Source organism: Oncorhynchus tshawytscha, linkage group LG15 (genome assembly GCF_018296145.1).
Source record: "Oncorhynchus tshawytscha isolate Ot180627B linkage group LG15, Otsh_v2.0, whole genome shotgun sequence".
Taxonomy (NCBI): domain Eukaryota; kingdom Metazoa; phylum Chordata; class Actinopteri; order Salmoniformes; family Salmonidae; genus Oncorhynchus; species Oncorhynchus tshawytscha.
The window spans coordinates 2,437,756-2,509,844 of NC_056443.1; the positions used below are offsets into that span (position 1 = coordinate 2,437,756).

At 41.3% G+C, this 72,089-nt stretch overlaps 3 protein-coding genes across 5 annotated transcripts; 1 reads left to right on the forward strand and 2 right to left on the reverse strand.

Moving 5' to 3' along the window:
• Nucleotides 1-12,421: 12,421 nt before the first annotated feature.
• Nucleotides 12,422-47,655, forward strand: LOC112264549 (ras association domain-containing protein 8-like). Of its 2 annotated transcripts, none has more exons than XM_024441222.2 (5): nt 12,422-12,665; nt 32,447-32,636; nt 34,471-35,402; nt 43,414-43,543; nt 43,822-47,655. In XM_024441222.2, the coding sequence occupies exons 2-5, from the start codon at nt 32,525-32,527 to the stop codon at nt 43,935-43,937; spliced, it is 1,290 nt and encodes a 429-aa protein (XP_024296990.2). In that variant the 5' UTR covers nt 12,422-12,665; nt 32,447-32,524; the 3' UTR covers nt 43,938-47,655. The 2 variants fall into 2 exon arrangements, with proteins under 2 accessions (XP_024296990.2, XP_024296989.2); XM_024441221.2 differs by having other exon boundaries at nt 32,463-32,636.
• Nucleotides 47,656-48,465: 810 nt separating this feature from the next.
• LOC112265841 (zinc finger protein 250-like) lies at nt 48,466-53,216 on the reverse strand. The gene is made up of 8 exons (XM_024443393.2): nt 52,881-53,216; nt 52,545-52,741; nt 51,632-51,736; nt 51,428-51,523; nt 50,999-51,109; nt 50,709-50,829; nt 50,299-50,598; nt 48,466-49,666 (listed from the first exon to the last, which is right to left on the reverse strand). Exons 1-8 carry the CDS (start codon nt 52,912-52,914, stop codon nt 48,597-48,599), a joined length of 2,034 nt encoding a protein of 677 aa, XP_024299161.2. The 5' UTR covers nt 52,915-53,216; the 3' UTR covers nt 48,466-48,596.
• Nucleotides 53,217-59,055: 5,839 nt separating this feature from the next.
• On the reverse strand, nt 59,056-66,175 carry LOC112264550 (zinc finger protein 239-like). 2 transcript variants are annotated; one of them, XM_042297912.1, is made up of 8 exons: nt 65,908-66,175; nt 65,442-65,638; nt 65,206-65,310; nt 65,002-65,097; nt 64,340-64,450; nt 64,042-64,162; nt 63,195-63,452; nt 59,056-60,855 (listed from the first exon to the last, which is right to left on the reverse strand). In XM_042297912.1, exons 1-8 carry the CDS (start codon nt 65,939-65,941, stop codon nt 59,870-59,872), a joined length of 1,908 nt encoding a protein of 635 aa, XP_042153846.1. In that variant the 5' UTR covers nt 65,942-66,175; the 3' UTR covers nt 59,056-59,869. The 2 variants fall into 2 exon arrangements, with proteins under 2 accessions (XP_042153846.1, XP_042153847.1); XM_042297913.1 differs by lacking the exons at nt 59,056-60,855; nt 63,195-63,452 and adding an exon at nt 63,475-63,674.
• Nucleotides 66,176-72,089: the final 5,914 nt, after the last annotated feature.

The window sequence follows — 72,089 nt, forward strand, 5'->3', positions numbered from 1 at the left end:
GCAAACCGTGGTCTGGCTTTTTTATTGCGGTTTTGGAGCAGTGGCTTCTTCCTTGCTGAGCGGCCTTTCAGGTTATGTCGATATAGGACTCGTTTTACTGTGGATATAAATACTGTTGTATCTGTTTCCTCCAGCAAGGTCCTTTGCTGTTGTTCTGGGATTGATTTGCACTTTTTGCACCAAAGTATGTTCATCTCTAGGAGACAGAATGCGTCTCCTTCCTGAGCGGTATGATGGCTGGTCCCATGGTGTTGATACTTGCGTACTAAATTTGTGGAGTGGTTGAAAAACGAGTTTTAATGACTCCAACCTAAGTGTATGTACACTTCCGACTTCAACTGTAATAGGCGGTATCAGAGGAAAGCCCATTAAATTGTCAGAGACTCCAGTCACCCAAGTCATAGACTGTTTTCTCAGCTACCGCATGGCAAGCGGTACAGGAGCGCCAAGTCTAGGACCAAAAGGCTCTTTATTTGGTAAATATTTTCCTAACTCTTCTTGAACTGCACTGTTGATTAGGGGCTTGTAAGTAAGCATTTCACGGTAAAGGTCTACACTTGTTATATTCGGCGCATGTGACAAAGTTTGATTTGGTTCCACCACACTCGGGTTTCCTTTCTGAACGGGCTTCGCTTTATTTATTTGTTAAAATGTCACTTCAAAAGACCAAGCTGGAGCATCAACAGAAACAATCATACAGCTAATACAGTATTCCTTTAAAAAGATTATGAAACTTACTTTTAGTTTGGAAATCTGGACAGAGAAATGTAACATGCCAAACTGACACAATGATATTTTTCTAGTCTGGCATTCCTAAATATCAGGCATTCCTAAATATTTCCTGCAGAGGGCAATGTTGCAACAATAATAAACACTGCCACTTAACATCAGCATCTGTGCCTTGAACCGTTTTACAAAGCAAAACAACACAACTAATTTTGGTCAACTTTAGGGAGGGCTATATACTTTATCACCACCTATCATTCTTCCAATCAAATAAGGTGTTATCTTGTTTTCTTATTCCTCAGAAAGTGATACATTATTTAGGCTACAGACATATTTTCCTTGAGGTTAATGTCTAACCCCTGTAATCATTCCACATAGCTCTAAATGGATTGATCTGTATTGACTGATGTAATCTAATACAATTAGTCGACAACGTTACCTCACCAACTGCATGAGCACACTCAGGACCTTTTAAGTTTATTCAGTCACATCCCCATTGGGGCGGCAGGTAGCCTAGTGGTTAAAGTGTTGGACTAGTAACCGAAAGGTTGCAAGATCGAATCCCCGAGCTGACAAGGTAGTAAACCCACTGTTCCTAAGTCGTCATTGAGTGCAAAATTATTCAGCCCCCTTAAGTTAATACTTTGTAGCGCCACCTTTTGCTGCGATTACAGCTGTAAGTCGCTTGGGGTATGTCTCTATCAGTTTTGCACATCGAGAGACTGAAATTTTTTCCCATTCCTCCTTGCAAAACAGCTCGAGCTCAGTGAGGTTGGATGGAGAGCATTTGTGAACAGCAGTTTTCAGTTCTTTCCACAGATTCTCGATTGGATTCAGGTCTGGACTTTGACTTGGCCATTCTAACACCTGGATATGTTTATTTTTGAACCATTCCATTGTAGATTTTGCTTTATGTTTTGGATCATTGTCTTGTTGGAAGACAAATCTCCGTCCCAGTCTCAGGTCTTTTGCAGACTCCATCAGGTTTTCTTCCAGAATGGTCCTGTATTTGGCTCCATCCATCTTCCCATCAATTTTAACCATCTTCCCTGTCCCTGCTGAAGAAAAGCAGGCCCAAACCATGATGCTGCCACCACCATGTTTGACAGTGGGGATGGTGTGTTCAGGGTGATGAGCTGTGTTGCTTTTACGCCAAACATAACGTTTTGCATTGTTGCCAAAAAGTTCAATTTTGGTTTCATCTGACCAGAGCACCTTCTTCCACATGTTTGGTGTGTCTCCCAGGTGGCTTGTGGCAAACTTTAAACGACACCTTTTATGGATATCTTTAAGAAATGGCTTTCTTCTTGCCACTCTTCCATAAAGGCCAGATTTGTGCAATATACGACTGATTGTTGTCCTATGGACAGAGTCTCCCACCTCAGCTGTAGATCTCTGCAGTTCATCCAGAGTGATCATGGGCCTCTTGGCTGCATCTCTGATCAGTCTTCTCCTTGTATGAGCTGAAAGTTTAGAGGGACGGCCAGGTCTTGGTAGATTTGCAGTGGTCTGATACTCCTTCCATTTCAATATTATCGCTTGCACAGTGCTCCTTGGGATGTTTAAAGCTTGGGAAATATTTTTGTATCCAAATCCGGCTTTAAACTTCTTCACAACAGTATCTCGGACCCGCCTGGTGTGTTCCTTGTTCTTCATGATGCTCTCTGCGCTTTTAACGGAACTCTGAGACTATCACAGTGCAGGTGCATTTATACGGAGACTTGATTACACACAGGTGGATTGTATTTATCATCATTAGTCATTTAGGTCAACATTGGATCATTCAGAGATCCTCACTGAACTTCTGGAGAGAGTTTGCTGCACTGAAAGTAAAGGGGCTGAATAATTTTGCACGCCCAATTTTTCAGTTTTTGATTTGTTAAAAAAGTTTGTAATATCCAATAAATGTCGTTCCACTTCATGATTGTGTCCCACTTGTTGTTGATTCTTCACAAAAAAATACAGTTTTATATCTTTGTTTGAAGCCTGAAATGTGGCAAAAGGTCGCAAAGTTCAAGGGGGCCGAATACTTTCGCAAGGCACTGTACATACCTATAACACCAAACCTTTGATATCATGCTCAAGTTATACTTTAAAGTCAACTCTCATTTGTATGTTAAGCCTTTTGTTTTGTTACTGATACCACAATGAATGTGTTCATTTGAGGCTCCAATTTGGATGTTCTAATAACTTTTGGAACGTGAAGAGCAGTCTTTGTTTACAGTGTTTGGCTAGTTAATGTTGTGCAGTAGCCTACTGTGTCTATATCCATTACATGACTGAAAGCATTCCATGAACGTGTGCTTGACTTGACTATGGGAGAAGTGATGTAAACACAACCATTATGTTGAGGCATTACTTCACATCTCTAAGGGTGACCACCAGTCATATCTGACACTCCCTCAAGATGTCTACATTAAATAAGCGCCAGATGTTTTCAATCTAGTTTGCTTGGGTGGAGCACCATCTTTGTAGCAGTGGTGTAAAATACTTAAGTAAACATTTTTTAAAGTAAGTCGTTTTTGTGGGTATCTGTACTTTACTTTTTATGTTTTGTACAACTTTTACTTTTACTGCACTACATTCCAAAATAAAATAATGTAGTTTTTTACTCCATACATTTCCCCTGACACCCAAAAGTACTTGATACATTTTGAATGATTAGCAGGACAGAAAAATTGTCCAATTCACACACTTCTCAAGAGAACATCCCTGGTCATCCTTACTGCCTCTGATCTGGCGGACTCACTAAACACACATGCTTTGTTTGTAAATTATATCTGAGTGTTGGAGTGTGCCCCTAGCTATCTGTAAATACATTTTTAAAAAACAAGAAAATCGGGCTGTCAAGTTTGCTTAATATAAGGAATTAGAAATTATTTCTACTTTTACTTTTGATACTTAAGTATATTATCGCAATTACACTTTTGATACTTTAAGTATATTTAAAACCAAATACTTTTAGACTTACTCAAGTAGTATTTTACTGGGTCATTTCCTATTAAGGTATGCTTACTTTTACTGAAGTATGACAGTTTGACAGTACTTTTCGCACCCCTGCTTTGTCATTGTTATTCAACTCTCAGACATAATAGAAATGGTATTTTTGGGATCTTTTGAAAGGCAACCAGCGATTAAAGCCAAGGCACGCAGAGTCAATTTGCAGTGTCTTGTCTCTTTTCCTAATCCCCCACACTGCATCTCATTGTTAGTGGTGTTCTGCAATAGAGGGATTATCATCCACTGAAGTACGTTCACGCAGAGAAGGACTCTGGAAGATAATGAAGCCATTGAGACCTGTACTATGCAGCACTCATCCCCAGCATTCTGGAGAGTGGTTCCATATATCAGCTTCATGAGGTGGAGCCCATATTACACGCCAAAATATCCCTCTGATCTCTTGAGAATGTATGGAATGTAGTAACACCCTCTATGATGTAACAAACACTGTGAGGCCGTGCCATGGCAACCGCTCTTTTTGAGAGGGGGTTTGAAAGTGTTTTTAAACACCATATCATCTTGTTGAGGTCACCGTTTCTTCCCGAAAGGCTTGACCACAGATTGAAACTTTTTGGGAGAAAATTGCAGCGGGGGTTTGAGAGAGAGAGAGAGAGAGAGAGAGAGGAGTTCTTATCGATTATACTATGAATCAGTGTGTCCTCCCCACATCCCTCCTTTTCAGTCCAGCTCTTTCCCGAGCACAGTGATTTACACACACACACACACACACACCACACACACACACACACACATATCACAAAAACACACACACACACACACACAGAACGATCTTGAAACTATCGTACAAAGCAAGCTATCCTATACAGAATTGTTGATAAAATAATGTTTGACTTACACACGCTATCTTGTTTGTGTGAATAGAGTAGGTCAGTGACTCTTCCGTCTCTCATCTGTCTCTCCTCCAAAATGGGAGTCACAAAGGCAGGACATTTCAGTCACAAATCAAGTTAAAGGACAAGCTTAAAGTAATTTCATGTACCATACAAAATTCTCAGGGAGTCTCACAAGCCACAACTTTAATATCTTATTTTGTATTTGTTTATCACTTGTGGTGTACCATGTATATAAATAGCAAAAATATTTTAACATATGCTTGGATTTCTGGCACTATGGTTTTTCTTTAGAGTTACTCTATGTCTGTATCTGGCTTTAGTGAACTGTTATATACCACATCTGTCCTTGTGTCAACCAACAGTAGATACTAAATCCACTAAATAAATCTAATGAAATACTAAATCCACCCACAGTATTAATGTGCAACAATACTGTAATAGCAAACAGATGGTATTGCATATTGCCATTGGGATCTTCGATAATGGCAAAGGGGATAAAACATCATCCAATGTCGTAATCCAAATCCGAGCCTAGTTTCCAAATGAAAGAGCTGATCATGGACTTTGTACAATAATGACATCATAGCCAATGCACTTACCCCTGCAGATCGACTCCGTAATGGTACCTTGTGTATATATAGACAAGTTATCTACTCATTGTGTATTTATTATTACGTGTTATTGCATTTCTATTACCTAGCTGTTTTCTTTCTCTCTGCATTGTTGGGAAGAAACTTCTAGTAAGCATTTCACTGTTAGTCTACAACTGTTTTTTACGAAGTATGTGACAAATACAATTTTATTTGATTGGAAGACTGGCGTCATTTAAAATGTAATTGATAAGAGGTATTTCAGTCTCGAGTAGTCTGTTATTTTGTAACATTGACTAAATCCTGAAAGCTGCAGACAAACATCTGTCAAAGATCCCAGAGCCTTCATCTGGTTCGGCATGAAGGTCAGAAGTGGAGCATTTTAATTCCAGTAGGTTCAGAGGGTGAGGTCAAAACAAATCCCTCCTAACCTATTGGAACTAAACACAAGTCATTGCGAATACTTGAACAACCTTAATAAACATCTTGCTTGATACAATATGTAACGACTGAGAAAAACAGGTTGGTACAATCTAAGGCCAAGTGGCAAACAATAATGCAAGCACTAGGGATAGGGGTGTGGGCAGATGAGATGTAGTCAATGTTTGTGTGTGTCTATAAGTTGTTGTTCGTTTAAAAAAGTAAAACGTTTAAAAAAAAAATATTACAGTTTTTAAAATTGTTTATATATGTATTGACTTGTGTCCTGTGTAATATATTGATTTCCTCCGATTTCCTGATTTGCTCTTAATCACCACAGCATACTCCCACACCCTCTCTTTCTCTGCTTACGCATGTATAGGGAGTGGGCTGGATGAGCGGAAATGAGGGTAGCGAGAGAAGTGATTAGGGATTCTGCCTGATCAGCACCACACGCAGTGCTCATGATTAATGCTCATACTGCTCTAGAATGAGAATTGCTTTCTACGTCCCTCAATCTAGTTACCAGTCTCAGAGTTTACAGTGGAAATACACTCCTTCAAATCTAACACTGTCATGTTGTGTTGATCATCTTTTTGTCATGCTTTAGGATCAGTGATATAGCCAGGATTAAATATATTTCCCAGTAATAAAACAACCACTCTAAAGGGTCAGTTAAGGGCACATTGCTATAGCTACAACTGTGGTTGCTGGACTAATGGATTCCTAAGGTGCAAGTCAAAAGGTCCCTCTTTGCGGATGCAATTCTGCGGGTTCCTAGTGTTCCTTACGAACACTCTTAAGAAACTGCCATGATGCTTCAGAGGTAATCACTTCAGTGTCATTGCTTGTCATTTCATGTACTGTCAGGTATATAGTCATTCTTATGACAGTGTCACAACAATGTTTAGTGGCTACTTACAGTAGTAGGGTTAGCCTCGCGCAGCCATCATGACCTCACAAACTTACACAAAGTGAAAGGAAAGTTCAGCGCAGCGGTCAGGCAGGTGGATCAGGCTAACTTAGTCTCTTAACAGAACACTAAACACAATACTACAGTACACAGCATAAAGTCCTGTTCTGGTATCACCCTGGCCCTACCTTAAGAGTCAATGTACTGTATACTGTAATGAGTAGAAGAGCCCTCCTGCTCTGACCAAGACTCTAATAACCACTCTGGAGTGGAGGACAAGATAGATGGATATTTTCCTCCTCCCCTGATACACCACATTTCACTGGTCATGTTACAGATTGCTCCTAATGAAACTGAAATGAATACTGAAAATATACCAAAATTATACACCCATGTAAACATTGAAGTCTACATAAAGAACATAATTTCTGGTATAATATAATTTCAGAATTTTCAGAGTTTAAATATTCAAAACTGTTTAAAGTTTTTGTGCTTACATGTCCATCTCCCTTTATATGAACAGTGTGACGGAACAATAACCTAACCTTTCTCTCTCTTAGGGAGGCTCGACAAAACGAGTCATGTTTCTGTAAGGCAATTGAAAAGGTCAAACTAACCAGCATGTGTGACATATTTCCAGGCACTTTGTAATGTAACGTCAATGTGCGCCTTGCTTTCTGGACCTGTCTCTCTGTGTTTCCATGCTGCAGGAGTTTCTTTGTCTAGGACTTGTTTGTCGTTGCCATGGGGCAGCTTGACGTCCATAAGACCAGGCAACAATAGAGGGTTAAAAATCCTTCTTTAACCTTCTTTAACCTGTCTCCTCCCCTTCATCTACAATGATTGAAGTGGATTTAACAAGCAACATCAATAAGGGATCATAGATTTCCTGGATTCACCTGGTCAGTCTATGTCATGGAAAGAGCAAGTGTTCCTAATGTTTTATACACTCATTGTATGCATGTGACTGTAGGTGTGTGAGTATCAATTAAAATAATGATTAGAACAAAACAGGAGACATTTTGACCCCAACAAACTGTCCAGCAATTAAGAGATCTAAAGGCTATCATAATGTGAAGTAAGTAGCTTTATGCGAGCCAGACCAGCTCATGTGGCAGGAGCCTATCTCCTGTTTCTATATCATGAGGCAGCTTTATGTAGAAGCACACCCCCTGGACAGGACACTAGTCTATCGCAGGGCCTTACCATGACTCTATCTCATTAATGCCAAGCAGAGACACATCAGGTCCCATTTTTACAGTCTTTGGTATGACTCAGCCAGGCATCAAACTCACAACCTTCCAATCTGAGGGCGGATGCTCTAACCACAAGGCCACTGAGTCATAATTGCGAGACTACTCCAAATTCCAAAAGTACTGACCTCAATGTCCCTAGTTTACAGTGTGATTGCTTCAGTCCCACTAAGGAAACACAGTCTGCCCTCACCATAACTCTCCTCAGGTCCAGCTCTTTTTAGTGAGTCTGCTGATTGGAGTATGAAGGCCAGTGATTCACAGCTCTCAACTGAAAGACTGTGTCTAAACAATCTATAGAAGCAAAGAAAATATAATTCATACAGAGTGTCATATGTTTGTCCCCAATGCTGTTGTGTCTTGCACCGTATTGAAGTGTCAAAGTGAATTTAAAAAATAACACACCAAGCCCCTAAGGTCTAAAATTGTATAATTATTTATAGTTATGTGGTATGTGTGAGTTTGCCATTTTGTTATTATTGTACTTACATTGCCTTTCTACGTTTCCTCACTGCAGGAATCAGTCTCTCACACCCCCAACCAGATATGTTATATTTTCTCATGTCAAACTCATCCAGCATGCCCTTTGACATCGCCACAGCATTGGGCAGTGTGTATCTGAAAGCTCTTTTCTTGTTTGTGATTTTTTTGTTGTCTTAGGCTACCTGGCTAAAATGTTTGCTCACTAGCCTAAGTTCCTTTCATGGGCAACGTTAGCTAGTTAACTTTAGCCTTCTACATCTAGCTACATATTGGTCTTCCATACTCTAAGTCCAGGGGCACAATATATGAATTAATTGTTGGATCAGAATCACAGTTACAATCATTGGCCAGTAAAACCACAAGTCCAAATCCCTATCTCCATCCATTGCTAATTTAGAAAGGGCCAAATTTAGCTAGCTAGCTAGCCACTGGAGGACAACAACACAGTGAAATGCTACATTTCAAGTTGTTTCTGTCAATTATGTATTTCTCTCAATGTGATGTGATAGGAGTGAAGCCAAATCCAAACTGGCTTCCCTTGACACTTTTTTTTGGTGCTCCAGGACCATTAACAGTTTAGCTCAACAATGATTGGCTAATATTTTATTCATTCATTTTTCATCAAGGGAGGCCAAGTGCTCGCTGGTGGAAAATGCTACGGGTGGAAACAATGTCATACTCTTTCTGACCAGACAGCATCAGATAGAATGCCTACACATACAGAGACAAAGGGGTGCTATGTCGCTCGCTCTGATACTTTCTCCCGTGATATACATTCAGCCTCTTGCGAATTGTTGGAAAATTATAAAACACAGAGAGCTGAAAGAGCTAAAAGATAGAAAGATACATATTTTTTTCTTGGTAAATGTTTTGGGGGAGCCTGGCTTCCCTTGGAATCCAATAATACACACCACTGCAACCGTTTGTGGTTGGATTCCAGTGAGATGCCAAGAAGGAAGCGGAGGAACAGGTCCAGATATCCATTCTCACTTTTCAAGGTTATATCTACTATCATCTTCAGCAACTCGTGAACAAACGGAGCTCGATGGACACATTTTCCAGGAAAAACTCAAGCACCTTAGTGTTCTTGCTCCCACAGCAGGGGGGCACATACAGAGATGCAATGCGCTCCTGAAAGCTTAGATGAACATAGCAATACACCTTCCTCTGATGAAACAAAAAAGTATTCTTTAAATACTACTCTGTGCAAAACCCAGAATACACTGAAGCATCACTGACATCATGCCACATTCTTCCAGGTCTTTTCTTATAGAACAAGATATTGCCCTTGACCAGCTGTTCAAATGCCAGCTGGGCCAGTTTAACAGTTATTTATTTGTCTGGTTCTATGATTATGTCTAGATAATTTACTTCTTGCTTTTCAGGTTTGTCTGAATGAGCAGGAGGTGATTGTACATCTCAGTCAGAGTTGTAATCTCTCCACTCTCATGTCCAAAATTTGCTCTAGAACCATGGCATAAATAAGACTGGCATGTGACACATGATGTGGAGGTTCTTTTCCTGAAGTATTCTTCTTTGTGTTTGTCAGTGAACTCTCGTACTTCCGTCACCTTGTCGATGTACTGACGGGGGATCTGACTGGCTGCTGCTGGCCGGGAGGTTATCCAGATGAGAGTTTTGGGAAGCGGATTCCCCTTGAGGAGGTTTGTTAGCAACACATCCACTGAAGATTTCTCAGTTAAATCACTCAACTTCTTGTTCTGATGAAAATGTAAAGGAAGTCTGCATTTATCCAGACCATCAAAGATGAACATTATGTTATAGTCATGGAATTTCTGTGTGTTGTTTAGCTCTTGAAGACTACTGGTCATCTTTAATCACATTCAGCTCTCTGAAAGCGAGCACAAAGATGAAATCAACTTCCTGATTGGCTTGACCTTTTACGCAGTCAAGGATGAACTTCTGAATATATACTGTTTTTTCTGATCCCAGCAAGGACCTTCGTCATTAAAGCTCTGGTGGGTTTCTTATTCTCTTGTCTTTGAACAGGTTTGAGTTTGAAGATGTCTTTGCAGTTGAGTGAAGTGTCTGATGATGTTTTTCTTCTGTATGTATCCTCAACTTGCAGAATCTCATGTTCTTTATTAACCCCTTCACTCTCTCCCGGTGTGATGTATTGCTCTGTGTACATCTCATTTAACCCACTGACATACCTTCAAATGCAAATTCAGTCTTCTCCTTCAGCTGGGCTTTATGTTGATCTTTAACTTTCTCTATGACGTCTGTAAGGAGGGAGAATACCCCACAAGATACAAACTTATCAGAATCTTCCTTTCGTCACTCGTATGGATGAAACTACTCCGCCACTATAAGGTATAATGTAGTGCTATGTGGTTAAATGGACTTTATATATCAGTAGTGTTATCCTCTGCAACAAATTCAAAACCATTTAGCCACATTTACTTACACTGTATGTATGGTAGCATCTCCTATCAGTGCTCTCTTTATAATGCATTATAAGCTCATGCATATGCAAAATTGAATATAATGCACAATACAATACAAGCTAATAGCGCATCCATGCATTATAATTCTTCATGCATATGCACTTATAATGAAATATGTATTTTGTCTTTGTTTTGTTTGTCTTTAAATTTATCTCCATATTGCAGTGGTACTGGATGAAGCACAAGATGGGTTCTGGGTCTCTCTGCACACTGGGGGTAAGTAAAATGGACCAACTCACGCAACACACTGCAGAGAGAGACAGAGAGAGAGAGAGAGAGAGAGCGAGAGACAGAGAGAGCGAGAGAGTTAATGTTAAGGGAATCTCCTACAATGAGTTGTTGATTACTGGAGCAATTATAGTGCTTCCATCCTGAGCAGTGATGGTAGACTGGAGATTGGAGGCTGGTCTGTTTACAGAAAGAGAGAGACAAATGTTGTTCCTAAAAAAAAGGCATATATGGTTGTGCCTTCTAGGTACCTCCAAATTGTCTTATGTACATCATTTGTTTCATCTTAGGCTTTGAACACCCCCCCCCCCTACACACACACACCTCCTGTTCGCTTTTTATTTAACAAAAATGGTTGCAGAGAATCACAAAGGCCTATTAGCTAAAGGCGGATGTCCTCAAAAGCAAAACATTGGTAGGGTTGTAGATCATTTTACATCATCAACCAAAGTTCACCACACATGTTTAATTTTGTGTTAGATAACAATTTTAGGGTGATGCAGATGAGACAGTTAATGAGTTTACTGATAAACACAGCACATTCCTGCACATTGCTGACTGTTAAGTGCTCAAAACCTGAGGAAAAGTGGATCTGCGGATCCAATTGGAATGTGTGGCTTTAAACCTGTCCACAATGCCTTGCAGTTTCCCATCTACATTACAATGTTATTTACAAGCTTGTGCAATGAGAGATCTGTAATCCTGGCAACAATAACTAACAACTGGCAATAATATAACTTCTTATTCTGATAACTGCCATCAAAATAAAAGTCCCCAGTGAAACTGCTTAGTAAATTATAGGAAATCCATGTTTTTATAAATGCTCACTTTGATACAGTCTGTGCACATCCCAAAGGAGTGGGGTAGTGTAACAATCCTAGCTTGCGCCCTGGACTCAAACTCAGGTCCCTCTAGTTCTAAGGGTAGGCTACCAGAGGAGGCTGATGAGGGGAGGACAGCTTATAATAATGAATGGAATGGAGTGAACAGACACATATAACACAGAAACCAGGTGTTTGATGTGTTTGAGACGATTCCATTTATTCTGTTCCAGCTATTACAAAGAGCCATCCTCCCCATTTTAAGTGCCACCAGCCACCACTGTAGGCTACCTACCCTTAGAACTAGACTGGGACCCGAGTTAGAGTCCAGGCCGCAGTTTTATCTCAATTTAATTGCTACATTATCATATTAAAATGTCATTTGTATTTTGTTGTATTGCAATAACATATTGAACTGTGCAACAAATGAATTGTGCGTCCATGAAAGTAGGGATCTACCCAGAAGCCCTATCTAAAGCAGATAGCTGTATCAGCAAGTATAGTCTACCTTTATTTCCTCCATTTAAGCTTAACTATGATGAGGTGACTGGTGAGAAGATAACGTTTTTTAAATATTATATGAGGAACCTTTATTGTGAAGGCTGAAGGAATTTACCCAGAAGTGATACTCTGCGGTCGCCTTACAGTTGCCAACATTACACAAAAATGAGCTGGAATCAGATGTCCTACAACAGATTGCACAGTAAACACGCATGGATATGCAGAGTGCGAACTTTAATTGGGTAGCCTATTTGCACAATATATAAACCTTTGGATTATGCGATAAAATATCCCGCAGAGAACAATTATCTATCACCCGATTGAATGCCTGAGCGAATTCAGAGTGGGACCAGAGAAAGAGGGGAGTTTCTCATACACTTTTAGCTGGAGGACTGCGGCTGGAAAGAGGTAAATGGATTTTTGCAATAGGCGCAGTCAATGCAAAGGCCACTTCGCAGTACAGCGTTAAGAGCGAAAAAAGAGCCCACCGTATCTCAAGTAGGATGGTGCCTATAGCTGCAAATGTAAAATTGCCTGTGGTATAGCCAATGCATTTTAATTCTCTCTAAGTTAATTAATCTGTGTTATTTCTACCAAGAGAAATATACACCCACAAACAGTTTGGGTGGCCTCAAATATTAAGTTAGGGTTCTAAAAAAAAGTCTGATCACATTAAAAATATTGCCAGATGGGATTAGGGGAATTTTCCCTAATTGAATAGCCTATGGATGTAGTAGGCGATGTGACCTAAACAAATCTCTGGACTATCTGGACTGGTTTCAGAATACCTTGCCACTTTGAATGTCAATGGAATTTGTACGTGCGGTCACTACTGTACCTCGCTTCAACATGTCAACAGGACCTGAAAATTATTTCAAATATATATTTATATATGTATATTAAACATTGGTGAGCAATTACATTTTTTATAAATGTATCCAGCAACTAGCAATCTTGTGTAATGCTCCAGCCCATGTGAAAGTTCTGTGTGACACAAGGGGTTGGATTCAATCAAACCTGTCATCATGTTCATGTACTAGGCTTTGTTTAAGATACAGTACTGTGCCATAACGTTCATGCTTTCTCCCAAATCTGGAACCATCTATGTTGGAAATAATCTACAGAGCCTTCACAAAGTATTCACACACCTTGACTTGTCCACATTTTGTTGTTACAGCCTGAATTTAAAATGGCTTAAATTGAGATAGTGTGTCACTGGCCTATGCGCAATACCCCATAATGTCAGGGGAATTATGGTTTTTTAGACATTTTTACAAAGGAATAAAAAATGAAAAGCTGAAATGTCAGCAGGAAAAATGTTCTTAACAAGTCACATAATAAGTTGCATGGACTCACTCTGTGTGCGATTTAATAGTGGTTGTCATGATTTTTGAATGACTACCTCACCTCTGTACCCCACACATACAATTATCTGTAAGGACCCTCAGTCGAGCAGTGAATTTCAAACACAGATTCAACCAAAGACCAGGGAGGTTTTCCCAATGCCTCACAAAGAGCACCTAATGGTAGAGGGGTAATAATTAAAAAGCAGACATTGAATATCCCTTTGATCATGGTGAAGTTATTCATTAAACTTTGGATGGTGTATCAATGCACCCAGTCACTACAAAGATGCAGGGGTCCTTCCTAACTCAGTTTCTGGGGAGGAAGGAAACCATGAGGCCAAAAGTGACTTTAAAACAGTAACCGAGTTTAAGGGCTGTAATAGAAATCTTAGGATGTTTCAACAACATTGTAGTTACTCCACAATATTAACCTAAATGACAGAGTGGAAAAAAGGAAGCCTGTACAGTCGTGGCCAAAAGTTTTGAAAATTACACAAATATTATTTTTCACAAAGTCTGCTGCCTCAGTTTGTATGATGGCAATTTGCACATACTCCAGAATGTTATGAAGAGTGATCAGATGAAATTGCAATTAATTGCAAAGTCCCTCGTTGCCATGCAAATGTACTGAATCCCCAAAAAACATTTCCACTGCGTGTCAGCCCTGCCACAAAAGGACCAGCTGACATCATGTCAGTGATTCTCTCGTTAACACAGGTGTGAGTGTTGACGAGGACAAGGCTGGAGATCCCTCTGTCATGCTGATTGAGTTTGAATAATAGACTGGAAGCTTCAAAAGGAGGGTGGTGCTTGGAATCATTGTTCTTCCTCTGTCAAACATGGTTACCTGCAAGGAAACACGTGCCGTCATCATTGCTTTGCACAAAAAGGGCTTCACAGGCAAGGATATTGCTGCCAGTAAGATTGCACCTAAATCAACCATTTATCGGATCATCAAAAACTTCAAGGAGAACAGTTCAATTATTGTGAAGAAGGCTTCAGGGCACCCAAGAAAGTCCAGCAAGCGCCAGGACCGTCTCCTAAAGTTGATTCAGTTGCGGGATCGGGGCACCACCAGTACAGAGCTTGCTCAGGAATGGCAGCAGGCAGGTGTGAGTGCATCTGCACGCACAGTGAGGCGAAGACTTTTGGAAGATGGCCTGGTGTCAAGAAGGGCAGCAAAGAAGCCACTTCTCTCCAGGAAAAACATCAGGGAAAGAGTGATATTCTGCAAAAGGTACAGGGATTGGACTGCTGAGGACTGGGGTAAAGTCATTTTCTCTGATGAATCCCCTTTCAGATTGTTTGGGGCATCCAGAAAAAAGCTTGTTCGGTGAAGACAGGACCATCAGTAAAGCATCCTGAGACCATTCATGTGTGGGGTTGCTTCTCAGCCAAGGGTGTGGGCTCACTGACAATTTTGCCTAAGAACACAGCCATGAACAAAGAATGGTACCAACACATCCTCCGAGAGCAACTTCTCCCAACCATCCAGGAACAGTTTGGTGACGAACAATGCCTTTTCCAGCATGATGGAGCACCTTGCCATAAGGCAAAAGTGATAATTAACTGTCTCGGGGAACAAAACATTGATATTTTGGGTCCATGGCCAGGGAACTCCCCAGACCTTAATCCCATTGAGAACTTGTGGTCAATCCTCAAGAGGCGGGTGGACAAAACCCCCCGACAAATTCTGACAAACTCCAAGCATTGATTATGCAAGAATGGGCTGCCATCAGGTTGCCATGTGGCCCAGATGTTAATTGACAACATGCCAGGGTGGATTGCAGAGGTCTTGAAAAAGAAGGGTCAACACTGCAAATATTGACTCTTTGCATCAACTTCATGTAATTGTCAATAAAAGCCTTTGACACTTATGAAATGCTTATCATTATACTTCAGTATTCCATAGTAGCTAACATCTGACAAAAATATCTAAAGACACTGAGGCAGCAGACTTTGAAAATGAATATTTGTGCCATTCTCAAAACTTTTGTCCACGACTGTACAGAATACAAATATTCCAAAACATGCATACTGTTTGCAATAAGGCACTAAAGTAAAACTTTGAAAAATGTGTCAAAGAAATTAACTTTATGTCCTGAATAGAAAGTGTTATGTTTGGGGCAACACAACACATCAGGGAGTACCACTCTTCATATTGTCAAGCATGGTGTTGGCTGCATCATGTTATGGGTATGCTTGTCATCGGCAAGGAATAGGGAGTATTTTAGGATACAAAAATAAATAACGGAATAGAGCTAAGCTCAGGCAAAATCCTAGAGGGAAAACCTGGTTCCATCTGCTTTCCAACAGACACTGGGAGATACATTCACCTATCAGCAAGACAACAACCTAAAAAACAAGGCCAAATATACACTGGTTGTTTCTAAGATGACATTGAATGTTCCTGAGTGGCCTAGTTACAGATTTGACATAAATGAGCTTAAAAATCTATGGCAAGACTTGAAAATTGCTGTTTAGCAATGATCAACAACCAACTTGACAGAACTTGAAGAATATTGTACAATCAAGGTGTGCAAAGATCTTAGAGAAAGACTCAACTGTAATCGCTGCCAAAGGTGATTTAAAAAAAAGTATTGAATCTGGTGTGAATACTTATGTAAATGTTTTGTATTTCATTTTCAACACATTTGTAAAAATGTCTAAAAACATGTTTTCACTTTGTCATAATGGGGAATTGTGTGTAGATGGGTGAGAAAAACAACAACAATTCAATACATTCTTAGCTCTGTAACACAACAAAATGTGGAATAAGTCAAGGGGTATGGATATTTTCTGAAGCCCCTGTAGATGCCTTTCTTTCATTGACCCCTAATATTCTGAATCTATTTTATAGATATTTTATTGAGTCTGTCGAAAAAAATTAAAACTAAAAGGTACACCGTATTTAAATGGATGGGTTAACATAAAACCTATTGAATGACAAATCCACGAGAAAATCTGTGGGCTAGCAAGTGGGAGGATTTTCAGCGGTTCAATTACATTTATTTAGAGCGTGTAAGGGAACCACGCCAGCAAAGCCTGTTATGCACCTTCATAAAGTAAGTCTGAAAACCAACTACTAAGAAGTGCATATGAAAGGCGTGCGTAAGAAAGGCATCATTTCCTAAGTTGCAATCGGGCCCTTAGAGACTTACCCAGAAAGACTCATAGCTGTAATTGCTGTCAAAGGTGATTCTAACGTGTATTGACCCAGGGGTGTGAATACTTCTGTAAACGAGATATTCCTGTATTTCATTGTCAATGAATTTGCAAACATTTCTAAAAACATGTTTTCACTTTGTCATCATGGGGTATTGTATGTCCATTTTGAATTCAGGCTGTATCACATAAAATTGTGGAATAGTTCAAAGGGTATGGATACTTCTGAAGGCATTTTACCTGCAATATTTCACCATTTACCGATTTTATGTGACAGTGGTGATTTATCATATTTTTTTCAGGCCAAAGCATAAATTCTGCTTGTTTGAATTGAACCTTCTGTCTCATTTCTTTGTTTGATGTGGCAGTTCTGTTTTCTGCTGACTGTTTGTCTAACAAGTTGGAGTCTGAGTCCCTATTGAGCTTCTTGCCAAGAACATTTAGAGTAGCACTTTATTTCATGGTACATAAGTTACCAGGTATTTACTGAAAAGTTGCAGGGTACAATGGTAATCACACAATGCAAATCACACAATGCAATAACCAATTCATTGTTTGTTTCTTTGGGATTCATTTGAATATACACACCGGTAATTTCCTATTAAAGCAAAGGAAATAAAAGGCTTCTCGTAAAGTAAAGAACCACTGAAAGTGGAACTGCAAGTTGTAAAAGGGACAACAGTTTCAGAAAAAGCAAACACTTATTTTCAAATTGTGGCTGTGTGCTCTTATGATTTAAAACAGTCCAATATATTTTGGTTTGGTTATTTTGCCCTTCACGAGTGAACAACCAGCTACTGGATGATTTACATGGTATGACAATGTGCAATCAAACACAGACAACCCACTGAAGTCAAGCAGACTACTGTAAGTGCCAACACGTGTTTGTAGTGTCACTGACAATCGTCCATGCACTTTTCTGCATCTATCTCCTCACATCAGTACACGGTCCATGTATGGGGCTGTGTTAGACGTGAATTTACATTGTGTAACGGTTCGAAGCTCTTTCAGGATTGATACTAATCTGTGCGGTAAAGGACTGTGAGACTGTATTCATGCTTGTAGCACAGCCGGCAAACAACATAAACACAGGTTTTATGGAATCCCTGTTAATGGTGACATACCTGATGAGTGGCATCACAGGAAATGAGGCATTGTTGGAGTTATACGGGTGGATAAAATGCTGGGAAGAGGTGAACAGAGGCATACAGTACAACTGGAATTAAACAACACCAGAAAATGTCCTTTGCTAAACCTAAAAGAGCAGACCAGTTTTGGGGATGAAGTACTTTTTATAGTGTGTGTTTTAAATCAAAGAAATTTAAATAGTCAGAGGGTCCAACATCTTTGAGGGGTTACCAGGGTTGTACAGTGTGTGTGGCAGAAACAGTTGTTTTCAGGCAGCTTCAGACATCAAGAGAGACCCCCAGGATTCGACTATTACTCCCCCGCACTGTAGACCTCCTCTTCCCCCTGTGGGGAGACTGAGCATGTTTCTCCAGAGTCGTGGATCTTATTTCAATGCTAGAGTATATACACAGGGCTGTAATTACAGGTGGCCTACCAGGACCCACATTTGGAATTACAGGTCATCCTTAAAATAAACCAAAGAAATGAGGACTACTTTTTAACAACATACATGGAAAATGTGACAAAAACACATTTACTTGAAGTACAGTGCAGATGCAAAGTTTGGTAACAGAATGACTGTTTGTGCTGTCTGTGCCGTCATTCTGTTACCAAACATGGCATCTGCACTGTTCTTCAAGTAAATGTGTTTTTGTCACATTTTCAGTGGAAATTGTTAAAAGTAGTCCTTGTGCATAGAAGTGTATGTTTTGTTTAACTTTGCAGTCACTTCTTTTTGTTTGGCATACATTTTAAAGTGAAAATTGCACATGTGCTAAAACTCCCATCTGTCGAGCATACCTGGGGGAGTGTTGGAAGGTTGCACATGTGCTAAAACTCCCATCTGTCGAGCATACCTGGGGGAGTGTTGGAAGGTTGCACATGTGCTAAAACTCCCATCTGTCGAGCATACCTGGGGGAGTGTTGGAAGGTTGCACATGTGCTAAAACTCCCATCTGTCGAGCATACCTGGGGGAGTGTTGGAAGGTTGCACATGTGCTAAAACTCCCATCTGTCGAGCATACCTGGGGGAGTGTTGGAAGGTTGCACATGTGCTAAAACTCCCATCTGTCGAGCATACCTGGGGGAGTGTTGGAAGGTTGCACATGTTAAGGGCTCATTGTTTTTGGATGAAACTATTTTTTTTAAAGGTAAAACAAATGGTACACACTCCATATAGCAACTAATTATTAGCTGAGCTAGTTATTATTTCAACTAGTGTGTCTTGAGGGTCTACACACCAAATCTTAATTAGTCTGTGAAAGGCCAAGGTGGAAAACCCAGCATATACTGTGGTCCTCTCGCCGGACAGGAGTTGTGTACCCCTGCCTCTCACCCATGTATGGAATCTCTGATCTAGATGCTGTTATAGAGTAGCACAAATTGCTAGCCTACTTGAACTCCCTCATTAAATCCTCCTCATACAATAAGCTCACAATAGTGGCCTAGGACAGTGTTTCCCAAACTTGTTCCTGGAGCCCCCTGGGTATGTAACGGATGTGAAACTGCTAGCTTAGTTAGCGGTGCGCGCAAAAATAGCGTTTCAATCGGTGACGTCACTTGCTCTGAGACCTTGAAGTAGTAATTCCCCTTGCTCTGCAAGTGCCGCGGCTTTTGTGGAGTGATGGGTAACGATGCTTCGTGGGTGACTGTTGTTGATGTGTGCAGAGGGTCCCTGGTTCGCACCCGGGTATGGGCGAGGGGACAGTCTAAAGTTTTTCTGTTACAGGTGCACGTTTTGTTTTTTGACCTAGCACTAGATAGCTGATTCAAATTGTTAGCCTAGATTCACAAGTATCTGTAAGGTCCCTCAGTCATGCAGTGAATTTCAAACACAGATTCAACCACAAAGACCAGGGAGGTTTTCCGATGGCTCGCAAAAATGTTGAATGCGTGCCACAGGGATGGTGGCCTGTGTTGACTCCAATGCTTCCCACCGTTGTGTCAAGTTGGCTGGAAGTCCAATGGGTAGTGGACCATTCTAGATACACACAGGAAACTGTTGCGTGTGAAAATGAAAACCCCAGCTGCGTTGCAGTTCTTGACACACTCAAACCGGTGCGCCTTACCCATTCAGCCTCTGAATGGCACACATACACAATCAATGTCTCAATTGCCTCAAAGCTTAAAAATCCTTCGTTAACCTTTCTCCTCCTTCATCTACATGGATTGAAGTGGAAAATCTCACTGGTCATCCCCAAAGGCAACACCTCATTTGGCCGCCTTTCCTTCCAGTTCTCTGCTGCCAATGACTGGAATGAATTGCAAAAATTGCTGAAGCTGGAGACTTCTATTTGCCTCACTAACTTTAAACATCAGCTATCTGAGAAGCTAACTGATCCCTGCAGCTGTACACAGCCCATCTGTAAATAGTCCATCCAATCTACCTACCTCATCCCCATATTGTTTTTATTTACTTTTCTGCTCTTTTGCACACCAGCATTTCTACTTGCACATCATCATCTGCACATCTATCAGTCCAATGTTAATTTGCTCAATCGTAATTACTTCGCCACTATGGCCTTACCACCTCACACTATTTGCACACACTGTATATAGACTTTCTTTTTTTTTATATTGTGTTATTGACTGTATGCTTGTTTATTCCATGTGTAACTCTGTGTTGTTGTTTATGTCATACTGCTTTGCTTTATCTTGGCCAGGTCGCAGATGTAAATGAGAACTTGTTATCAACTAGCCTACCTGGTTAAATAAAGGTGAAATAAACTATAAATACATTTAACAAGTGACATCTATAAGGGATCATAGCTTTCACCTGGATTCACCTGGTCAGTCTATGTAATGGAAAGAGCAGGTGTTCCTAATGTTTCGTACATTCCATTAACTATTGAGCGCCTTGTTACACCAGTTACTGAAAGGACAATTGAGAACCCAGATGAGCTTGTGAAAACACATGACAGATTGCACGCTGTGGCTTGTTTACTACTACTTGGCTTTCTCCGTCCCCTGTTGTCAACATAAGCTCCTCTTCTTACAGGGTTAACAGCTTATTGCTCTCCCCAAGCTGCTTACGTTCAACCTTTTGAGGCTCCACATTTTCTCACTAGGAGCGATGCCGTGGAAGATGATTAGGTGCCATCCTGAGTGATGGGAGTTTAAGCATGTGACCAACAGAGTGAGCAGATTTAGCCATGTGTCTTAGTTCACTATTCGTTAAGGTTGGCCTTAGAACTGGAAAAGGTGGCTGTGCATTTATAAAAAAAAAAAACGTTATGAACCAAACATGCAGATTCAAACATCTATTTTGTTTTTACACTGGTTTTGTCATCAGTAGTGGAAGATATGGGTTTGATAATGTCTGCCGACTACAGTAGACCACCAGACTGTTGTAGAAGTAGCAGCATCAGTTGAAGGCACATTTTGTGTTTTAACTTGAAGATACTTCATATCCTGTTGAACTACCCCTGGTCTGCTGAAATTGTGATTCAATAGAAGCTGCAGTCTTTCCCTTCAATTACTCCTCATTCAAGCATCCCCTGGTCTTTCATGAAAAGGCCTACTAGGGAAGGTCATTTTATTTTTGGAAACTCTTGAAGCCTGTATAACAGAATTGATTTGAAAGTTAATATTTTCCAACAATAGATGAACAGCCAAGTGATAGAATTGTTCTTGGAGCAGCATTTGCTCAGTAATTTCCAGCTGAATGAGATCAGGAAATAGACTCTCGCTGTGCCCAGTGAGTCACCACAACGGCGCAGTAAATTATTGCCTCATTAATCTTACTGGGTGACTTTAAATGAACTTATCTTAACTGAGAGTAAGGCTACCAATCTACTACTAATAGTAACCTCCCCTGATTCTAACAAAACTGACAGCTCTCTGTGTGGCAAAGTGCATATTATTTCCTTTTTTTTCATATTGGCTGACTATGAATTTTAAAACTAAGCATCAGCTTTAACATTAGTTGGCCATATGTGAAGGCTCACTTAACGTCCTTGCCTGCCTTCATTATAAACAGAACGTCTTTTAAACTCTGATGACAGTGAGGCATTTGGAACTACTGATCAGACTAGCTGATTCGGTCCAAAGGAGCTGAATTCCTTTCTCCCTTCCTCCATCGGTCTTAAAGGGCACCAGAGAGACCAAAACTGTCTGTTTGGTGACTGACTAAGCTGAAGCTCCCTGTTATATAAGTAAAAACTAAATTTGCTGAATATGCTGCTGGAAAGGTAAGTCTAGGCACAAGTTTCAGGTATTGTGAGTAAGAAATGTTAGTCACGTGGTTAACAGGTGTTGTAACGTGTTGTAAACACCCAGTTTTTGGGTCATTTTGGGAAATCTCTGTGATATAATTCCAGGCGAGCCCATCCTAGGAACTCCTCTGCCAATGCCATGTTGTTTGCGATGCCATGTCTGCTATCTGCAGCTAGCCTCCCAGCCTCAGAACTGGATCAGTAGCAGTTCAGCTCTGCCTGGTTCATTACTCCAACCTACAGTATATCACCAGGAAATTAAGTGATTTTGTCTGCTCGGGGATCCGTCTGTACTCAGTAAAGCTGGCGTCAGATTAAGTGAAATTAAATGTAATTTTAGACATGCAGAGAGTGGGACAAGTCTGTGGTCCTCCTGCTGAGGGGCTTACCTGGGAAAATCTCACCTGTTGAATATGGCATGTCTTGGGAAGAATGCAACGGTTGGGGATGGAGTTATTTGACAAATGACTGACAATGCCGACTGCCAATCAGCAATCAGCAATTTTTTTTCTAGTACAGCACCCTAACATCAATCGTCTGTTTAGGCCTTCCTCTCGCTCTGGTGGAATGAGTCAGATATTTTTATTTTTATCTTTTATTATTACATTTTACCCCCTTTTTCTCCCCAATTTTGTGGTAGTAATTACTATCTTGTCTCATCGCTACAACTCCCGTACAGGCTTGGGAGAGATGAAGGTCGAAAGCCATGCGCCCTCCGAAACACAACCCAACCAAGCCGCACTGCTTCTTAACACAGCGCATCCAATCCGGAAGCCAGTCGCACCAATGTGTCGGAAGAAAACACTGTGCACCTGGCGACCTTGGTTAGCGTACACTGCTCCCGGCACGCCACAGGAGTCGCTGGTGCGCGATGAGACAAGGATATCCCTACCGGCCAAGCCCACCCTAACCCGGACGACACTTGGCCAATTGTGCGTCGCCCCACGGACCTCCCGGTCGCGGCCGGCTGCGACAGAGCCTGGGCGCGAACCCAGAGTCTCTGGTGGCACAGCTAGCGCTGCGATGTAGTGCCCTAGAGCACTGCGCCACCAGGGAGGCCCCTGAGTCAGATATTTTACACGTTTTAATTCCAAACCATCTTTGCTTCAAAATGAAATGTCACTTTTTCCAAGGGTAAAATTGAGGTAAAATCTTGAAATTTCCAGTTTTTCACACTTGAAAGACTAGCCGCCCACTTTGACATTTCTATTAGCTGTTTCAAAGGACAGAGTTCCCTTGGCTTGGTTTCAGAAGCATGAAGGCATTGGCACCATACCAACAATTAGTATAAAATACAGGCAAAAAAATGTCAGCACAATTAGGCTGATAAACTCTCTGCAATGAGAGCTGGTAAATGAAATTTAGAATCCTTACTTGCTACTCGGTATCGGTATTTTTGGGCACCGAATTTGTATTTGTAATTTTTTTTATACCTTTATTTAACTATGCAAGTCAGTTAAGAACACATTCTTATTTTCAATGAAGGCCTAGGAACGGTGGGTTAACTGCCTGTTCAGGGGCAGAACGACAGATTTTTACCTTGTCAGCTTAATGGATCCAATCTTGCAACCTTACAGTTAACGAGTCCAACGCTCTAACCACCTGCCTCTCATTGCACTCCACAAGGAGCCTGCCTGTTACGCGAATGCAGTAAGCCAAGGTAAGTTGCTAGCTAGCATTAAACTTATCTTATAAAAATCAATCAATCAATCATAATCACTAGTTAACTACACATGGTTGATGATATTACTCGTTTATCTAGCGTGTCCTGTGTTGCATATAATCGATGCAACGCTGGGGGATGATTTAACAAAAGCACATTTGTGAAAAAAGCACAATCGTTGGACGACTGTACCTAACCATAAACACCAATGCCTTTCTTAAAATCAATACACAGAAGTATATATTTTTAAACCTGCATATTTAGCTAAAATAAATCCAGGTTAGCAGGCAATATTGATCAGATGAAATTGTCTCACTTCTCTTGCGTTCTTTGCATGCAGAGTCAGGGTATATGCAACAGTTTGGGCAGCCTGGCTCATTGCCAACTAATTTGCCAGACTTTACGTAATTATGACATAACATTGAAGGTTGTGCAATGTTACAAGAATATTTAGACTTAGGGATAACACCCGTTAGATAAAATACCGAATGGTTCTGTATTTCACTGAAATAATAAACGTTTTGTTTTTGAAATGATAGTTTCTGGATTCGACCATATTAATGACCAAAGGCTCATATTTCTGTGTGTTATGTTATAATTAAGACTATGATTTGATAGAGCAGTCTGACTGAGCGGTGGTAGGCAGCAGCAGGCTCGTAAGCATTCATTCAAACAGCACTTTTGTGCATTTTGCCAGCAGCTCTTCGCAAGCACAGCTCTGTTTATGACTTCAAGCCTATCAGCCTAATGGCTGTTGTAACCGATGTGAAATGCCTAGCTAGTTAGCGGGGTGCGCGCTAATAGCGTTTCAAACGTCACTCGCTCTGAGACTTGGAGTAGTTATTCCCCTTGCTCTGCAAGGGCGCAGCTTTTGTGGAGCGATGGGTACGCTGCTTCGAGTGTGGCTGTTGTCGATGTGTTCCTGGTTCGAGCCCAGGTAGGGGCAAGGAGAGGGACGGAAGCTATACTGCTACACTGGCAACACTATAGTGCCTATAAGAACATCCAATAGTCAAAGGTATATGAAATACAAATGGTATAGAGAGAAATACACTTTGGAAGGTGTATCAATACACCCAGTCACTACAAAGATACAGGTGTCCTTCCTAACTCAGTTGCTGGAGAGGAAGGAAACTGCTCAGAGATTTCACCATGAGGCCAATGGTTCCTTTAAAACAGCTACAGAGTGTAATGAGTGTGATCAGAGAAAACAGAGGATGGATCAACAACATTGTAGTTACTCCACAGTCCGTAGCGGTGTGTGGGGAAAATCACTGGGGAAGCCAAGCCAGAAAAAAATGCCATATTGCAACCTATGTGTTGTGATAATTGCTTTGTTTGCTCTATGACCTGTTAGTTCATATGCCTTGACACCGTGATATATTGATATATAGGCCTAAGGCCCAGACAACAAGAAGACACAGTGGTAGAATAAATTCAACCACACTTGTTTCATCACAAAACCGGGGAGCATCATCTGTCAGGTGAAGTCCACAAAACATATTGAATGTAACCAACAGTTACATGAACTACAGCATCATCAAGCAAGTTGTTTCCGAAATTTTCAGACTACTTAACAACTATTGATTTGGAACCACGGAGAGTTACCGAAAGTAGCAAAGAAAACAGGAGCTGCCTCCACTATTCCAGAACCATCAACTTCAACATTTCAACATCATCAAATCATCTACTGTATGCTTAGTCTAATACAGTGACAACTCAAAGATACTCAAAACTATTTAGTCCAATCAACATAAGATAAATCTGATGTGGTTGTCCATGGTTCAGATTTTTGTTGTGTGTGTGTGCGATCGTGCAAGTAGAAAAAACATGTTGACTCACCCTACTTGTAGAGAAACACTAATGTCATCCTGTCTATGGCTCTGTCATACAGTACATGCTTTTATTTTTTGTTGTCCTAGGTTACCTTGCTAAAATGATTGCTCGCCAGCCTAACTTCCTTTTCATGGGCAACGTTAGCTAGTTAACATTAGCCTTCTTCATCTAGCTACATATTGAACTTCCATCCTCTCAGTCCAGGGGCACAATGTATACATTTATGGTTGAATCAGAATCGGCATTATAATCATTGGCCATTATGGAGAATTAAGTAAAACCACAAGTCCAAATTCCTACCTCCATCCATGGCTAATTTAGGAAAATAACACAAGATGCAACAATTCAAGTTGTTTCTGTCAATGACCAATTTCTCTCGATGCGATGTGATACACTCCTCCACATTGACCCCTTTTCCATCCTCTGCGGAAAAGGTTCTATCTATGTGGAACCCAAAAAGATTCTACCTGGAACAAAAAGGGTTATACCTGGACCCAAAACCCAAACCTGTAGCACGTGCTCCAGCAGGTATATCTCTCTGGTCACCCCCAAAACCAATTCTTCCTTTGGCCGCCTCTCCTTCCAGTTCTCTGCTGCCAATGACTGGAATGAACTACAAAAATCTCTGAAACTGGAAACACTTATCTCCCTCACTAGCTTTAAGTACCAGCTGTCAGAGCAGCTCACATATTACTGCACCTGAACATAGCCCATCTATAATTTAGCCCAAACAACTACCTCTCCCCCTATTGTATTTATTTATTTATTTTGCTCCTTTGCACCCCATTATTTCTATCTCTACTTTGCACATTCTTCCACTGCAAATCTACCATTCCAGTGTTTTACTTGCTATATTGTATTTACTTTGCCACCATGGCCTTTTACATTTTTATTTATTTTGCCTTTACCTCCCTTATCTCACCTCATTTGCTCACATTGTATGCAGACTTATTTTTCTACTGTATTATTGACTGTATGTTTGTTTTACTCCATGTGTAACTCTGTGTTGTTGTATGTGTCGAACTGCTTTGCTTTATCTTGGCCAGGTCGCAATTGTAAATGAGAACTTGTTCTCAACTTGCCTACCTGGTTAAATAAAGGTGAAATAAAAAATACATGTAAATAAATGTAAAAAAGGGGCTCTTCAAACGGTTCTCCTATGGGGACAGCCGAAGAATGCTTTTTGGTTCTAGATGGAACCTTTTTTTCCCAAGAGTGTAGGCGTGAAGTCAAATCCAAACTGGCTTCCCTTCCCTTTCCCTTACCCACACTTTTTTTTGTTGGTGCACCAGGACCATTCATATTTGAGCTCACTCAGTTTAGCTCAACGCTGATTGACTATTATTTTATATTTTTTTTCTATCAAGGGAGGCTTGCATTCAATGCTATGGGCGGCAACAATGTCATACTATTTTTGACCAGACCGCATCAGACAGATGGCTTACACATACACAGGCAGAGGGGCGCTGTTTCACTCGCTCGGATCCTTTCTCCGGTGAGATACATTCAGCCTCTTGTGAATTGTAGAAAAAGTATGAAACACAGAGAGAGAAAATATATATTATTTTATGTTTTTTTAATAGGTTCATTTTTGGGGGGAATCCTGACTTCCCTTGGCATCCATGAATACATGCCACTGTCCACAATACTAACTTAATTGACATTGAAAAGAAGGAAATATTCCAAAACATGCATCCTGTTTGGAAAAAAGGCAGTAAATTAACACTGCAATTAAATTTATGTTCTGAATACAAAGTGTTATGTTTGGGGTAAATCCAATACAACACATTACTGACTACCACTCTCCATATTTTCAAGCATAATGGTGGCTGCATCATGTTATGGGTTGCTTGTAATCGTTAAGGACAAGGGAGTTTTTCAGGATGAAAAAATTGCAAATGTTGTACAATCCAGGTGTGCAATGCTCTTATAGACTTACTCAGAAAGATTCACTGCTGTAATCACTTCTAACGGTGATTCTAACACGTATTGATACTTGTGTTAATTTTATATTTCTTTATTTCATATTCAATACATTTGCAAACATTTCTGAAAACATGTTTTTACTTTGTCATTATAGAATACTGTGTTGAGATGGGTGAGAGAAAAAATCTATTTAAACCATTTTCAATTCAGGCTGTAAGAACAAAATGTGGAATAAGTCAAAGGAAATGAATACTTTCTGAAGGCACCCATTGATCCCTGAAGAATCTAACTTAGAAGTGCCTCATGAGCTTAGTTCAATTGTCCTACCCCATCATAACCAAAGATATACACTTTTTTGCTCCAATGTAAATGTCAACAAACACTGTATAGCCTCAACACGGTTAAAACTATAATGTTTATATCATGGGTGGTCAGTCCTTGCATCCATAACCCTATGAATTTGAGAGTGGTTACATTTGTCCAGGACCATCCCTCAGCTTTTTACCAAAACCGAGGCGGTGTGGCACTTAATTGTTTCAACTGCGGATTCTAGCTTTAAGAGGGCTCTGTTCGGCCCCTTACAAAAGATAAGACTCACACCAAGACCCCACCAAGCCAGCCCAGAAAATGTGGCTTCTGTTTTTATTGTCCGTTGCTGGGGCTGTGTTTTTGTCTATGATTCTTCAAGTGTGTGTGTGTGTGTGTGTGTGTGTGTGTGTGTGTGTGTGTGTGTGTGTGTGTGTGTGTGTGTGTGTGTGTGTGTAACTGTGACGGTCATCAATTGCTGACATGGAGTAAAAATGCTGAATGATGTCATTATGTTCAATGTCATCCGCTGCACCACTTTTCCTCTCCTGTATTGTTAAAACAAAACCTGCACAGAGGAACTCTCTTACCTCGAGCTTTGATGAAGAGAGTTTATGCTTATCCACAGTCTAGTCTACTCCACTCTGACCATATTGTAGAAAAAATGTGAAGTGACAGAAAAACATGGATTATTTCCTAATTGCCAGTGAATGTTTGTTCTTTCCCAGGGCTGAGCCAACCAATCCGGTCAGCGTTGTTGGGGCCTTACAAATCCAGGGGCTAGTTGCCATGGCAAGATATTGTTTGCATCCAGTCATGCCAGCGCTGCCAATGTGGGCGGTCCCCTCGTCAGCATGCTTCTTTGTTTGTGTACCACTTGTTAGAACAACCCCCCTCGTCTGTGAACACATCCTTGGACCCTTTAAAGTTCTCTCCGTTGTGCATTGGTCTATCACTCAGGTTCATCTTTGGTTTTACCAGTGGAAAATCTGGAATATTATCTGTTTATTTTATCAACTGTACTTTTAATTGATTAGTATAGTATTTGGATATCATATTTACTAAAGAAATAACTCAACTTAATAACAGGCACCATCATGATATCAAAGAACAATTTATTGTGGCTCAACCACAGCCACTTCTATTCTCACATTTTCTCTCCTGCGAAGCTGTGCAAAGCTGCCGACCTTTCACTCTTCTGTGATCTTACTGTGCAGTAGAGTCCTTCCCCTCCCCCCATTTTCAAGGCATGGAGAGAATGTAGGTTGAATGGAGGGCCAGGCTAAAGGGAACCCTAAGTTTAGCTCCAGGTTTTCAGTGGAGGCCAGGCCAGACGGCCACCCTTCCTGGGTAAACTGTAGATACTGTAGCCCCTCAGCTGTCAGGGAAAGCAGGCTTCAGCCATGTGCTCTGACCCTGAGCAGGGAACCACAAAAGACCAAGGAGACCTGCCAAATTTAGGTCATCGTGCTTCACAATCTCTTGCCCTTTAGACTGGCGCCATGATTTAGTTATAGTCAAGGTAGGTCTGTACTGAAGAAAAGTCCAGATTTCCCACTCCTGACTGAAAGTGAATTTGGTACCACCAGAAATGAGGTATTAAGGTAAACACACTATCAAATGTTTTATGCATGCAGCTATACTAATTTGTCTGTGTAGCATTCAAACACTGCAAGTAGTCTAAATGATGCTCAAGGGCTTAAGTTTCTCCACTGCCAATTCTGAGGCTGTGCTTGCATCTGGTTGCCTAATCCCAGCACTAAGTGAAAGTCTTACGATGGAGGTGCAGCACTTCAGCACAAATATTCTCATAGATGTGTCCATACCAGGTCCTCTTGGTAATTAGGAACACACAATATTGTGTGTATGTGGTCGTTGTTAGTTCAACTCGGGTCAGAACTATGATTGAGTGTCAATTGGCATTAAGACAGTAACAGTAGTACTGTATTTGATTTGCGATGTTGTTTCATCGTTACAGCGTATTTTCCACATTGATGATAATTGATTATGTATTTCACATTGTTCAATAACATCTATTAAGGCATTAGGCATCCAAAGTTACATCAATATTCTGATGAAAGACAGATGTTTTCTACAAAGCCAATTTCAAGAGAGTTTTCTCAGTAGGATAACATTTATACATGATCCACCAAAGAACCATGACTGTTGATATTCACTCCAAACAAATACTTTGACATTGAAGAAATAACTTTGATCTAAGTGCTAATTCATACATTTTGTAGTGCCTGTGTACGGGTGCTGATCATGTCAGATGTGAGTGTGAGCCTTACAGGATGAGGTAACATAGGCAAAATTGCCAAAGGAGAGAAACATTTGCACCCAGAGGGGGCCACAGGACCGAGTTTGAGAAAGTCTGTATCTAATTTCTTTGTCATATTCCTCTCCCATTACTGCTACAGTCAATATTGGCAGCCAGCCAATCCCATAGAATCAGAGTATAAAAATATATATATATATACAGCATCAGTCAAAAGTTTGGACACATACTCATTCAAGGGTTTATTTGTACTATTTTCTACATTGTAGAATAATAGTGAAGACATCAAAACGATGAAATAACACTTATGGAATTCCATATGTGCAGACTGACAGCTTTCATTTGAGAGTATTTTAATCCATATCGGGTGAACCGTTTAGAAATTACAGCACTTTTTGTACATTATCCCATTTTAGGGGAGCAAAACTATCGCAACAAATTCACTTATGTGTATTAAAGTCGTAGCAAGTTAAGTATTTGTTCCCATATTCATAGCACACAATGACTACATCAAGCTTGTGACTGTACACGTTTGTTGGAAACATTTGCTCTTTGTTTTGCATTTTTTGGGAGGATGCCCCGGAGGATGCCCCGGAGGATGCCCCGGAGGATGCCCCGTCTACTTCCCCTGCCCAATATGTACACCACAATTTCGCCCTTGTGAAGTAATGACATCCTTCATCCTTAGTAGTCAAGCTTCTTTTTCCCTCGAGGCTCTCAGTTGAAGAAGGGTGGTTTCAGTTCAACTTAACACGTGACAGATGTTGAATAGAGGATGGAGAGAGAATCTCACAGGGAGCGCCTCAGTCTGACACCCAGCCCCTGCCTTCTGAGGTCCTGTGATGAAGATTCTATACCCCAATCCATATTTCTCAGTATTCCACAAAGGGTATTTTTATGATCTTATCAAATGCTTGAGGGATGGAATTTATTAGATTGGAAAAACACCATACTTCTACATTGTATCATATAATCCCATATCCTTGCCTCCTCCTCTGCCACCCAAAATACAATTTCCATGTGAACACTTAACACCTGGCAGCCTGCACCTCTCTCTCCTACCCCTGAGCTGTGTGCAGCATGGGAATGGCCCTATTTACTACAGCCAGTTAACAGGCGGCTCTGGCCTGGAGATTCTGCAGTAACTGTCTACAGTTACAAATCACTCTGCCAGTTCCCAGTGCAACACAACACTGCCTTCGGGATTCCAAAGGCCTGTATACATAGCGTGGTGCCCCTGAACATATAGCTCAGTCAGGGAAGGCCTCAGTAACCAGAGGCGTCTCGGAGGGATACCCGCAGCAGGATGGTGTCGAACCAGAGGGAACGTGACAGGGAATTGTTGTGAGGCTGGCAGCAGGTGTGATGAAGATGCTTAAAGAGGCAAGGGAGCTGTTGCCACCTCACGTGTCATTAGGGAGTTAAGGATCAGAAAGTGGATAATGGGACGAAACGGGAAAATGGATGGCCGTTCCAAGAGAGGGATAAAAAATGATGCTTAAACTCCGGGCATCTGTGTTTTCCCTGGCCCGGGAAGCTGGTGGTTCAGATCTGCACTGTTGCATCTGCCTGATGCCTTGCCAGGTCTGTAATGATTGCCTTTCAGCTAAGGTGCTTGTGTCGGCAGTTTAAAGGGTTCCTCATGCAAGCGACCAGAGAAAGCTTTCCCGTAGGCATTACCAAATAGAACCACCATCGTCAGATAGGGCCTCCGAGACAGACTGTAAGACACTGCATTAAACCGATTATTCCAATGATTAAATGTGTACCTCGAAACCAGAAACAGTAACTGAACTTCTGCTGAAGTTTCTCCTTCGTCCTTGGTAGTAGCTACAGAGGGACTCCTAAAGTAGCTTTAAAGTGCATGTAGTGCAGCAACAGATTCCTCATTTTTTGATTTATAAGCCTTTTTCTATCCATGTAACCCGCATCAGTTTGGAAATGCAATGCTCTGATTCTATGGGACTCTACAGCTGCCAATATTGACTGTAGCAGTAATGGGAGAGGAATATGACAAAGCAGTAAGACACGAGAGCAAGGTTTCTCAAACTTAGTCCTGCCCCCCGTTTTGATAGAGATACGGGGAGATATGGAGTGGTTTAATTCACATCAATGAACTGGCATCTTCTTTGCTGTCTCATCTCACTTGTAGTCACCAAGAAAGTTGCAATTTCCCAGAACCTCTGATGTGTACATTTTTAAGCTTACTGAGCAAGATGGATAATTTAGCATTGTTTGTGAGTCTCTGTATTTCAGTGTTTGTGTGTGTGTGCATTTTGGAACACAGTAAACTCACAGAGCTATATAGTAAACCCAGCATTTGACAGTCTCTCTGTTCTATAGAATGCTGGAGAGATTCTGTGTAGCACCCCCTTGTGTGGTGGAGGAATGACGACGCCCCTTCGATGAGAGCCATGGAGCTGAAAGTGTGGGTGGATGGAGTGCAGCGGATCGTATGTGGCGTCACAGAGCACACCACATGCCAGGAGGTGGTCATTGCCCTGGCCCAGGCCATTGGTGAGTCAATCCATCCTGCAATATTATCCAAACCCCCCAAAAAAACATTTTTTTTTTATTAAAGTGATAGTTCAAGGGATAAATTGAAAATAAGATTAAACTAAAGAGAACTACTGTACACCTTTAAGCCTTACCATGTGTGAGAATGGATCCTTTTGCAGGACACGCATCCACAGTGCATGCAGCATATTTGACAGTCCGTTTCTGAGAGATGCTAAAGACGATGGAGTGCACCAACATTAGAGTTGACTGGGAGTGAACAGAGAATCAAGATGAGCGTTAACCTGGGAGTAAACAGAGATTGTGAGAATCAAAATGAGTGTTGACTGGGAGTGAACAGAGATTGTGAGAATCAAGATGAGTGTTGACTGGGAGTGAACAGAGATTGTGAGAATCAAGATGAGCGTTGACTGGGAGTGAACAGAGATTGTGAGAATCAAGATGAGCGTTGACTGGGAGTGAACAGAGATTGTGAGAATCAAGATGAGCGTTGACTGGGAGTGAACAGAGATTGTGAGAATCAAGATGAGCTGTGTTGGGAGGATTCATAGATGTCATTGAGATGCTCGCAGAGGAGAAGAGAGAACTACATGATGACTAGATTGTATTCCCATAATGAAACCGCATTTCTGTATATGAAGCTATTACCCCAAATAGCTGTAGAACCAGCGGGGAGCCACTTTTATGGCATGGAGCATGGAGCCACTTTTAAATTTTTTGCATTATGGAGATACAGAGTACTGTACAGACCTGTACTGAACTGTGTGAGTATGGCTCAGCCCGACAATACCCTGCTCATACTGTTTTCATTTCATACTGCTGTCATTTCATACTGCTACCATTTCATACTGTTTTCAGTTCATACTGGCACAGTTTTGCACTTGCACTGCTTAGAACCAAAATTCTGTGGAGATGTCATGGTTTACCTAGGTCATTTTTATTATAGAGAAAATACTTGGAGGTCCTAGAGGTAGCATGTAAGGGTTAAATGAATCCATTGGATTTGTACATGCTATTCCATTGTGATCCATGCACAGATACATGATTGTAGGACTAACAGCTAAATGCTGTGTCTTCATCAACAGTACAGGAGTTATGGTCCAGGGCCTCTTTTGTATGTGTTCAGTCTTTTGTCTGGCCCAGGGTACTTTGATGTGAAAAGCCTTCAGCCAGATTCAGCTGTAGTGACAACTGTGTTCCTTTCATAGGGGTTCTGCTGTTGAGAGGGGAAGACTGTGGCTTGTGCTCTTAACTGCAGCAGAACACACACACACACACACACACACACACACACACACACACACACACACACACACACACACACACACACACACACACACACACACACACACACACAATTTTATTGAACCTTACTCCAACCCTAGCATGAATGGGAACTGAACAACTGCTCCTATATTTGAATAGAGAAATCCCTGTTGGGTTCTTCCTAGAAAAAACAACCCATTACTCTGAAAACTCTGCACAGTGCCCACCCAATAAACTGTGTCTGGGGTAATTGTGAATGGTTCTTCCATAGAGTTTCCCTGTTCTTAGCGGAGGTAAAGAGTTCAGATTAGGGTTGTGGCTGTGTTTCTGAATGCAGGAGGGGATAACAATGACAAAGTCAATGGTAGATGATCTCTGTAATCTGCTGCTACTGCAGAGTGTAGTCTAGCTACTGGTCTGTATGTAACTGGTCACCGGCTAGTATGTGGCAAGAAATAAGCAAACAAAGTTGCCGTGTGACTACTGTACATTGGTCATCTAAGCCCAATTACTTAGTAAAGCTCCAATTAATGAATCTGATCAAATCATTATCTCACTCTTTTTACAGGGCGTACTGGCAGGTACACGTTGATCGAGAGATGGCGGGAGACGGAACGCCACTTGGCCCCGCATGAAAACCCTGTGGTGTCCCTCAACATGTGGGGCCAGTATGCCAGCGACGTGCAGCTGGTTCTCCAGCGCACCGGCCCCTCCCTCAGCGAATGTCCCAACTCCGACGGCGCATCCCGTGTGCCCGAGCGCGGCCTCTACCGCCAGAGCCTGCCTCCTCTGGCCAAGCTGCGCCCATCGGCCAATGACCGCTCGCTCAAGCGTCGGGAGCCCAAGCGTAAGTCCCTCACCTTCACGGCCAAGGGCTTGAGGGATATTTTTGGGAAGGGCAGAGATGCCGAGGCCAAGCAGCAGCAGAGAGCACTGAACCAGGGCAGGGGGGTGGTGTCTGTGCCCCTCAGTCCAGCCCGGGAGCTGTTGCGCCTGGTCCAGCTGCAGAAGGACAAGCTCCAGCTACTGGAGAGCAGGCTGCAGGGCTCCGAGGCAGAGCTACAGGGCTGTGAGAGTGGTGATGTTGGCATGTGCATCGAGGGTCAGGAGGGAATTGGCGTGCTGGAGGAGGAGCTGGTGCGTCTGGAGCAGCAGCTGCGGAGGAATGAGGTGGAGATGTCCGAGGAGGAGTTCTGGCAGAACGAGCTGCAGATCGAGCAGGAGAGCGAGCGGCAGCTGAGGGAGCAGCTCCAGGAGCTGATTGGACGGGTGCGGGAGTGTGAAGCCCGACTGGGGGAGTACCTGACCCGTATCCAGAGCATGGAGGCTGGCCTGGAACAGGAGACTGAGCAGAGCAGGCAGGTGGACGAGGAGGAGGCCTGGGCCCAGCTGGGGAAGGTCAGGGCGGAGCTGGAGCAGCAGGTTCAACACAGAGTGCAGCTGGAGAGCAGCAGCAGGGCTGTGGACCGCTCACTGGGACAGTCCAGCAAGAAACTACAGGTCAGCTTTGGTAGAAGGAAAAATGTATAGGAAAACAGTGATTGTATATACACAAATTCAGCATTTTAGGGAGGTGCTGGAGACTCTGAACACTGCAATCTATGCTCCTATGTGCTTTGACTGATGAAGACCTAAGGGATGAAACATGTTCAGAAGCAGTAGAGAGAGAAGTGCCACACTACAATTTTCCATAGATTCCTAATGGTTTTGAAAACAACACATGATGTACATAAACAAAAACCTTTTGTAAAATAGGGTTGAATACAACAGTTATCATTGATTGGAAGACACACAAACACCTTATGTAAAATGGATGATGGTGATTATACTGTGATGATACATTTTGCAGAAAACATTATAATGAAGTAAGACACGTAAGCCCATTTTACAGGGCTGCATATTATCTGGAACATATACAGTACCAGTCAAACGTTTGGACACAGCTACTCGTGCAAGGGTTTTTCTTTCTTTTTTACTATTTTGTACATTGTAGAATAATAGTGAAGACATCAAAACTATGAAATAACACATGGAATCATGTAGTAACCAAAAATGTTGATGACAGCTTTGCACACTCTTGGCATCCTCTCAATCAGCTACACATAGAATGCTTTTCCAACAGTCTTGAAGGAGTTCCCACATATGCTGAGCACTTGTTGGCTGCTTTTCCTTCACTCTGCGGTCCAACTCATCCCAAACCATTTCAATTGGGTTGAGGTTGGGTGATTGTGGAGGCCAGGTAATCTGATGCAGCACCATCACTCTCCTTCTTGGTCAAATAGCCCTTACACAGCCTGGAAGTGTGTTGGGTCATTGTTCTGTTGAAAAACTAATGATAGTCTCACTAAGTGCATACCAGATGGGATGGCGTATCGCTGCAGAATGCTGTGGTAGCCATCCTGGTTAAGTGTGCCTTGAATGCTAAATAAAATCACAGACCGTGTCACCAGCAAAGTATCCCCACATCATCACACCTCCTCCATGCTTCACAGTGGGAACCACACATGCAGAGATCAATCCATTCACCTACTCTGCGTCTCACAAAGACACAGCGGTTGGAACCAAAAATCTCAAATTTGGACTCATCAGACCAAAGGACAGATGTCCATCGGTCTAATGTCCATTGCTTGTGTTTCTTGGCCCAAGCAAGTCTCTTGCTCTTATTGTTGTCCTTTAGAAGTGGTTTCTTTAAAGAAATTCGACCATGAAGGCCTGATTCATGCAGTCTCCTCTGAACCGTTTATGTTGAGATGTCTGTAGTTAAACTCTGTGGAGCATTTATTTGGGCAGCAATCTGAGGTGCAGATAACTTTAATGAACGTATCCTTTTTTTACTGTTTTATTTCACTGTAGAGCCTTCAGTCCCACTCAAAATGCCCCCTTTAGATAGCTCTTTCGTCCCACCCGACACATGCGGAGACCTCACCTGGCTTAACTTGTCCCTCCAGAGACAAAACCTCTCTCATCGTCACTCAACACCTAGGTTTACCTCCACTGTACTCACATCCTACCATACCCTTGTCTGTACATTATGCCCTGAATCTATTCTACCACGCCCAGAAATCTGCTCCTTTTATTCTCTGTCCCCAACGCACTAGATGACCAGTTCCTATAGCCTTTAGCCATATAGCCTTTAGCCTTATCCTACTCCTCCTCTGTTCCTCTGGTGATGTAGAGGTTAACTCAGGCCCTGTAGCCCCTAGTTCCACTCCTATTCCCTAAGCACTATCATTTGACTTCTGTAACCGTAAAAGCCTTGGTTTCATGCATGATAACGTCCGAAGCTTCCTCTCTAAGTTTGTTTTATTCACTGCTTTAGCATAACCCGGATGTCCTAGCCATTTCTGAATCCTGGTTTAGGAAGGCCACCAAAAATATAGAAATTTCCATCCCCAACTACACCATATGTGAATTAATTGTCCCTCATTTATCTTCAGAGTTTGTACTGTTAGGTGACCTAAACTGGGATATGCTTAACACCCTGGATGTCCTACAATCTAAACTAGATGCCCCCAATCTCACACAAATTATCAAGGAACCTACCAGGTACAACCCTAAATCCGTAAACACGGGCACCCTCATAGATATCATCCTGACCAACCTGCCCTCTAAATACACCTCTCCTGTTTTCAACCAAGATCTCAGAGATCACTGCCTCATTGCCTGCATCCGTAATGGGTCAGTGGTCAAATGACCTGCACTCATCACTGTCAAACGCTCCATGAAACACTTCAGCGAGCAGGCCTTTCAAATTGACCTGGCCAGGGTGTCCTGGAAGGATATTGATCTCATCCCGTCAGTAGAGGATGCCTGGTTATTTTTTTTAAATGCCTTCCTCACCATCTTAAATAAGCATGCCCCATTTAAGAAATTTAGAACCAGGAACAGATATAGCCCTTGGTTCTCTCCAGACCTGACTGCCCTTAACCAACACAAAAACATTCTATGGCGTTCTGCATTAGCATCGAACAGCCCCCGTGATATGCAACTTTTCAGGGAAGCTAGAAACCAATATACACAGGCAGTTAGAAAAGCCAAGGCTAGCTTTTTCAAGCAGAAATTTGCTTCCTGCAACACAAACTCAAAAAAGTTCTGGAACACTGTAAAGTCCATGGAGAATAAGAACACCTCCTCCAAGCTGTCCACTGCACTGAAGATAGGAAACACTGTCACCACCGATAAATCCACTATAATTGAGAATTTCAATAAGCATTTTTCTACGGCTGGCCATGCTTTCCACCTGGCTACCCCTACCCCGGTCAACAGCACTGCACCCCCCACAGCAACTCGCCCAAGCCTTCCCCATTTCTCCTACTCCCAAATCCATTCAACTGATGTTCTGAAAGAGCTGCAAAATCTGGACCCCTACAAATTAGCCGGGCTAGACAATCTGGACCCTTTCTTTCTAAAAATTATCTGACAAAATTGTTGCCATCCCTATTACTAGCCTGTTCAACCTCTCTTTCATGTCGTCTGCGATTCCCAAAGATTGGAAATCAGCTGCGGTCATCCCCCTCTTCAAAGGAGGAGGGCACCCTTGACCCAAACTGCTACAGACCTATATCTATCCTACCCTGCCTTTCTAAGGTCTTTGAAAGCCAAGTCAACAAACAGATTACCGACCATTTCGAATCCCACCATACCTTCTCCGCTATGCAATCTGGTTTCAGAGCTGGTCATGGGTGCACCTCAGCCACGCTCAAGGTCCTAAACGATATCTTAGCCTCCATCGATAAGAAACAATACTGTGCAGCCGTATTCATTGACCTGGCCAAGGCTTTCGACTCTGTCAATCACCACATCCTCATCGGCAGACTCGATAGCCTTGGTTTCTCAAATGATTGCCTCGCCTGGTGCACCAACTACTTCTCTGATCGAGTTCAGTGTGTCAAATCGGAGGGTCTGTTGTCCGGGCCTCTGGCAGTTTCTATGGGGGTTCCACAGGGTTCAATTCTTGGACCGACTCTCTTCTCTGTATACATCAATGATGTCGCTCTTGCTGCTGGTGAGTCTCTGATCCACCTCTACGCAGACGACACCATTCTGAATACTTCTGGCCCTTCTTTGGATACTGTGTTAACAACCCTCTAGGCGAGCTTCAATGCCATTACAACTCTCCTTCCGTGGTCTCCAATTGCTCTTAAATACAAGTTAAACTAAATGCATGCTCTTCAACCGATCGCTGCCTGCACCTGCCCACCTGTCCAACATCACTACTCTGGACGGCTCTGACTTAGAATATGTGGACAACTACAAATACCTAGGTACCTAGGTAGACTGTAAACTCTCCTCTAGAATTGGCGTCCTATTTCACAACAAAGCATCCTTCACTTATGCTGCCAAACATACCCTTGTAAAACTGACCATCCTACCAATCCTCGACTTCGGCGATGTCATTTATAAAATAGCCTCCAATACCCTACTCAATAAATTGTTATGCAGTCTATCACAGTGCCATCCGTTTTGTCATCAAAGCCCCATATACTACCCACCACTGCGACCTGTACTCTCTCATTGGCTGGTCCTCGCTTCATACTCGTCGCCAAACCCACTGGCTCCAGGTCATCTACAAGACCCTGCTAGGTAAAGTCCCCCCTTATCTCAGATCATTGGTCACCATAGCAGCACCCACCTGTAGCACGCGCTCCAGCAGGTATATCTCTCTGGTCACCCCCAAAACCAATTCTTCATTTGGCCGCCTCTCCTTCCAGTTCTCTGCTGCCAATGACTGCAACGTACTACAAAAATCTCTGAAACAGGAAACACTTATCTCCCTCACTAGCTTTAAGCACCAGCTGTCAGAGAAGCTCACAGATTACTGCACCTGTACATAGCCCATCTATAATTTAGCCCAAACAACTACCTCTTTCCCTACTGTATTTATTTATTTTGCTCCTTTGCACCCCATTTTTTCTATCTCTACTTTGCACATTCTTCCACTGCAAATCAACCATTCCAGTGTTTTACTTGCAATATTGTATTTACTTCGCCACCATGCCCTTTTTTTTGCCTTTACCTCCCTTATCTCACCTCACTTGCTCACATTGTATATAGACTTATTTTTCTACTGTATTATTGACTGTATGTTTGTTTTACTCCATGTGTAACTCTCTGTTGTTGTATGTGTCGAACTGCTTTACTTTATCATGGCCAGGACGCAATTGTAAATGAGAACTTGTTCTCAACTTGCCTACCTGGTTTAAATAAAAATTCTTGGGCTGACTCTCTTTTCTCTGTATAAATCAATGATGACACTCTTGTTGCTGGTAATTCTCTGATACTTCTTTGGAGACTGTGTTAACAAACCTCCAGACGAGCTTCAATGCCATACAACACTCCTTCCATGGCCCCCAACTGCTCTTAAATGCAAGCAAAACTAAATGCATGCTCTTCAACCGATCGCTGCCCACGACCGCCCGCCCGTCTAGCATCACTACTCTGGACCCCGCCCGTCTAGCATCACTACTCTGTTCGAGCGTTACAAAATATATTTAGAAATCTATATTATTCAATTATTGCACCCACACTGCATCTGCGTTGCCAAGGGATAAAATACAAGTCAGTTCTATTTGTGACGCAAATAACGCTGCAAGTCCGGCCTCTCCCATCTCCTCATTGGTTTATAGAAGCAGATACCCACATGCCATCTCCTCATTGGTTATACCTACGTGGGTGACTGAAAGACGAACGAGGTCAGTGGCGGTAATGCACCTAATTTATGAAAGTTGCCAATTGCAATATAAAGTCCAGAGAAGAAAAAGCCTGGAAGGAGGAGAGATGGCTAGAAACTATTTGGTTGACCGTTTTATGTGTGGATTAATTGTGGGAGTAGAGGACCTTGTGCATTTCAGGTAAAATAACAACTCAATGTTTATATCCCAGGACAAATTAGCTAGCAACAGCAAGCTAGCTAAATAGGACAAATTAGCTAGCAAGTGCAAGCTAGCTAGCTAAATTGCCGTAAATGTTTAATACTTTTCGACCTGTCCCCAAATTAATGTAATTGGTTCAGAGTTTGTTTTGATATTTTAACCTGTGTGTCATGATCATGTTTGGTGTGGGTGGACAAAATACATTTATGCACGATGGCGCACGTGCGCAGCCATTTTGGGTTCCGTGTTAGAATATGTTGACAACTACAAATACCTAGGTGTCTGGTTAGACTGTAAACTCCCCTTCCAGCCTTACATTAAGCATCTCCAATCCAAAATTAAATCTAGAATCGGCTTCCTATTTCGCAACTACGCATTCTTCACTCATGCTTCCAAACATACCCTCGTAAAAATGACAGATCATTGACATCGGCGATGTAATTTACAAAATAGCTTCCAACACTCTACTCAGCAAATTGGATGTAGTCTATTACAGTGCCATCCTTTTTGTCACCAAAGTCCCATATACTACCCACCACAGCGACCTGTATGCTCTCATTGGCTGGCCCTCGCTTCATATTCGTTGCCAAACTCTCTGACTCCAGGTCATCTATAAGTCTTTGCTAGGTAAAGTCCCGCCTTATCTCAGCTCACTGGTCACCATGGCAGCACCCACCCGAAGCACGTGCTCCAGCAGGTATATTTCACTGATCACCCCCAAAGCCAACTCCCCCTTTGGCCGCCTTTCCTTCCAGTTCTCTGCTGCCAATGACTGGAACTAATTGAAAAAAATCACTGAAGCTGGAGACTCATATCTCCCTCACTAATTATAAGCGTCAGCTGTCAGAGCAGCTTACCGATCATTGCACCTATACGTAGCCCATCTGTAAATAGCCCACCCAACTACCTCATCCCCATATTGCTATTTATTATTTTGCCCCTTTGCACCCCAGTATCTCTACTTGCACATTCATCTTCTGCACATCTATCACTCCAGTGTTTAATTGCTAAATTGTAATTATTTTGCCACTATGGCCTATTTATTGCCTTACCTCCCTAATCTTACTACATTTGCACACACTGTATATAGACTTTTCTATTGTATTATTGACGGTACGTTTGTTTATCGCATGTGTAACTGTGTTGTTGTTTGTGTCACACTGCTTTGCTCTATCTTGGCCAGGTCGCAGTTGTAAATGAGAACTTGTTCTCAACTGGCCTACCTGGTTAAATAAAGGTGGCAGTTTTTGCGACAGCACTTGAAGAAACTTTCAAAGATCTTGAACTTTTCCGGATTGACTGAACTTCATGTCTTAAAGTAATGATGGACTGTCATTTCTCTTTGCTTATTTGAGCTGTTCTTGCTGTAATATGGACTTGGTCTTTTACCAAATAGGGCTATTTTCTGTGTACCACCCCTACCTTGTCACAACACAACTGACACATTATTAATTCAAAAAATTCCACAAACTAACTTTTAAAAAGGGACACCTGTTAATTGAAATGCATTCCAGGTGACTACCACATGAAGCTGGTTGAGAGAATGCCAAGAGTGTGCAAAGCTATCATCAAGGCAAAGGGTGGCTACAATGAAGAATCTCAAATATAAAATGTGATTTATTTAAGACTTTTTTTTGGTTACTACATGATTCCATATGTGTTATTTCATAGTTTTGATGTCTTCACTATTATTCTACAATGTAAAAATAACAAAAAACGTTGGAATGAGTAGGTGTGTCCAAACCTTTGACTGGTACTACATATATATATTTTACATTCGTCTGGCGCTGAATTTATATTAGTTTGGATTCATGTCCTTGACATAACCATGTTTACAATGCAACATGACTGTTTATTCATTTAAGCATGGTTTCTCACTGCTTGGGAAGAATGTTTTTGAAGTTACTGTGTTTGATTGAAAAGGGCCCTGTGTTTTTAGTAGGAACATTTTGGAGGCCTCTTATTAGTCCTCATGATGTAACGTTTACTTACAGGGTGGAGTACACCACACAGGCTACATTTAGACAGGCAGCCCAATACTGATCTTATTTTCACTAATTGGTCTTTTGACCAATCAGATCAGCTCTGAAAAAGAGCTGATGTGAAAATATATTTTGTGATTGGTCAAAATACAAATTAGTGGAAATAATCTGCCTGATTGGGCTGCCTGTCTAAATGCAGCAATAGTGTGGGCGTGAGGTAAAACAGTTATTTTAAAGATTCGGGTGGTGAGTTATATACTACTGGTGATTTTGGGGCCTGAAAAGAACTTCAGATCTACTCCACCAGACTTACATTACTCTTTCCCTAGAACCAACTCTTCCTTAGCTGGGCCCTAGAATGACTGCTCCTTTATTGGGTTTAACCACCTGCAATATGTATGTAACTGTAAACTGTCTGATTTTAAAGGTTCTTCTCAATGCAACAATTCCACCTGCAAATAGCCTTAAATGTAAAGGAATACAATTCCACAAGATAAAAATATATTTTAAACATCGTATGAATCTATAAAGTTGCTTGTTAGGCACGTGTGGCCAGGTGGGCCCCATCAGTTGACAAACCGAGTATACAGGGAAGTGGAACTGACAGTAGAAACTGCAGGGGAAGTAAATGACTAGTTGAGTGGTTGTTTGTTGCAGGAGAAGGAGCAGGAGTTGGAGCAGTTGACCAGGGAGCTGAGACAGGTGAACCTTCAGCAGTTCATCCATCAGACTGGCACCAAGGTCAGCGTTCTACCAGCCCAGCCCAATGACCAGGAGAATAACACAGGTACACACAAGCATTACAAAGTTTCCTTGTCAGATTTTCTGCCCAATCTGGGCTGACATTTCAAACATTGTATTATCCAACACTACCCCCTACTGGAAGTTAGTACACCATGTCAGGTTTTTGTAAAGCTCTTTATTTGGATAGTAATGTTACATTTTGTCACGCCACAGTCTAATCTACACACTAAATGCTCAACTTGAAAGTAAAGAAGTATAATTTAAAATTAAAATAACACAACATAGACTTCTTGATGATTTCCTCCTCCCCTCTCTCTCCAGACCTCCAATCAGGCTTGCTGAAACGTCTGGGCTCCTCCCGCCTCCTCCCTAGCGACCTCCGAGCTCTGCAGAGTCCAGTGTCTTCAGGCCTCAACCCTGAGGGCATCTACGTCTGACCCCTGACCTTTACCTTCTGCTGCCTACCATCAGTGACCCTCTGCTGGAGTTCAATGTAATGGCTGGAATGGAATAAATGGAATGGTACCAAACACATGGAAACAACCATTACAATGAGCACTTGCGCTGGCAGCTCATCCCCTAGCCTCCTCTGATCTCCACCCTGTCCTCCCACAATGCCATCCTTCCCCTTCTCTCTGCTGCGTTTCCTCCATCTTCCATGAGAACACACAGAGACCCCCAACAGTTTTGTCAAGACTATAGGATTTAGAATGTTTGCCTCGTTTTGGCTGTTCTGCCACTGGTAGATAGCTGGAGAGCTCGACCATGTTCTTGCTATGCTTTTCAAACAGTCATGCATCTTTTGAGGTACAGAAGGCCCAATTTCAAACAGAACGTTTTAGCCTCACCTCTGTGCACTTCTCTATTTCCTCTCGAAGACCTACAAGGACTGAGTAGATGCGAGAAATATGGTATTAACACCACCTAGCACTCTGTTACCTTCATATAGCAAGCTAATGGACTAGTAAAGTGCACAATCACAGTCATGTGATGACTTAACTAAAGAGTCCACTGCTGCCCGTGGCCCTGGCCAACCATGAGGAAATCCAGCTGTTTGTAGGGGTTGAGACTAAAGAAAGTCCCTTGGAGATCATGCGATATAGAGGAAATTAAAATATCTTCTGACAACCATGATTTACAAAGACAGAGGTCTCAAAAGTCTATTGGCCATTTGTTACAGAAACAGAATGGGTCAGAAAACCATATTTTACACAGATAGGCCACCTTGTGTGAGACCTGTGGTGTGTAGCAGAGCCATATCTGACTGCCTTAAAGACTTTAAGAACAGTAAAGGCTGTTATAACAGATACTTGTAGTCATGGCAGCTATGCTCCAGAGATCTGATGCACCATTTATGGTCAACACAGCAGTCTAGTGACTAATTGTTGATCAGTTTTGTGATTTTTTTTATTTTTGTGACTGATGTCAATAGCTGTATAATCTGGTCTGCCACTGGGTGGCAGAATACATCTCATAAAAGATTTCGCTAGGATCTTAATATTGGTCATTTCATATTGATTATACTTGCAAAAATATTACATTATGCAATTTATGTGGTTACTCACTTTCATCATTGGTATCGTTTAGTATGCTGTAAGTTTACCGTTGCACTTTTACTTTGAAAGGGCCTGTAGAATTTGTACTTACCACTTAGTTTTTAGAGATAATGTCTTGTTTGTGTTGTGGTTTTCTTTTATCATTTGTAACCTTTTGAATAATTGTTGGTTTGTCTATTGTCTTACATGGCTAATAATTTTTCTGAAGTTAAAAAGATGTCTCACATGAACCAAAGCAAGTTAGACAATGTGATTGGTGGCGGTCAACCTGAATGTACTTAATTTGTTAAAACATAACGTGCTCTGTAAATACCTTTACAGGGGCCACTGTATCTGCCTCCACTTTAAAAGTGATGCATTTGTAATGGAGAGAGTTATTGGACTGTGAATGTATCTGTCAATAGATCGAACTCCACTCTGTGGCTCTTCAGCCTTGTGGAGAGAGGACTGTGTGAGATAAAAGGTTGTTATTTGGTTGTGGACTAGTTGATACCAGGGAACCCCACCAACAGCAAAGCCGGTGGAGAGGACTGTGTGAGATAAAAGGTTGTTATTTGGTTGTGGACTAGTTGATACCAGGGAACCCACCAACAGCAAAGCCGGTGGAGAGGACTATGTGAGATAAAAGGTTGTTATTTGGTTGTGGACTAGTTGATACCAGGGAACCCCACCAACAGCAAAGCCGGTGGAGAGGACTGTGAGATAAAAGGTTGTTATTTGGTTGTGGACTAGTTGATACCAGGGAACCCACCAACAGCAAAGCCGGTGGAGAGGACTGTGTGAGATAAAAGGTTGTTATTTGGTTGTGGACTAGTTGATACCAGGGTACCCCACCAACAGCAAAGTCGGTGGACGCACGTCAAGGTCATTAGACGGACCTAAAGCTCGTTCCATTCAGTATTATTGATGTCCTAGTTTGGATCATGAAGGGTTGAGCTGTGTCGCCAAAATGTAACCCACTAACACAAGAACAATGGCGCTTAACAACGTACACAGCATAGACTATTAGCATGCCTTACTGAATTGTAAATAATCACTACATAGTATTGGAATATTTTTACAATATTTAAAATAATGCATAATGCTGACAAAGACAATAGTTGTACATAATATGAATTAACTTTGGTTTTATCCTGCTACTCTGTGGACAGCTTGATGCATGCACTGATGGCTTGGTTTCATTGATGTTTTTGTATTGTTGAAATGACCAGAGGCTTACGATGATAGTGGAGTTATAAGTATGGAAGTATAATGTTTATCACAGTGCATGGCTCTGTCTCCTGCGATGCCATGTCTTGGTCCCAGACCAGTGCATTCACTCGAATATGTCAGAGGACACCGAAATGCAAACTGTAAACAAATAGGGTTTTTAAACCCTAAAAAGTGCCCCATCTTTTGGTGGTTATTAGACACAGCCTACGAATAAAGGCCCAAAGTTGCAGGGTCGTTTCACATCAAAAAGCACGAGGATTTCGATACCCACTATCTCAGGTTTTTCTGAAATTGTGTCTGTAGTGAGTAACAGATACGATATGCATTCCTGAAACATTATTTTGATTAAATTCTATTTCAATAAAATAATGTTTTAAGAATGCCAATCTTACCTGTTTCTAACAAACTATTTCTGAACAATCTGAGATGGTGGGTGTCATTGCTCGCTGAAATGACATGGAATGACTGCACTGAAATCTTTTAGGACTGTTCTTAAATGTTGCACCAACTGAGTATGGTGTTCTCAGAAGTCTTTTGGGCCTGTCTTCGTAAACATGACTATAATCAACGGTTTTCTAGACACAGATTAAGGGCTGGATTCAATCTGTAGCGCTCTAGCGCAATTGAAATGTTTATATAATTTTTGATTGAGCCGACATATGCAGCGTTTACCATGAATGCGGTCTCCACGAACGCGGGAACATTGCCTTTACATTTCTATTGTGCAGCAAAAGACAGTAACGAAAGCATAAACTGCTTCTCCAAAAGAAATACCTGCCCAGACTTGTAGGCGATGTCATGACAACGTTGGAAACACGTCATCGGGTCATTTCACACCATACTGCGCATGTGCAGGTCTCCAATCAAAGGCGCAAAAATGAAAACGTGTCAGTTTGTCACTTTCACGAGGTTGGAGTAATAACATGTTCAATTTCTTAAAATATTGTCTCGAAGCTAGGTTGTGCCTTTAAATTGAGAACTAATTGATAATTTTTCACTTCTCTCATTGACTTCTCAAACCCCAGCCTGGTTTGCTTGGTGTGTTTCGCAAGCTTTCCCGGAAGTCTCTGGGTTTAGAAACTCTGTGGCGCAGCTTTTCAGCGGTACGGATTAAATCCAGCCATAAACCTAGTTTTAGATTGAGATGGACGTTCAATAGAGAATCTCCCGTGAACACAGTTTATAGCCTAGGACTAGGCTGACGATATGTCCGGGAAACCAGCCCAAAGAGTAAATGATTGGAAGGAAGTTCTGCCAACATTTCGACGGAGCTGTCATGTATGAGAATGACATGTTCTACTTCTTTTTCCCCACAAACATCTGAGAGAAATGACTTTGCCACATCCATGATATCATTGTAATAAACTGATATATGAAATGCTTAATACATTTAGACCAGTGTTGAAAGTTTGTCCTTGTGTTGTAGCGGACTTCAACTCAAATGAAAAGACAATATTTGAACTCATTTTGTTGTCCTTCAGCACTAATATTGTGTCACAGCTGACTCATTCAATTAATGATATTACCAAATGTAAAGAAATTAGGAATTGAGAGGATTAGACGCTACAATCTTGTCTGTCCACAAATGATTTTGTGTCTTGGAACAATCCCAATGCGCCACTTGAGGATTGGCAGATTTGTTGAGTCATAGTGTGTATGTATCTCAATAATCCAACACATAAGAAAAGATGGATTTGAACCCTGGACCACTGGTTTTGCAGATCTGGGAGAGAAATGTATAGACTATGGCTGGATTCAATCCGTATCACAGAAGATGTGTTCAAATTTAAAGGTTATTTCCGATTGAGTCGACATATGCAGTGTTTACCATGAACACAGTCTCTGCAAACGCAGGAACAGTGCCTTTCAATTTTAATCGCGCTATAACGCAAATCTTCTGCAATCATTCTGCAATACAGATTGAATCAAGCCCGTTTATACCTTGCTCTAACATAAATTCTGATCTTCAACATTCTGATTGTGCCCACATTTACACAATTAATTGTACACAATTAAAAAGACATCTTGAAGTGAAAGTTTTCAGATCTCCCTGAACAACATGGGAGGTAGTTGGGGATGCATTGTGTAAAGGAATCTGGAGGTTTAAACCATTTTAAATTGGGTCAATGTAAATCATAATCCCGCTTCTAAAATCATTATCGTTATTTGTAGTCTCGAATATCATGTGTAGACATGAAAAATCGGAAGAAGTTTATTGAAAAACATGTTTTGGTATGATAATCTGATATACAAAAGAGGACCTGTAAAATCATGTGTATACTGCTAGTATTTACATTGGAATTAACTCCTACATAGTTTATTTTGTTCTCAATTTTTTTCTTTTACGAGACTTTGTCTGTGTTGGGAGTACTTTTGGAGAATCTTAACCGGTCTATGAACTCTTCTCATATGATTTACCATATTACCCCTTTGAGTAAATGTTTTCCCACACTCTGAGCACCGGTGAGGTTTCTCCCCAGTGTGTGTATATATGTGCGTTCTAAGAGAGTCTGAGGTAGTGAAAGATTTGGGGCATTGGGTGCAGGTGTAAGGACGCTCGCCTGTGTGAGATCGCAGATGAACCATAAGATGGCAAGATACTTTGAAACCCTTTCCACAATGTTTACAGGTGTGGGGGTTTTCTCCTGTGTGCGTTCGTGTATGCAACCGCAGTTCTCCTGAGCTAAGGAATGCCTTACCACATATGCTACATAAATAATTCTTTTCCCCAGCATGCATTCGCGTGTGTCTCACTAGTGCACACTGCTGGGTAAACCTCTTACCACAGACAGTACACATGTGACGGCGCTCCCCAGAGTGAATGCGTACATGCACTTTGAGATCATAAGCACTCCTGTACCTCCGGTCACAGTGTTCACATGCGAATGGTCTTTCTTCTGTGTGAAGTAGCTGGTGCTTTTTCAGTGCCCCAGGAGTAGCATATCGTTTGGGACACTGGTCACAATGATATGGCATCGTGTGAACTCCCATATGTAGCGTCAACAGTGATGGTTTTTTGAAAACCTTCCCACACTCACATGTATGAGTCCTGTTTTGGGGTGCAGGGGATCCCTCTTTTTTCGTGTCAACCGGTTTGATCACCCTCTTTTTGACCACCTTTTTTTTCTTGTCAACCGGTTTGATCACCCTCTTTTTGTCTCCCTTTCTGACCACCTTTTTTTTCTTGTCAACCGGTTTGATCACCCTCTTTTTGTCCCCCTTTCTGACCACCTCTTCTTTCTTGTCAACCTGCTTTCTGTCCTTTTCTACTTGGTCGGTATTGTCCTTGCAGAGGTTGGCCATTTCACTGTGAGAGAATGGAGGCAGAGTGCAGGTAAGAACCTGGCATGGCTCGTCAGCATTCACCATTACGTTGAGAGAATGATCCAAGTCCAATTCTGTAAAGAGAAAATACAGGAGATAAGATTACATAACCACCATATATATAGATTCATATTTTTACACAGGTAAATGCCAAACTAAAGGAAACAACAATATAAAATGTTTTCAAAGGGCGTTGGGCACCTTGGCATAGATTCTACAAGTGTCTGGAACTCTATTGGAGGGATGCAACACCATTCTTCGACAATAAATTCCATCATTTTGTACTTTGTTGATGGTGGTGGAAAATGCTCTCTCAGGCACCTCTCCATAATTTCCCATAATTGTTCAATTGGGTTGAGATCTGTGACTGACGGCCATGGCACATAGTTAACATCGTTTTCATGCTCAAACCATTCAGTTACCACTCGTGCATTGTGGATGGGGGCATCGCCATCCTATGGAGGCATAGCCATGGTAGGCAAAATAATAGCCTGCCCAGCATTTCTATACATGACCCTAAGCATGTGACTTTAATTGTTTAATTAAGTCAAGAACCACACCTGTGTGGAAGCACATAGAATAGACTTCGTATGCCTCATTTACTCAAATGTTTTTATTATTTTTGCAATTACTTGCACATTATAATTCATATACTTTATTAGTCATAAACAATGGATGAGTGTTTGAACTTTTTTATTTTCCTTACCATCACAGGGTACTGGAGTAACCAACACTGAGGTCTCTGCAGGTGACAGACCCTCCTGTTCCTGTTCCTCTGATGTTGACAGCCCTAGATCCTCCAAACATCTATCAGTGTCTTCATCCAGGATTTCATTGTGGTCTTCATATTCACTGACCTCTACCCCCTTATCTATGCATTCATTGTCATCTGAGTATGGCCTCACATTGTCAGAGTTGTCTGGCTCGTAGTTAATAACAACTCTCATTTTTGGAGGGATGGACAGTGTGGACAGGATGGTATCTGCAGTGTATTTAGAGACATGACCTGAGTAGGAGAGAACATCAGTTAAACTCACCTACATTGGCAAATAAAAAATACAAGAAGTGTCCAATTGGACTATTTACTTCATAGCCATTATCTGGATGGGGACTTACTCTTGTTCAGGTTTCCATGACGCTGATGGTGCTGCAGCACTGTCTTCAGTTGTTCAGGGTCAAAGACAGTCTGTCCACATTCCTCCAGGACAGAGGGGGCAGAACTGAGCCATGCTGTTGTCTAAGAGGAGCAGGGCAGGGGGAATACAGTACATTAAAAAGTGTTGTACCAGCCACTTGAGGTTTTAGACAAGTTTTGAAATGACCAAAAACACCATTCAATTCATCTGTTGAGCCACATGACGTGATGTTCCGTCAATCTTCTAGAACTGAGATGTTTTCCTCAGTACCTGCGTGAGGTCTGGTACAGGCAGCAGCTCCTCCAGTCTGGAGAGGAACTCCCACACCAGTGTCTGCAGCGCTGTGTCATACCGAGGGCCATAGTGGACTGGGAACACCTCCTGTGAAATAGACAATATCGCATGAAATGGGTCTAGTGCCAAATGTCTCCATTTAAGATGCACTCCAGCTATTTTGGAACTTTTCCTGTTAAGAAACAATATCCCAAGTATAAGTACAGTAATGTACACACATGTAAGGGTGCAAACTACAAGCAGTAGGCCATTCAAGGAGTTGGTCTGATGTGATGTCATCAGCCTCCTCCCTTACTTGTGGGAACAATGGAGGAGCAGTTGATCTAAGTAGATGTTCAACTAGTAGCCTATTTCAGAAATATATTCAAGCAAAAGGATCAAAGAACTCTAGAGAAAGTTCCTCACCTGGAAGAAATGCTCCCTCTCAGAAGGGTCTCCCAGCAGGGTTTGGACTAGCTCCACAAAGTTAGAATCTGAAGCCTCCAATTCATCACCATGACTCTGTCATTAGGCGCAAACAAAACATCAGACAAATGTACAGAAGTCCATCTTTCAGAAATAAAGTTCTTCCCAGTGTCTCATTCATAAAGTGTTGCCAATTTAAACTACCTCTTTGTGTAAGGATTTTTCTGTCAACGTGTGGATTATGTCCAGGTGGGCCTGGATGGTCAGGAGGTCAGCGCTGCCCGCACTGCAACACAACTCTAAAACCATCTGGAACAGAGGTGGATATGTGAAAAGCAGGACTAGGGCCAGGGTAGTCTGATTAATCAGGCTGTAATACACAATTTATGGTACATACAGCATGAAATGAATGCCTGCAAAATTGTGTAAGTGTTCCTTACAAGCCAGAATGTTGAATAAAGTTAAATGTAAACTTACTCTACCAGTTGTCTGTGTGGTTTGTCCTTCAGATGCTTGAAACCCGATAAAATATCCACAGGAAAGTATTGTCTAGGGCCTACTAAGGTGAAGGTAATTAGTGATTTTTTTTTCTCTCTCCAAGCTTGCCATGACAATGAAAATGGTATTTTCTGAATCGGGAGGATAGAGAATTTTTTTGTGTGGAATTGTAGGGGAAAGAAATATTGAAAAATATTCACACACAAAAAAGGTGTGGATTGTTCTCCATCCCCCCAATTCAGAATATTGGTTCTATAGCTATTGAAGAGAAAAACAAATATCCAATATAAAACTAATTTTACCTAGGTGCTGAACCATATCTCCAAAAGGTTGGGTAAACAATACTTTCCTGTGGAAATGTCGCAAATGCTGAAGGACAATCCGCCAGACAACCGGTAGAGTAAGTTTAAATGTAATTTTATCCAACATTCTGGCTTGTAATGAACATTCATACGATTTTTCAGGCATTAGTTGCTGTCTGTATGTACCAATGAATTGTGTATTACAGCCTGATTAATCAGAGCAGAGCAGACGTACAGTAATTGCAGCTAGTAGCTGCCCATAGTATTTTCCATCATAAGACTCTTCCCTCCCAACCCTCAATATTTACACCTCTCACCCTTGCTCTCAGTCCCAGGATGAGTTGGGTCCTCTGCCTGGAGCTCAGCAGCTCTGGAACCATCTCTGTCACCAAAGTCACAAACTCCTCCAGCTTCCCATACTGCATCACATTATGCTCTTGAGCCACTTGCCACATGAAAGCTGACATCAGTCGTAGAGGTGGAACCAGGAGACGCAAGGAGAACAGAGGGAGATCTGTCGCCGAAGAGAAGAGCAATTAAGAGATAAACAAATACATTCCATAACTCAGCTAGTTACTATTATTACAAGCTATGTGTAGGCTATAGGACATATTTGAATGGAAATCACTTTTCTACATTTAACACAAACTAACCTTGTTCTGATGCTGGATCAATAACGATATCCATAGCTAGTTTGCAAAGAAAAAGAAGCCACTGAAACAAGCTACTGTTAGCTACCTAAAGAGTTTGATGCTAATGTTAGGAGTGACCAAGCCTAGAATATACACTGAGGGTTTACAACGTAGCTAAAAAGGTTGATATCTTTATGCAAGCTAGCTAATACTATACTAGTTAGCTAGCAAACTAAACCCGTTTTCTATAGATAGCCAACATTTGCACATCCCATTACTTTCACCAAAGATGTTCTACTCATCTATCTGTGCTTTGACGAACAACAAACAAATCATTGACCTCGACGAAGTACTGTACTTCCGGGTGATGTTTAAAAAACAATCCTTCAGAATAAAGGTCCTCATTTTTAAAAAGAGAGATGCATACCACAAAATATTATTCTCTTTGTATTTAGTCATTGCAATATATAATTTTGTTTATTTGAGGGTTTATAATATTTCCCACCAAAATAGCCTAATTCTCCTAACCTGCTGTGTAAGTTCTCCTAACCTGCTACAAAAAAATTCCTGTATACCACCTAGTCAAAACCCTGACTGAGAGACAGCTCCACTTCCGTAATTAAAATGAATGAAATATTATTAAATGGTTCATATTTTTGTTTCAAATGTCAACAAAATTGCCGTTACTGTCCTGCCATCTAATAAAGAAAATTTGAGCTCTCATCATTGTGGAAAAGGCTTGTCCAGCGTACTTGCCTTGTCAGATGGAGGTCAAAGTCATCTGCAGTTTTCTGGGGAGCTGCCTCTTAACCATCAACATTAATTAATAGGGATGATAACAGAGCTCGCCAACTAAAAGCCGAAAATTAGTTAACTCTCATACGTTCAGCCATTCCCATGGGGAAAATGGATGGGGAAAGAATAGGGTTTTGGGATAAACGCCAAAAATAAGGTTAGAGGTTAACACAGGCTTAGAAGATCTTGAACGTTTTGTTCTATGAGATAATATCAGTCATTTAACATGACCTTAATGAATTATGAAGCCTTTATGTGCTCTGTACTTTTTTAAATTACATAAATACTTAAAAATTCACAAAAAGTGACATTAGCTGATGAAGATGATCTCATAGAACAAAACGTATAAGATCTCCCAAGCCTCTGATTACCGCAGAACAAATTTTTGCAGTTTATCTAAAAACCCTGCAAAAATTCCACTAATTTCCCCACAAGCTTCGTCCAACGAACCATGGCTGAATTAGTGCCTACAAAAATGCACCATTGCTACTGCTCTCTATGTCGGAGCTGTCGTGGATGAGAATGACATGATCTACTTCCTTTTCCCCACAAACATCTGAGAGAAATGACTTTGCCACGTCTATGGCAACATTGTAATAAGCTGATGTTATATGAAATGCTTAATTAGTACATTTAGACCAGTGTTGAAAGTTTGCCCTTTCTTGTGTTTGTTACTATTCTAGCGCATTTAATCTCAAAATATGAAAAGACAATATTTGAACTTTTGGACTGCAAGAACTCATTTTGTTGACCTGCAGCAATAATATTAAGGCATAGCTGACTCATTCAATGAATGATATTACCTAATGTAAAGAAATTAGGAACGGACAGGATCAGATTAAGCTACAATCTTGTCTGTCCACACATGATTTTGTATCTTGAACAACCCCACTGTACTATGCCACTTGAGGATTGGCAGATTTGTTAAGTTATTGTGTATCTCAATAACCCAATACAAAATAAGAAGACAAGGATTTGAACCCTGGACATCAAATTGTATTTATGTGCTGAATACAACTGGTGTAGACTTTACCATGAATTGCTTATTAACCAACAATGCAGAGTTTAAAAATAAAATAGTATTAAGGAATAAACAAAAATACACAAGTAGAGTACCAGTACCAGATCAATGTGTAGAAGTACGAGGTATTTGAGGTAGATATGTACATGAAGGCAGGGTAAAGTGACTAGGTATCAGGATAGATAATAATAAGGTATTTGAGGTAGATTTGTACATGAAGGCAGGGTAAAGTGACTAGGCATCAGGATAGATGATAACAAGGGTAAAACAAATAACAGAGCAGCAGCAAATTATGAGTTTTAAAGTGTGTGTGAATGTGCATGTGTGTGTAATGTTTATGTTTGTGTGGTGTCGGTCTGTGTGTGTGTGCATATGTAGTGTATGTGTGTGGGAGTGTCAGTATACAGTGCCTTCAGAAAGTATTCAGACCCCTTGACTTTTTCCACATTTTGTTAAGTTACAGCCTTATTCTATAATTGATTGAATTGTTTTTTCCCCCTCATCAATCTGCAATCAATCTACAATCTACAATATCCCATAATGAAAAAGCAAAAACAGGTTTGCAGAAAGGTTTGCTAATTTATAAAAAATAAAATAAATTAAATATCACATTTACATTAGATTTCAGACCCTTTACTCAATAATTTGTTGAAACACCTTTGGCAGCAATTACAGCTTCGAGTTTCTTGGGTATGCCACTACTAGCTTGGCACACCTGTATTGGGGGAGTTTCTCCCATTCTTCTCTGCAGATCCTCTCAAGCTCTGTCAGGTTGGATGGGGAGCGTCGCTGCACAGCTATTTTCAGGTTTCTCCAGAGATGTTCGATCAGATTCAAGTCCAGTCTCTGGCAGGGCCACTCAAGGACATTGAGAGACCTGTCCCGAAGCCACTCCTGCATTGTCTTGGCTGTGTGCTTAAGGTCATTGTCCTGTTGGAAGGTGAACCTTTGCCCCAGTCTGAGGTCCTGAGTGCTCTAGAGCAGGTTTTCATCAGGGATCACTCTGTACTTTGCTCCGTTCATCTTTCCCTCAACCCTGACTACTCTCCCAGTCCCTGCCGCTGAAAAACATCCCCACAGGATGATTCTTCACCGTAGGGATGGGGCAAGTTCTCCTCCAGACGTGACGCTTGCCGTTCAGGCCAAAGAGTTCAATCTTGGCTTCATCAGACCAGAGAATTCTGTTTCTCATGGTCTGAGAGTCTTTAGGTTCCTTTTGGCAAACCCCAAGCAGGCTGTCACATGTGCATTTTACTGAGGAGTGGCTTCCTTCTGGCCACTCTACCATAAAGGCCTGATTGGTGGAGTGCTGAAGAGATGGTTGTTCTTCTGGAAGGTTCTCCCATTTCCACAGAAGAACTCTAGAGCTCTGTCAGAGTGACCATTGGCTTCTTGGTCACCTCCCTGACCAAGGCCCCCCAAGCCAGCCGCACCATTGTGTCGGAGGAAACACTGTTGAACTGACGACCGGGGTCAGCTTGCAGGCGCCCGGCCCGCCACAAGGAGTCGCTAGAGCACGATGACACAAGGACATCCCGGCTGGCCAAACCTTCTCCTAACCCGGACGACGCTGGGCCAATTGTACGCCACCTCATGGGTCTTCCGGTCACAGCCGGCTGTGACACAGCCTGGAATCGAACCCGAGGCTGCAGTGGCGCCTTAGCACTCATTGTTGAATTTGAGATTTGTGTAATGTTTATGTCCAATGTCTGATAAGCACGGCCACGTTTTATCTATAATTTATTTTCATATGACAAGGATTGTAAAGAATTTGCCAGTAGTTTTCCGACTTGATGCATGTAGATGACTGCTTGTCTAGCTTGCTAGCTAAGATTTTAAAAGTATGATGTTGACATGATCAGTCCAATCAATGCTACGGTAGATATAACATGATTTGACGTAATTTTGTCTGTGGCCAATGACCTTGAGCCTTCTTGGATAGGCAATTATAATGTAAGTCTATAGCAGCACCCAAGGGGCTAGATTTTACCCATAGATTTTGTGGTGGCGTGGTGTCCCTATGAGTGACAGAACACTGAGCCAATCACGGCGCAAACAATGGCATGATATTTTTTTCACTGTAAGAGCTACTGTAAATTGGCCAGTGCAGTTAGATTAACAAGAATGTAAGTTTTCTGCCCATATAAGACATGTCTATGTCCTGGGAAATGTTGTTGTTACTTACAACATCATGCTAATCACATTAGCGCAAGTTAGCTCCACCGTCCCGCAGGGGGGGAAACACCGATCCTGTAGAGGTTATTAATATAAGAAATTTGAAATGATTTATACTTTTACTTTTTATACTTAAGTACATTTGACCAATTCTACTTACTTTTGATACTTAAGTATATTTAACACCAAATAATTTTACTCAAGGTGAGCCCCACCTGTTTTTTTTGTGTGCCTGTTTTGCATGTTATTTTGGCATTACTACGTGTCACATATCAGTTTGCAAACAATGTAAAAAATAACAATAATAATCATTGAGTTGGTTGTGGAAAAAGTATTTAATTGTCATAATTGAGTAAAAGATAACTTAATAGAAAATGACTCAAGTAAAAGTCACCCAGTAAAATACTACTGCCCTGAATGACTCGTAGCCACTGTTTGAAATATAACTTTGCTCTGTTCTTCTCTGAACATGCACTTCTTTGACTATAGGCTAAGAATAATTTGATTGAGACCACACAAATAGCATATAGGCGCACATGATATTGCGCGCCCAGTGGAGAATCATAGATGAGGGGCTCCATCGCGCACTTCGATATATAGCCTAATAAGCAACTAATTCTAAAACACTGGACTACATTTAGTCAATTACATGACCATCCCCTGGACTAGATTTAAACAAATACTAAACCAATATCCCCTTGACTGAAATTGAAAAAGCACGAAGCTCCCCTCCTCCTAAGTGCCATTTATATCTTGCGCTAACATACTGTAAATCCTGTCCTGATTTTGGCAACATTCACTGTGCCCACATTTGACATTCCCATTTTTATTTTCAAAACGCTATAGGCCAATATCTATTTTCAGAAATGTTGGTAAATTAACTTTTATTGTTTAAAGAACTTATGAAATACATTGGTGTTTTTTCACTAGGCTATCTAATCATGGCATGGGGTTGTTGAATTACATATATTTGTTTGAAATCTATCGCTTGGTGTCATTTCAGAGACAAATAGTATATATTTTTGCAAAACACTATATCGCCGTAATCTCAGAAAAATAAGCAGTAGGCCTAGATTACTGCTATGTAGTCGAATGTAACAAAGCCTAACTACATTTTAACTGTACAAATGATACATTTGTGACATCAATATTTAAAAAATGAATCAATACCATAATGAGATGTGTATTAAAAACATTTACATTTGGCATTTTAGTCATTTAAGCATATGCTCTTATCCAGAGCGACTTACAATTAGTACACAAGATGCACATTCTACATGTTAGTGAGCCAGCTAGCTTGTTTACACCTGGCAAAGAAGTTCCACGTGACTCGCACTGCTGCGTCACAATACCTGGCATTCTGGTCCTGGGTCAGCTACTCACGCAGGTCTAGGATTCGTTTCAGCCAGGGTTAATTTGAATCTCACATATGACTTATAGTGTGGATAAGGTTACCAAACACTCCAGGAACTTTAAACACTTTAAAAACAAATCTGCCTAAAATGGCAAGGATATGCATTTTATTGATACCATTTGAAAGGAAACATTTAGAAGTTTGTGGAAATGTGAAATGAATGTAGAATATAACACATTAGATCTGGTAAAAGACGATACAAACAAAAAAACATGCATTTTCTATATTTAATCATGAATGATATTTAATCATTTGAGAAATGCAAGAGAAAGGCCATACATTGAGATAGGATTCTAGGTGTTATTTCAATGTTGTCCACCAGATGACAGCAGTGTGCAAAGTTTGACTGATCCAGTGAAGAATCACAACACAATATTTTGTATCAAGTCTGCCAGGAGTTTGCCCAAATGTGCCGAATTGGTCAATGTATACATTTTCAAATACATAACTTTAGAGAACATACAAAAATGCTATGGTAATAATTGTTTTTAGTTTACACACTCCCAGGAATGTCATAAATGATGGATCATTAGCTACCCTACAGAAAATACACTAACCTTCACATCTAGATGGCAGGGCGGGGTGGGTGTGGAGCCAGAGACAGCAGTGGGGTCAAACTGTAAAACCCAGTTCCTACATTTGAATATAAAATTTGATTTTATCAAAGAAAAATTATGCTACATTTTTATCTCTGGGACCCTCAGGATGACAAATCAGAGCAAGATTACTGAATGTAAGTACATGATTTACCTTCAGAGGTGAATGTATCAAACCAGTGTTTTGTTGTTGTGCACTATCCTCAAACAATTGCATGGTATTTTTTTTTTGCTGTAATAGCTACTGTAAATTGGACACTGCCCATATAAAACAAGTCTATGTCCAGGAAAGTTGGCTGTTGTTTACAACATAATTCTAGTCACATTATCGCATTTTGAGCAACAACTGTCTTGGTTGAGGGACACCAATCCCGTAGAGGTTAAAGCGCCCCTATTAAGATGGCTAGATGAGACAACCACCACATATCACAGTAAAATACCGCATTCAAACATTCCATTTCAACTAAACAATGGATATAAAGTTTTGCTTAAAAATAGTTTTAATATACACCTAAAATCAATTAATTTAAAAAATGAGAACATTAGTATTTGGCACACACATGAAAGTACCCACATGCAATAATTTCAGGTGAAAAAACACCAATGTGAAAAATTGGTGGATATAGCATTTTGGAAATAAACTCACGTAGCCAATTCAATTGAAGCATAGTGAACAGAGTGTGATGAAATCTTCCTGAAGACCTCTGGAGGTAGTCGGGACACTTTGTATATGTATATCTTACAGGTGTTATTAAGGAATCTGGTTGGTCAAACAGTTTAAATTCAGTAAATGTCATCATCATCATCCCACTTCTAAAATCATTATTTGCAGTGTAAATATCATGTGTAGATGTGAAGAACCTTGATTTGAAGTTGATTGAAAAACATGTTTTGATATGATAATCTGATATACAAAAGAGGACCTGTAAAACCATGTATTTAAAACAGAATTAAACATGGAATTTCTTGTCTCAATAATTCCAATCAATATTTCGATTGGAATTACCTATTACATAGTTTCTTTCGCACTCAAAGCATTTTTACGAGACTTTGTGCTTCTTTCTGTTGGACTGCTTTTGGAGAATCTTAACCGGTGAATTCTTCTCATATGATTTACCATATTACACCTTTGAGTAAATGTTTTCCCACACTCTGAGCACCGGTGAGGTTTCTCCCCAGTGTGTGTATATATGTGCGTTCTAAGAGAGTCTGAGGTAGTGAAAGATTTGGGGCATTGGGTGCAGGTGTAAGGACGCTCGCCTGTGTGAGATCGCAGATGAACCGTAAGATGGCAAGATGCTTTGAAACCCTTTCCACAATGTTTACAGGTGTGGGGGTTTTCTCCTGTGTGCGTTCGTGTATGCAACCGCACTTCTCCTGAGCTAAGGAATGCCTTACCACATATGCTACATAAATAATTCTTCTCCCCAGCATGCATTCGCGTGTGTCTCACTAGTGTACTTGGATGGGCAAACCTCTTCTTACAAATAGTACACATGTGACGGCGCTCCCCAGAGTGAATGCGTACATGCACTTTGAGATCATAAGCACTCCTGTACCTCCGGTCACAGTGTTCACATGCGAATGGTCTTTCTTCTGTGTGAAGTAGCTGGTGCTTTTTCAGTGCCCCAGGAGTAGCATATCGTTTGGGACACTGGTCACAATGATGTGGCATCGTGTGAACTCCCATATGTAGCGTCAACAGTGATGGTTTTTTGAAAACCTTCCCACACTCACATACATGAGCCCTGTTCTGGGGTGCAGGGGATCCCTCTTTTTTCTTGTCAACCGGTTTGATCACATTCTTTTTGTCTCCTTTTCTGACCACTTCTTCTTTCTTGTCAACCTGCTTTCTGTCCTTTTCTACTTGGTCGGTATTGTCCTTGCAGAGGTTGGCCATTTCACTGTGAGAGAATGGCGGCAGAGTGCAGGTAAGAACCTGGGATGGCTCGTCAGCATTCACCATTACGTTGAGAGAATGATCCAAGTTCAATTCTGTGAAAAAATACAGGAGAACAGATTATATAACCACCATACAGTGAGGGAAAAAAACGTTTGATCCCCTGCTGATTTTGTACGTTTGCCCACTGACAAAGAAATTATCAGTCGATAATTTTAATGGTAGGTTTATTTGAACAGTGAGAGACAGAATAACAACAAAAAAATCCTGAAAAACACGTCAAAAACACGTAAAATAAAAATTGATTTGCATTTTAATGAGGGAAATAAGTATTTGACCCCTCTGCAAAACATGACTTAGTACTTGGTGGCAAAACCCTTGTTGGCAATCACAGAGGTCAGACGTTTCTTGTAGTTGGCCACCAGGTTTGCACACATCTCAGGAGGGATTTTGTCCCACCCCTCTTTGCAGATCTTCTCCAAGTCATTAAGGTTGAGGCTGACGTTTGGCAACTCGAACCTTCAGCTCCATCCACAGATTTTCTATGTGATTAAGGTCTGGAGACTGGCTAGGCCACTCCAGGACCTTAATGTGCTTCTTCTTGAGCCACTCCTTTGTTGCTTTGGCCGTGTGTTTTGGGTTATTGTCATGCTGTAATACCCATCCACGACCCATTTTCAATGCCCTGGCTGAGGGAAGGAGGTTCTCACCCAAGATTTGATGGTAGATGGCCCTGTCCATCATCCCTTTGATGCGGTGAAGTTGTCCTGTTCCCTTAGCAGAAAAACACCCCCAAAGCATAATGTTCTTGGGGTCATAGGCAGCATTCCTCCTCCTCCAAACACGGCGAGTTGAGTTGATGCCAAAGAGTTGCATTTTAGTCTCATCTGACCACAACACTTTCACACAGTTGTCCTCTGAATCATTCAGATGTTCATTGGCAAACTTCAGACGGGCATGTATATGTGCTTTCCTCAGCAGGGGGACCTTGCAGGCGCTGCAGGATTTCAGTCCTTCACGGCGTAGTGTGTTACCAATTGTTTTCTTGGTGACTATGGTCTCAGCTGCCTTGAGATCATTGACAAGATCCCCCCGTGTAGTTAAGGGCCGATTCCTTACCGTTCTCATGATCATTGCAAATCCACGAGGTGAGATCTTGCATGGAGCCCCAGGCCGAGGGATATTGAGTTCTTTTGTGTTTCTTCCATTTGCGAATAATCACACCAACTGTTGTCACCTTCTCACCAAGCTGCGTGGCGATGGTCTTGCAGCCCATTCCAGCTTTGTGTAGGTCTACAATCTTGTCCCTGACATCCTTGGAGAGCTTTTTGGTATTGGCCATGGGGGAGAGTTTGGAATCTGATTGATTGATTGCTTCTGTGGACTGAGAAACTAATCTCAGTATTACCTGTATAAAAGACACCTGGGAGCCAGAAATCTTTCTGATTGAGAGGGGGTCAAATACTTATTTCCCTCATTAAAATGCAAATCAATTTATAACATTTTTGACATGTGTTTTTCTGTATTTCTTTGTTGTTATTCTGTCTCTCACTGTTCAAATAAACCTACCATTGAAATTATAGACTGATCTTTTCTTTGTCAGTGGGCAAATGTACAAAATCAGCAGGGGAACAAATACTTTTTCCCTCACTGTATATATAACCACCATATATACATATATATATATATATATATATATACATATATATATATATATATATATACATATATATATATATATATATATATATATATATAGTAAAGGGTTGGTCTCATGTTTCATGAGCTGAATTAAAAGATCCCAGAAATGTTCCATATACACAAAATGCTTATTTCTCTCAAATGTTGTGCACACATTTGTTCACATCCCTTTTAGTGAGCATGCATCCTTAGCCAAGATCATCAATCGACCTGAAAGGGGTGGCATATCAAGAAGCTGCTTAAACATTACAATCATTACACAGGTGCAACTTGTGCCATGGAAAATAAAATGCCACTCTAAAATGTGCATTTTTGTCACATAACATAATGCCAAAGATGTCTCATGTTTTGACATCCGGCTTCTTCACCTGTGGGATCGTCTGAGACCAGCCACCCAGACAGCTGATGAAACTGAAGTTATGAAACTGAAGAGTTTATTTCTGTCTGTAATGAATCCCATTTGTGGGGAAAAACTAATTCTGATTGGCTGGGCCTGGCTCCCAAGTGGGTGGTCACTCATGGCTGCGCCCCTGCCAAGTCATGTGAAATCCATAGATTAGGGCCTGATGAATTTATTTCAATTGACTGATTTCCTTATATGAACTGGAACTCAGTAAAATCGTTGAAATTGTTGCATGTTGCGTTAACATTTTTGTTCAATATATCAATTAGAATTTAGATGCTATATTAGTCTAACAATGGATGAGTGTTTGACCTTTTTTATTTTCCTTACCATCACAGGGTACTGGAGTAACCAACACTGAGGTCTCTGCAGGTGACAGACCCTCCTGTTGCTCTGATGTTGACAGTCCTAGATCCTCCAAACATCTATCAGTGCCTTCATCCAGGATTTCATTGTGGTCTTCATCATCATCTGAGAATGGCCTCACATTGTCAGAGTTGTCTGGTTCGTAGTTAATAACAACTCTGATTATTGGAGGGAGGGACAGTGTGGACAGGATGGTATCTGTGGTGTAATTAGAGACATGACCTGGGTAGGAGAGAACATCATTAAATTCACCTACTGTATATTGCCAAGTTAAAAAGGCAAGTGGTATCCTATATGACTCTGTACTTCATATCCATCATCTGGATGAAGACATAGGGCTCGATTTAATCCGATCCACTTTAGCCAACATCCACACAGTGCTTCCTTTTGGCAGTGTCGGAGGTAGAACTGCGTCAAATCCACAAGTGGCTCCCGGCATTACACCTAAAAACGGACATTGCCATTGGGTTCACAGAGTCGCATTAACAAAAATCCCATGCAACCTTGTTTACAAGTTTGAACACTGGAATGTGAGATGTAATCTATACCTCGAAATAGGATGACAGAAATCCTCATAATTTAGTTGAATGATTTCTCAATTTGAGCATAATTATTTCTATATAGGCTGCACTTTCTCGCTCAGAACTTCTAACGCTTGGCAGGTGTGGCTTCATGGCCATGATCGGAAGAGCAGCTTCTCACCGATTTGACAGCTCCAACACAGTTACACCTCCGATACCGCCAAAATGTCTGCTATGCGGGTGTCTGCCATCGCAGGTTAACGGTTGATCTGATTGAATCTAGGCCTTACTATTGTTCAGGTTTCCATGATGCTGATGGTGCTGCAACACTGTCTTCAGTTGTTCAGGGTCAAAGACAGTCTGCCCACATTCCTCCAGGACAGAGGGGGCAGCACCGAGCCATGCTGTTATCTAAGAGGAGCAGGGCAGGGGGAATACAGTACATTAAAAAGTTAAAAAGTGTTGTACCAGCCACTTGAGGTTTTAGACAAGTTTTGAAATGACCAAAAACACCATTCAATTCATCTGTTGAGCCACATGACGTGATGTTCTGTCAATCTTTTAGAACTGAGATGTTTTCCTCAGTACCTGCGTGAGGTCTGGTACAGGCAGCAGCTCCTCCAGTCTGGAGAGGAACTCCCACACCAGTGTCTGCAGTGCTGTGTCATACCGAGGGCCATAGTGGACTGGGAACACCTCCTGTGAAATAGACAATTTAGCATGAAATGGGTCTAGTGCCAAACGTCTCCATTAAAGACGCACTCCAGCTTTTTTGGAACTTTTCCTGTTGAGAAACAATATCCCAAGTATAATTATGGTAATTCACACACACTTAAGGGTAAAAACAAAACAACAAAAACCTTTTGAGCAAAATAGTGTTTTTTTTACACAACTACAAACTTCATGGAGGCCATTCAAGCAGTTGAGTTGGTCTGATGTCATCAACCTCCTCCCTTGTTGTGGGAACAATGGAGGAGCAAAAACATAAAATAAAAAGGCCCTGACCGCACCCCCCCCACTTGTACTATGTCATACCTGGATCACCTATTGAGATGTGCCTTTTGTTTAGTAAATTAGGTGATAAATTATGTGAAAAGGAGACTGGCGTGCCACTTTAACAAGATCTTTAGGGTATTCTGAATGCAGAAGAAGGATACTTACCTTTAATCTAAGTAGATGATGTTCAACTAGTCTATTTAATAAATATATTCAAGCAAAAGGATCAAAGAACTCTAGAGAAAGTTCCTCACCTGGAAGAAATGCTCCCTCTCAGAAGGGTCTCCCAGCAGGGTTTGGACTAGCTCCACAAAGTTAGAATCTGAAGCGTCCAATTCATCACCATGACTCTGTCATTAGGTGCAAACAAAACATCAGACAAATGTACAGGAGTCCATCTTTCAGAAATAAAGTTCTTCCCAGTGTCTCATTCATAAAGTGTTGCCAATTTAAACTACCTCTTTGTGTAAAGATGTTTCTGTCAATGTGTGGATTATGTCCAGGTGGGCCTGGATGGTCAGGAGGTCAGCGCTGCCCGCACTGCAACACAACTCTAAAACCATCTGGAACAGAGGTGGATATGTGAAAAGCAGGACTAGGGACAGATGTACAGTAATTGCAGCTAGTAGCTGCCCATCGTTCGTTCCATCATAAGACTCTTCCCCTCCCAACCCTCAATATTTACACCTCTCACCCTTGCTCTCAGTCCCAGGATGAGTTGGGTCCTCTGCCTGGAGTTCAGCAGCTCTGGAACCATCTCTGTCACCAAAGTCACAAATTCCTCCAGCTTCCCATACTGCATCACATTACGCTGTTGAGTCACTTGCCACATGAAAGCGCACATCAGGCGTAGAGGTGGAACCAGGAGACGCAAGGAGAACAGAGGGAGACCTGTCACGGAATTGAAAAGAGCAATTAACAATTAAACAGATAAACAAATAATAAATTCAAAATCGACTGATCCCATAACTCAGCTAGTAATATATATCCCATAACTCAGCTAGTTAGTGAATTTACAAGCTATGCGTAGGTAGACTATAGGACATATTTGAATGATCCATGTAAAAACAAAACAAAAATGTAATGAGTCATGACATATCATTTTCTACATTTAACTACTGCTATATGATAAGCAATGCATGACAAAGCAGCAAACTAACCTTGTTCTGATGCTAGATCAATAATGTTATCCATGGCTAGTTTGCAAAGCAAAAAGCCCTCGAAACAAGCTAGCTAAAAAGTTTGATGTTAACGTTAGATAGTGCGACCAAGCCTAGAATATACGTTATATTAAAGCGATTGCAACGTAAATAAAAAGGTTGACATATGTACTCAAGCTAACAATACCCTAGTTAGCTAAGATAAATAAAACCGTTTTGTACAGAGGTTGCTAGATCCAGTGTCTCGACAGCAACACTAAAAAGGTACTTCCAGGTCATGGATTTCGAAAACATTTCTAAATAAAAGTCCCCACGTTACGTAATAGTATAAATGCGTCAATAACCAGTGATTATTAATGATATATGAAAAATAGTTGTCTGAACATGAACAATGATTAAAAAAATTCATAATTAAGGGACATTTTGATTAAAAGTGGGTTTTAAAACATTGCTGATACCTGTATAAGGAATACACATTGGCTTACATAACAAAAACTATTTTGGGTGCCACAGTAAAAGTATTGTAGGAAATACTCCGTAGGACCTGTACAGTGTATTTCATGAGACTCGGAATAATACGGAGTGTTGTTGGCTTTTTACTGTGGTCAAACAGCTTAAAGTGGGTTGCCTGGACAATATATATTGTACAAATATAGCACTGTACAGGAAAAACGATTTATTGTGTGTCCATACTACCAGGGTCCAGACTACTCACTAGAGTCCCTAGAATACAAAACAGGTGAGTTTGAACAAAAAGCCAGGTCATAGGAAGCTTTATGTTGACATTTGAACAGTGATACACATATCAGCACCATGGACAGCTATCCTTTTAGAATGTTATGTTGTCACTGTCAGCCTAGCTCCAAACATCTGGCAAATATGTGTCCCAAAAGCATATTAATATAATTTAAGATTTTAGTCAGTGCAAGACCACACACTGGTTAAGAAAAAACGTTACTACTGGTGTCAAATAAACTGGGGTGGAAAATACTTAGTTGGGATTCTACTAACCAAATATGTTCCGTTTTTGAGGGGGGCTGTGTCAAACGGCCTGCTGGTTATTTCTCTGTCTTTCTTGTAATGCCTACATTTAATGCTGCATGCTATATTAACCTCAACAATTTGTTTTTGCTTACCCTGGTGTGAAATAAAATAATTCCATACATGACTTTCATGCACTCTTGCTTTGCGCTAATGGATTTGCCAAATACCAATTATTAGCAGGTGATTAGTTAAGAAGGCGACTGCAACAACGATCGAGTGTCATACCTGTATGACTGACACATTTATACTTTGTATTGCTAGGGACAACAAGGTGAAATTAAACAAAATGGTACAAACAGAGAATGTAAATGAGGCTCAGGTTCAAAACCTCTGGCCTCTGGAGAGTTTAAATGAGGGAACATCAACTGCTCAGCAAAGACCCTCAGACATACTTTTGAGGATAAAGAACATGGTTCTAATTTTCATCCTGATGAAGCCAAGAGTTCATATGAGGAAGTGTCAGTGGTGCAGCTCAATCAAATCTCAGACACCCAAGATATTGGGAATGAATACTACCACTTAGAGACAGAAAGTTATGTTAGTGGTTTATTGGATGAGGAAATCGTAAGCTTTGTGACAACTAGCATGTAACTGAAATGTTTTTTTGTCAGACACTTTTATGGCCTACCACAACTGATGTTGTATTGCAGCCACCAATTGAACGGGGGTGAAATAAATATACAAAAAAGGTCAATACGGATAAAGGAAAAAAAGCTCTGACGAAGGCCGTGAGGCCGATACGTAAGCTTATTAAAGATCAGTGATGCTATCGAAAGCAGTGTGCAGTTTCCTTTTTCCCTCATCTTGTCCAACTGTTACCATGCACCTGCAAAAAAGATTGCTGATGTGCGAGATATGCGAGTGCCTTATGAATTTTGAATTACGGATAAAGGAAAAAAGTACTTGGTTCACAATAAAGAGAAAGATGCGAACCTCAAATATGAATCTCTTTGGATCTAGTCATTCCAATATATAATTTAATTTAATTGAGTGTTTATAATATTGCACAGACAAATCACAATAAGAAATGTAAGAGACAAACAATGAATTCCTAACTGTTGGACAGCTCTACTTCAGTAATTCAAAAATAAGTATAACAAATTAAATATTCATGTTTACTTCTCAAATGTCAACAAAAGTACCATTACTCTCATCCTGCCATCTTACCAAGAAAGTTAGAGTGCTCATCATTGTGCTATAGGCTTGTCCAGACTGCTTACCTTGTCAGACAGAGGTCAAAGTCATCTGCAATTTTCTGGGGACACAATAGGGGAGCTGTCTCTCAACCATCAACATTAATTAATAGGGATGATAATGTCTGACCTGCGGCGACATCTGCCTATTATACCCTCAAGCCGAGAGAAAACAGGGTCCCTCATATTTCAGCAGCTGATTAATGTTCTCAATGACATTTAGATATGCTGTCTCTTGGCAAATGCAGAATGATCATACAGCAGTCTGTTACGCAAATGAATAATGAACAGTGGGCACACACGTGAGTGGGTAAGCAACTTCCAAGCTAATTCTTTTAATAGTATGTGGTAACTTGCCACAATGGAAATATTCAATAACCTAGCTAGGCATACAAGCAATGTATTATTATGTAAATGAAAGAGGCAACAAGCCACCATAGATGTGCTCTCCCCTGCATACCCAAGCCCAGGTATGTGCTGTAATCAACACTGATAGATAGCACATAGTAATGTCCCAAACCATGTCTGCTGTTTGGGTGCATCCCTGTAGTGGATAGGAAAATAATTGAATGGAACAGGGACTTTTGTTTTGGTAGGATAGGCCTACAGTATACTGTAGCGTGAACATTTTCTCAGAGCGTATAGAAGCTGGCCCAGCAACAGTGAGACCGATGCTGTTCTGTTTGTTGATTGGTTTTTGCTGTGGCCCTCCAGCTGCTGGGACACAGTTTGGCATGAGTTGTGTGGTGTCACATGCTGCCAAGTGAGCTGGCCAGATGGAGACAGCTGGACTGGCAGCCCAGCATCCCTATAGCCTCTTCTTTTGGAGTGGGGAGGGACGCTGTGAGTCTCAGAGAGGAGGGGGTGATGGGTGTGTGTGTATGTGTTCGCGCTTGCGTGCATATGTGTGTGTGTGTGAGAGAGAGAAAGACAGAGAGACAGATAATGAGAGAGAGAGGGCGGGAGAGAGAAGAGAGAGAGAGAATGAGAGATTTTATGTGTGTGGAGGGTCTACCAAACAGAACCATGTTCATAGCCCAAATCCAAACCCAAGCCTGTGTAAATCCTCCAGATCTTTCCTCTCTGCAACTTGTGCCTTCTTATTTTCCTTTAACTTACTAAATCAATGGCTCCATCTTTCCATTTTGACCTGCCTAATACAGTTCTCGACTGAGAGCTATGACAGACCTATGGAACCATGTCCAGGTGGTTATTGGGTTTAGCAGAAGGGAAGCTGGTTGCTGCTGGCCTGGTCTCTGATTGGCAGTTTAGGACCAGTGCAGCTGCTACCACCACCATCTGCTGTCAGGATATATTGATCATCTAATGAAAAAATTGGGTTTAGAATGAATCTCAGTGAAATCAACCCCCTTCCTTTCAAAGGGCAGTGACTTTAATCAAGTCCCTACAGGGAAGCCGAAACTCATCAACTGAGCCCCCTCCTACCCCCACCCCCCACAATTGCAAGAGATAGATGGAAAACTACGGGTCACTGATCCCCCGGTAAAGTCTCTGCTAGATTTGGCCACATCTCCAGCATTTTTAGGGTACCACAGCGGACCTCTTAACTCTCTATCTTAACTATGTCTTAATGTAAATGTAGTGCTGTAAGTAAAAACAACTTAATGGAAATATAAGGCTGAGATTCAATCAAACCTGCACTATGGTGGAACAGAGGATCAAAATCTGGCAGTGTTTAAAATGATATGTTCACATGAACATGGTTGGTATTGTCCTCTTCTGACTGCTGCTTTACAAGCTTCCCCGCTGCAGTTGATATATTGAAAGTTATTTTCTTGGGTATTGATATTTTTGGGCTTTATTCAAAACATGCCTCAGAACTCAGTACAATGAAATACATTTCAGACTCTATGAAAAGGGTGTGTGAGTTGTCAACACCAAGAAGGACAGCCTCTGGCAAGACATCTGGACATTTGAATATCAAAGTATTCCTCTGCCCATTGAAGTGCCCATAACCCACACAGTATCTCTGCATATTCTAATCAACAATTAGAACGTTTGGTGTGACGACAACGTCAAGGCCTTAGTCAGTAACAACTGGTGTCCAGCTACTGGTTAAATCTGGTTAATTAAGCACATGTATTTTTATCCTCCACAGACATGCTTGAGTCAGGAGGCCTTTTCTCACAATAAAACATTTTGATCTCCATGAATTCAAACTATTATTGACTTGGAAACCTCATAAACAAAGCCTGCAGTTGAAATGTTTATATTGGTGCATCTATTAATAATCTGGCTGCCATGTTTTGACCCCCAACCACTTCCTCCATACCATAGGTCACCTGTATGGATTCAACTATTCCGTTATAAAATGTTTCTTTATTTGTTCTGAGAGTGAACACTGCTTGCTGATGAATTACACTGAGAGACAGAAAGAAAGGGGAAGAGGGGCAGACAGAAAGAAAGAAAGAAAGACAGAAAGAAAGACAGAAGACAGACAGACAGACAGACAGACAGACAGACAGACAGACAGACAGACAGACAGACAGACAGACAGACAGACAGACAGACAGACAGACAGACAGACAGACAGACAGACAGACAGACAGACAGACAGACAGACAGACAGACAGACAGACAGACAGACAGACAGACAGACAGACAGACAGACAGACAGACAGACAGACAGACAGACAGACAGACAGACAGACAGACAGACAGACAGACAGACAGACAGACAGATAGATAGATAGATAGATAGATAGATAGATAGATAGATAGATAGATAGATAGATAGATAGATAGATAGATAGATAGAGGGAGAGAGATGGAGATGGAGTAAGAGAGGTCCTAATTGACAGCTTGTCACTGCATTTTTTTTTTTATCTTGGCGGTTTGCAGTTTGCAAAGTTAAATCATGTTTCCTGGATTGCAATTTGCAGAAAACAGGAGGCAGGTAGGATAATAGTGTCTGATTCCCTGGAGTCAAAGGATCTCTTAAATAAAATGTTATCGATCCTGCCCAGTTCTTTTGAACGGGACACACCGGTAACCATGGTTATGGGGCTACCCTCTCGCCGAAGAAATTGTTTCCTCAGGAGAGCTGAATGGCCGTCGGCGTGACAATTGGATGTGAAACGACTTTCTAATAGAAAATGCGGTCCAAGGTGTCCATCTCACTGGACTACAGATAACCCGACACAGTCCTCTTCCTCAAGCCTGCTGAGTAGATCTCCTCAAGTGAACTCCTCACTTTGCTCAGGGACTGTCTGTGGCCTTGGCAACTTCCAAAGCCATTGTAAATCTGGATGGATAGGATAAACGATCAGAGTTGGAAAAAGACTAAAACAATGGGAATGAAATATAAACTGTCCTTGTAGCACACTGTTCACACTGGAGGAAGTTTCCCTTCTAAGTGTTTGAAGTTTTACAATTATGTCCACAGTTGGGGGGTGGGGGAGGAGCTGCCGGTCATCTTTCTTTAGAGTGAGTGTTTTATTAAAGGATCTTTAATAATAATAGGCAAATTAATCAACTGGAGATGTGGACGTCAAGCCAATCCCCTGTCAAGTTATAATGAGCTTTCTGTGAGTGGGTGGGTGGGTGGGTGTATGAGGGAGAGAGAGCTTGTGAGAAAGTGTTTGTGTGTTTCAGATATATATATATATATATATATATATATATATATATATATATTTTACATTGACAGAGAACTGTGCCTGTGAACACATTCCATTAGAATAGGATTATCTGGTGCTTGTGTGTCTAGGTGGGAACGTGCTTTTTGTGTGAAGGAGAAACTGAGTTTGCAAGTGTGTGTGTATGTACGCGTGAGCATGTATATGTGTGTGAGCTGCATGTGTAATTGCTTGTGAGAGAGATAGGGAATTTATATATGATGGCAGTCTTCCTTTCCATCTAATGAGTCTACTGCTTCTCTAATAGAGGTCTCAATCTAATGATCCCTCACACCTCAGGGGAACA

What these genes read in the sequence shown, in the direction of transcription:
- LOC112264549 (XM_024441222.2), top strand. Translation starts at nt 32,525, where the DNA reads ATGAGAGCCATGGAGCTGAAAGTGTGGGTGGATGGAGTGCAGCGGATC. An exon ending in TGCCCTGGCCCAGGCCATTG is followed by an intron (nt 32,637 to 34,470) that starts GTGAGTCAATCC and finishes CTCTTTTTACAG; the next exon opens with GGCGTACTGGCAGGTACACG. An exon ending in AGTCCAGCAAGAAACTACAG is followed by an intron (nt 35,403 to 43,413) that starts GTCAGCTTTGGT and finishes TGTTTGTTGCAG; the next exon opens with GAGAAGGAGCAGGAGTTGGA.
- LOC112265841 (XM_024443393.2), bottom strand. Translation starts at nt 52,914, where the DNA reads ATGGATATCGTTATTGATCCAGCATCAGAACAAG. An exon ending in AGAGGGAGCATTTCTTCCAG is followed by an intron (nt 51,110 to 51,427) that starts GTGAGGAACTTT and finishes TCTATTTCACAG; the next exon opens with GAGGTGTTCCCAGTCCACTA. An exon ending in CTGTACCAGACCTCACGCAG is followed by an intron (nt 50,830 to 50,998) that starts GTACTGAGGAAA and finishes TGCTCCTCTTAG; the next exon opens with ACAACAGCATGGCTCAGTTC.
- LOC112264550 (XM_042297912.1), bottom strand. Translation starts at nt 65,941, where the DNA reads ATGGATAACATTATTGATCTAGCATCAGAACAAG. An exon ending in CTGTACCAGACCTCACGCAG is followed by an intron (nt 64,163 to 64,339) that starts GTACTGAGGAAA and finishes TGCTCCTCTTAG; the next exon opens with ATAACAGCATGGCTCGGTGC. An exon ending in TACTCCAGTACCCTGTGATG is followed by an intron (nt 60,856 to 63,194) that starts GTAAGGAAAATA and finishes ATTTTTTCACAG; the next exon opens with AATTGAACTTGGATCATTCT.